At 39.2% G+C, this 63,079-nt stretch overlaps 5 protein-coding genes across 5 annotated transcripts; 3 read left to right on the top strand and 2 right to left on the bottom strand.

Moving 5' to 3' along the window:
* Positions 1-1,686: 1,686 nt before the first annotated feature.
* On the bottom strand, positions 1,687-7,567 carry LOC143879925 (3,7-dimethylxanthine N-methyltransferase CkTbS-like). The gene is made up of 4 exons (XM_077382620.1): positions 7,307-7,567; positions 6,815-7,219; positions 4,455-4,727; positions 1,687-2,512 (listed from the first exon to the last, which is right to left on the bottom strand). The coding sequence occupies exons 1-4, from the start codon at positions 7,379-7,381 to the stop codon at positions 2,171-2,173; spliced, it is 1,095 nt and encodes a 364-aa protein (XP_077238735.1). The 5' UTR covers positions 7,382-7,567; the 3' UTR covers positions 1,687-2,170.
* Positions 7,568-12,390: 4,823 nt separating this feature from the next.
* Positions 12,391-35,932, top strand: LOC143879926 (eukaryotic translation initiation factor 3 subunit F-like). Its single transcript, XM_077382622.1, has 6 exons — positions 12,391-12,741; positions 25,766-25,845; positions 33,004-33,233; positions 34,930-35,051; positions 35,139-35,252; positions 35,367-35,932. The coding sequence occupies exons 1-6, from the start codon at positions 12,520-12,522 to the stop codon at positions 35,454-35,456; spliced, it is 858 nt and encodes a 285-aa protein (XP_077238737.1). The 5' UTR covers positions 12,391-12,519; the 3' UTR covers positions 35,457-35,932.
* Positions 35,933-40,582: 4,650 nt separating this feature from the next.
* On the top strand, positions 40,583-41,820 carry LOC143878440 (WUSCHEL-related homeobox 5-like). The gene is made up of 2 exons (XM_077380732.1): positions 40,583-41,371; positions 41,475-41,820. Exons 1-2 carry the CDS (start codon positions 41,086-41,088, stop codon positions 41,663-41,665), a joined length of 477 nt encoding a protein of 158 aa, XP_077236847.1. The 5' UTR covers positions 40,583-41,085; the 3' UTR covers positions 41,666-41,820.
* A 3,994-nt stretch (positions 41,821-45,814) lies between these two features.
* Positions 45,815-46,369, top strand: LOC143879928 (thylakoid soluble phosphoprotein). Its single transcript, XM_077382624.1, has one exon. It carries the CDS (start codon positions 46,005-46,007, stop codon positions 46,263-46,265), a length of 261 nt encoding a protein of 86 aa, XP_077238739.1. The 5' UTR covers positions 45,815-46,004; the 3' UTR covers positions 46,266-46,369.
* A 2,071-nt stretch (positions 46,370-48,440) lies between these two features.
* LOC143879927 (uncharacterized) lies at positions 48,441-59,356 on the bottom strand. The gene is made up of 6 exons (XM_077382623.1): positions 59,218-59,356; positions 51,644-51,737; positions 50,538-50,840; positions 49,524-49,609; positions 49,102-49,186; positions 48,441-48,733 (listed from the first exon to the last, which is right to left on the bottom strand). Exons 2-6 carry the CDS (start codon positions 51,696-51,698, stop codon positions 48,630-48,632), a joined length of 633 nt encoding a protein of 210 aa, XP_077238738.1. The 5' UTR covers positions 51,699-51,737; positions 59,218-59,356; the 3' UTR covers positions 48,441-48,629.
* Between the last annotated feature and the right edge of the window lie 3,723 nt (positions 59,357-63,079).

Below are 63,079 nucleotides of genomic sequence, written 5' to 3' on the forward strand. Positions count from 1 at the left end.
AAATGGTACAAGAGCTATTTCCCCACGACAGGTCCTTAGTTCAAAACCAAACAACTACTTGATATTAAAAATCCACATGTACAGCAAGCCCAAAAGAGGAGCCACATATATGGTCAACCCAAAAACGAAGGGGCCACATGTTAGGAGTGTTGAAGTATAAATAATTAAATAACACCAAACTGAGTAATTGGTTGTTTCACATGTATCATTTGGCGACAAACACAATTTTTTTCTTAATTTCTATCCTCTTTTTTTTTTTTCAATATGGTGGGTATCAGAGCTAAATAAGCAAAGTGCACGGGTTTTTAGGGCTCTAGAGAATAGATTAGGGGCAAAATTGAAGAAGAGCCCTCTTGCAGGACTGCCAGCATTGTGGATTGGCTACGTGTCATTTGGCAACCGAAACATTCTAAACTTAGAGATATAGTAGAAAACAATATCAATTTTACAAAACTACTCAATTAATGTTAGTTTTGAGCGTACAAAACCAATTTTAAAACACATGGTTTTGAGAAACTGTCTGTGCATGTACATTGAAAGGCACATGACATGACTCAAGATTGAGAAATTATGACAGGGAGTAAGGGATATCTAGCTAACAGGTAAGATATGAAGACCTTTGAAGCCATTTGAAAAAGTGCGAACTTTGCAGATTGTCAAACAACATGTGACTTACACATTTGAGTGTGAGGATGAAGTAAGATTTGAGTGAGCCAACATGGTGTGAAGCCGATAAAGCATGTCAGTTGAGTGTAAGGAAAGAACCTCAAAGGAGGCACTCTGGTTTCTCTTGAAATGGCCTAGCTATCCTCTGTATTTATATTTCCTTTTGTTTTCATCTCTTACAGAACAAAAAAAAAAGGCGCACATGTAATATATGGTTGATGAAAGCTGACATGATAATCTTTGGCAAAGCATTATTCTAGAAGAAACTACAAGCTTTATGTACAGATACACGTGCGTTACTTCTTCTACAGAGTTCATTAACACTTTCATCTCTCCAAAGAGCAACTCTTCTCAAAATCTCAATTATAAAGGGTTGAATTGGAATCACATTCTAAGGATTCTTGTTGCTCTAGAGGGTCAAGCTACATGACAACCAGGAAGAGAGAGCTCTCCCCTTTTTTCGCCTGATTGTATTTTGATAATGGGACGAACTCATTTCCCAAAAAGCTCTTAGCAGCCAATCAAAGAAGCATAAAACAAAGTTATTTGTCCCCATTTTCCCATCTTTTCTTGATATAAACAGAAGATAACCAAAGAAAATTAAAATATCCCAAGATACACCCTTCCCAAGAAATTCGCCGAGATAAATAGTCAAATACTCCAAACTATGATTGCAGCCCAGCACTAGTACCAAATCCAAGAAGCAATTGACCTTCGGAATCCAAGAATTGACCACCACCACTAGCTTTTGAACTGTGCTTCAAAGCACCTCGCAAGAAGTAGTAGTTAATCCAACTCAAAAGAGCAAAACCATTTTTTGGGCTTGAACGGAGCATATATATTGCGTGTCTTTTGGCCAAAATTGCAAGAAGTTGAAAGCTCACGAGCAGAAACTACCTTTATTTTAGATGAGTCACAAAACCCAGTTCTATATCCAAATCTTAGAAGCACGAAGCGGGGGCGGGGGCGGGGACGGGGAAACATGAGGTTTAAAAGATTCTAAGTTTGGGAGCGCTATGGGAGCGTGTAATGTAATATTTTCTTTATATATCTTTTAAAATTCAAGTACATCAAAAAAATAATAGTTTATAACCATTTTTATATGCATCTTTCAAAAGTTAAGTACATCAAAAACCAGTAATTTCTAACCATCTGTGAAGAATAATTTCTAACCATCTAAGTTTGGGAGCACTTCATTCCTCGTGCCTTCTGAAGATGCACAAGCCTTTATGCTTGCTCCAATGAAGCACTTTGAAGAGTTGGAGGAGTTCGATGCAAGGAAGTTGGTGATGGTGGGACTTATGGAGTAATAGACGCATGTTGAGAGCGTCATGGGAGCAGTTCCCGCTCTTTGGGGTCGCTCTCCTTTGAAGCTTCTTCCTAAGGAGCACCGAATCGAGATTCCGAAGTGGGAGCGGCACTCCGAGGGAAGATTCCCGCCTCTAAGATCCAAATCAAATAAAATTTTACAATACTTATATAATTGAGCTTGTACAGTAGCCAACTATTTTTTCCTTAAGACTGTTATAATGCTTGTGGTCGAGGCTCTTTCCTTGGCAGAATCCTCTACGAGTATATGTGCAAATGTCTCATACATCTTGTCTAGCATTTCCTCTCCAAAATGGTATGAGATTAAGGGTTCTGTAAAGGATCTTATATTTTTAGCTACATTTTCTCCATACACCCGATCATCGTTCTCCATCTCATCCCCATGTGTTAGTTCAAATGTCTCAATGTATTCAATTGAAAAGGATCCCTCGCTTGCTGTTACGTCTTGGAATTCCTCTGGGGATGGAATGTAGTAAGGCACATTAAAGGAATCCAATTTCTCCTTATCAACAATTTTCTGTTGAAGAAATGGAAATTGCAAGAATTAGGTGTTAAAACCATGCGAAATTTTTGTAATATCCAATGGCTACAACTCGTAGAGAATTGTAATAGAAATGGAAATGGCAAAAATTAGGTGTTAACTAGTGGGTTGAGTAAATATTTTTGAAATATTCATAAAATATATAAAGAGAATTCATTTAGTTGTTTATACTCTCCATATCATTTTTCATAAGTTTTTTGTTGGTCATGTTGTCATGTTGACCCCGTGAGTCAAGGGGTTAAATAGGAGGTCGAGTAAATATTTTGAAATATATATAAAATACAAGAAAATATAATTTAATGTTGGAAAGAAACTAACTTAATGAAAGGACATAGAACGAGCTTTAAGAGAGAGAAGGTTGATCCTTTGATGCTAAAAATACAAAAATTGGAAGCTAAGGTTGTGTTCTTTAAACCTTCTCTTGATTTTCAGTCTCTTCAAGAACTATTTTTTTTCTGTTTTCATGTTTTCCTTTTGTTTTTTGTTATATTTGGCTTCTTTGTACTCTAATTAGAATTAATTTATTGGATTAAAAGATTTATAGTCATGTTAGGAGTCCTAGTCTTAGTTAGACTAGAGGTAGAGTTTAGATAGAATTAGGGAAAGAGTTTTGAGTAGGATTCAAAAGGGAAGAAGGATCTGATATCTATAAATATAAGTCGAGTGGTGCATGTAGATATCTCCTTCATTGAATAAAATTTGGATTAAGTTTTTCCTAATATTTTCCTCGTGGATTCAATGTTTTTGTTAAAAGGAGACAGTGACCTCTCTTCTTCTTCCACCGTTCATTTGCTAATAACTACCGTAGAGAGTCCATTGCAGAGAAGTTGTAGTGATTTAAAATACTATACAAAGAAGGTATAGTGGGGCCTACCTCATTTGGATGATAAAAAATAATTTGTTTGTTGGTCCCTACATTGATAGGTCATGCATCAAAAATTTTCTCCGTAGGATAATCCTAACCCTTCTGATATATTTGTTGTTAAATGGGCAGCTCAAAGAAACGATGGTCAGATTATATAAATTGTATTCGAGTGAGGGTAAGATGTAAACTTGTTTTTCTTATTCTAGCCATGTATGTGGCTAGACTATACAGATTGATATAGATCTAATGTTAGATAGTTAGATCTAGAGCTGCAACAAGGTCGGGTTGGGTCGGGTTTTTCAAAACCCTAGCCCAACCCTGGAACCCATTATCTCGGCCATGACCCGCCCTGACCCTAAGTCAGGGCCCAAAAACCTCAACCCATTGCCCGCCCTACAGGGCTCAGTGCTGGCCCTGGCCCGCCCTGATTGGCCCTGATTGGGCAGGGCCGGGCCGGCCCTAATTGACACCCTAGTGCAAATACCTGTTAAGAGTGCCAAAAATAAAGCAACCACTTATCATATAGATCAAAATGATCAATAAACAGAGAAAGGAAACAAAATAAGACAATATGAATTCAACAACATGACGGACAACAGAGACAATTAATAATAATAATCTAAAGAAACATCAATCCAAGATAATAGAAAACATTAGCAAATGCACAGATGGTTCAATTCTATAATAGAAAACTTAGGGTTGGGCCAGGTCAGGGTACCCGAGGCATTAACCTAGAACCCGACCCGACCTGAGTCAGGGTCTAAAAAAATGAAGCCTGACCCGCCCTCAGGGTTGGAAAATCCAGCCCTGACCCTGTTCGGACTCAGGGCGGGTCAGGGCTGACAGGGCCAAACTTGCACCCCTAGTTAGATCTATAGATGACGAACTAGATCGATTAGGTTTGTAATATTTTATTCATGAAATCAATTCTAATGTTAGATAGCTAGATCTATAGATGGATGAACTAGATCTGTTAGGTTTGTAATTTTATATCATGAAATCAACTTCTAGATGTTAGATCTAGTTCTAAGAGGATATAGTCAAGAATTTTACCTGTGAAACCATGTCATTGAGAGCTTCAGCTAACAATTCCCACATATAGCAATTCGTCTTGGTTGATGGATCTGCAGTTTTCCTTCCATGAAGTATCAAAACCATGCGACCATCAGTAACCATCTCTTCTGATCGGGACTTTAAAAATAAGGATAAATCTTTCTGAAATTGCTCCAAGTAGGCTTTCCAAACACAGGGAGGGCTTGTCATAGATATGTAGATCTTTCCCTTGTTTAATGGAAAACCTTCTTCGCTCTCAAGCCCACAAGGAACCTTCACCAAGTTTTGAGCAACCATATTTAGAAAGATACACAATTCAAAATTTCAAATATAAATGACACGTCTAACAATCATGAATTTTTTTCCATGGAATACTAGTTTACTCAGTGATGAGGGAGGGCGGGAGTGATGAAGAGAGTGAGGAAAGGCTGCTAAAAAAATGATTTATTTTTCCCTGTTTTTTAGCCTTTTCTCACCGCTGCGTACTCATGCTCTCTTACTTCTCTTCTTCACCTAGCCTACTTACTCCTCCCTCACACCATTATAAACTGATATAACACGGGGAAAAAATTTCATAGTTGCCAAACATGGCCGAAGGGTAAAAAATTTATTAGTAACCCTTCTTGGATACCATCATTTTAAAATCCTATATTTTATAAAACTCTAGGATTAAAGAAATCTCGATATTTATATTTTGGATTCTAAAATATACTGTTTGGAGAACATCCTGTAGTTTTTAAGGATTTAATATTATGATGTTTGGATGCAACCATGGATTGTAAAAATATAGTGATTTTGGATTTTCAATGTTTAATTTCTTAGTTAAAAAATTAATTGGAAATCATGAGCAACCGTCCATGGTGGATTTAGATAATACATAGGGTCGAACTGTCCCTCCAAGGTTCTACATTAACCTCGTCCACCTCAATCCATGTGTTTTCCATTCAATCTCTCTCCCACACATGTTGTCAAATGTCAGTTGTGCATCTACTGATCTGCCTGAATCCTTGCTTTTTTCCATTGAATCTCTCTCACACATTTCGCCAAACATTTGTTGTGCATCCACTGATCTGTCTCAATCCCTACTCTTTCCATTGAATCTTTCTCACCTCTCTCTCTATATGTAAAAATAAATAAAGAGAGATTCCTGTGGTGAGATCATAGTTAGCAAAACGTGATTCGACAAAAGAACAGGACGGCAAAAATTCCAGTTTAATACGGTACTGGTTCAAAAAAAACGGGAACACAAGAAAATGAATTAAGAATTGGGGACTGATAAATTGATTCCCAAATATCTTAAATCGACTCCCCATGTGTCTTTCTCTCTCCTCTGGGCTAGAGAGAGAAAGACACATGGGGAGTCGATTTAAGATATTTGGGAGTCGATTTATCACTAGTCATTTACAAAATATGGTGGGAGTAAAATTGGAAAGTTGGCCAAAAAAAGGTGTTTAAAACGCATTTTGTTTGCCTAAAAAGACAAAGTTTTAAACGGCACACCAATAAAAAGTGCAAAAAAAAAAAAATGCCGTTTAATACAGAATTTTGCTAACTATGGGTGACATTGAGGAGGAAGAAATCTAGGATTTGAGCCGCCAAACAATACTTTAAAGTTAAATCCTGGATTTATCCAAAGGCCCCTCAATTAGGGCTACAACTCGAGCCGGGTTTTACCTGACCCGCATCGACCCGACCCGACCCGAAAATAGCCTGGGTTGAGTTCAGGTTTCATGGGTTTCAGGTCGAGCCGGGTTGAGCATTCAAAAGCCCGCATGAATCTCGGGTCGAGCCGGGTTTGAAGGGGCCCGACCCGACCCGACCCGAGTTACATAAGTTATAGTATGTACGTTTTTTTCTATTGTTAGTTAAAAGTTAAAAGTGAAAACCTACACACCCACTGTTATTTTATGTGAGTGTAATTTCTGCTTCTATGAGTTGAGTTGATTCAAGTGTTTGATTGTAATTACAACATTGTTTGATTACAACATTGTTTGATTCAAGTGTAATGTGAGTGTAATTACATCATTTTTTGATTCAAGTGTGATGTGAGTGTAATTTTTACTTCTATGAGTTGAGTTGCCTTGCCAAACAAGAATTTTCCTTAAAAAATTGTGTCAACGTGAAAAAATCCGACCCGACTCGACCCGACCCGACCCGAGATTTATCATGGGTAGGGCCGGGTTTGGGAATCGTGGGTTTTCCGAAAAAAAACCCGACCCGACCCGACCCGAGATATTTCTCGGGTAAGGTTGGGTTCTCCAAAACCCGACCCGCCCGACCCGAGTTGCAGCCCTACCCTCAATCATCAGGGGATTGAATAAACATTGTACACCTAACTTGGGAGTAGATAGAAGACTCACCTGAGAAAGCCAGTGGATACTGTAAGAAGAATGGACAAAGTGCAAGCTATTCCTTGGAAATAGTCTTCCATGACAAGAACCGGGAACTCCGGCCACAAAACACGACAAATTATCATTTACTTTCTCCTCCATTTCTCGAATGAAAGTAGGCAAGCTTCTGAATACTGAATTGAAATCATTTCCTGGGAGATCATTCAAGAACACTTGAATTTCAGGCAATTCCCGCTTTGATTCACTACATATCTTCTCCACGGCCTCGATTGTGGCTGTGATCACAGACATGGTGTTGGGCCCCACAGAACAACCCAAGTCAGCTATGCTGAAGACCTCAAAGGATAATTCAGTGCAATATAGATCTTGAATGGCCTTCACTAGTATTGGCTTTGTGAAGGATATCACTTTTCTCTATAAAAAACCATTAGTGTAATTTAACTTAATTTGTTTGTTCATTATTCATTACATGGTATGAGATTGGAAAGGATTTGAACAAACCGTGAATCTTGAGTTTTGGGCAAAACTATTTTCTCCATCTCCTCCATTCATAGAGAGAATATCTTTCATGTCCATGGTTTCTCTCTTCACTTTGGCAATACCTGTACTGTATATCTTTCCAAATGAATTTGGATGCTTTGTCTTACAGAGTCACCTTATCCAAAAGCTCAAATCATGTGGCCACTGCCCTCTCTCTCTCTCTCTCTCTCTCTCTCTCTCTCTCTCTCTCTCTCAATACACACGTTTATGTTCCTTCCTAGACTCTTGCTTGACTCCACTTCTGCCTCACTTACAATATCATATCCGTTGACTCAAAGGCAATTATATCTTTGTACATTGGATGCCCGTTTGGGACGGGACCATGTCCATGTGGGTCGCCTCATGATATTCTACAACATCAATGGTCTCAATCTCTCATGTTCTACAAGATCGATGGTCTCCTTGGAATTTGGATGCTCTGATAGACCTGTCTGTCCGCATCATCACTAAGGCATTTAAGGTTCGTGATGCCAAGAATCATCCACAAATGCTTTATTGTCCTACAATTTGCAATCAAATGGAAGAAGCCTTTGAACTCTCAAGGAGAAAACCGTGGAGTGCTTATGCATTTTTGTTCAAATTTTGGACCTCCAACGCAACAACATCAATGGGCCAATCTAGTTTGAAATGTATGGTCTTATATGGGCAATCATTGATCTTAGATCAACTGTCTAAATTGATGAATGATTGTGTTAAATTATTGTAAGGCACATAAGGATAATCAGTGCATCTTATCTTATTGACATGGATGATTAATGTAGCCTTAAATTAGCTACGTCAGGATTAGTAGTTGATTAAATCGATTAAGCTAATAAGGGTTCTATTATAGGTGAAACTCGAAGAGGTTTTTTTTCTATTAATATAGTCAGGGCTCTAATAGTTAATATTCCCGGTGGTCGTATTTTACATAAGCTATTAGATCGTATTAATTGTCATATATGTGTTTGTCCACTTCCCTACCCCTTGCCATGTGGCATTTGAAAAAAAAAAAATCAACTCTTTGCCCTTGTCCTACCTACATTTCTCGGGCACTATATTCTACACTTGTCTATCTGGAAAGAAAAAACATGTAGCAACCTCCTACTGTCGTTCTCAAGCGAGAGTCAGGTATTGCTACCATGCATGCATTTTTCATTGATGTCGTTGCCAATGTTACACCAAAGTCCATGGCCACTGCAATCACCACAAAGAACTTCACTGAAGAGACTAAAGAATGTTTCCAATGTACCTAAATACAATATGTACTTTAAATAGCATTAATGTTCACTTGTATGTACTCTGAACAATATCTCCAAAGAAGGTGCTCGCTTACGTCTTAAATCACTGTATTTTTATATAAAGTATTAGAAATAAGAGGGTATAAATTATCAGCAGTGGAAGGATTCTCAGTCTACACAATAAGATGCAAAAGATTATAAAGTTATGGAGCATTAATTATTAGAACCCAACTATATGTGGGAGTTGGTCTCTATTGCCATCTAACTAACTATAAGGAGATTTTCCCCATCAGAAATTAGGTCAACCAGAGGCAATAAAAGGTCCATCCCACATCAATCGTGGCCATGGCAAATCAAGATGAGTTAGTAATCATTCTTTTGTATTCTAAATTAATGTATTCTTATATCAGTTTAGATATGTGATGTAGTTTTGATTATATATATTGGGCAGTGATATTTTCCCTTATTTCCCCCCTCTGATGGCTATTTCCCCCCTTTAACAGTTTTCGTTAACTTTTATGAAGGGGTGGAGAAGCAACCGTTAACTCCAAAAGCATAAAAGTTAACGAGTTCTGTTAAGGGGGGGGGGAATATGCATGGGAGGGGGGGAATATCACTCGCCTATATATTGTGTAAGTGATCATGACATATTTTAGATGTTAAATGAATGCCCTGATCCTAGTTTTACATGAAACGGATCACCAATCATTCATCTGAAAACTCTTACCTATTATTACACAAAGCTTGAAAATCCTTGACCTAGGGAGATTGCGAAGGTCTCAAATGCGGTTGATGTAGTGAGATACATGACCGAGAATCAAATCTTAGAATAGTGATCTAGAGCAGGTGTAAGAGAATTTAACAATATGAAAATCTCATCTTCTCAAGCGTCGCAAGCCTTGCAGGCAAAGTTCTTTATTGATGTTCCCCTCGTGGGAACTTGGCTGTTTAAACCTCAATGGCATTGAGGTTTTTAATTTTTCATATTAATAATGGATGACCGGTTGTGACCTCACTAGAAGATAATACATGCGAGACTTAACATATCGAGTCCAGGCAAACATGCGCATAATCATCAAGTTCCCGCGCTTGATATTTGATCCAACAACACAAATTTTAAGAGGCAGGATTGTACTTCTGTCATACTCCCATTTTTATTTTATTTTTGATAGGTAAGCTGGGATCGAACCCCCGACCTCGGAGTCTTCTGTCATACCCCCATTACATACATGTACGCGCTTACACTATAATTTCTCTGTTTGCAATAGCTAGTAATAGGGGAGAGAGAAGTTAAAAAAAGGTGGGGCAAAAATAGGGAAATGTATCCCCCCGGGATAAAATCCCCCCTTTAACGTTATCCATTAAGTTTTAAAGGCAAAGAAAAACATTAAAGGGAGTGAATTTTTCCTCGAGCAGTAAACCATTCTCACAGAAACCGTTAAAGGGAGGGGGGGATTTTATCCGTTTTGAGAGAAGAAGGGGGAGGGGGGGGTCATACATTTAAATTTCTACATAGCTATTAAATACCTTGCAGATGCAAATTTCGCTTTAAATACCTTACGGATTCTTATTCTAATTTTACATAATAAAAAAATGAGGAAGGCTAAACTCAAGGGCATCCTTGAAAAAAACCAGAGCTAAGGCGTCATGTTTGCCATGTCACTTTATTCATAACTAGACTTAAAAATACAGTGGGGTGCCCTTGTGGCTGGTTTTTGCAAAGGCACCTTCAGTTTAGCGTTCCTACGGTTTTTGCAAAGTCACCATTGAGTTTAGCTTTCCTCGGAGTTATTAATCATAGAAACATGTATTTTTCATAGAGGAATGCTAAACTAAGGGCTCCCTTCTAAAAATCAATGGCAAGGACGCCCCCATTGCATCTACATAATCAAAGTGCAATAATTTTTCATTTACTTTTACATGTTTATGCTATTATAAGTTCATTTTGATTACGTGGATCCAATGGAGGGCACCCTTGTAGCTGATTTTTGCAAGGGCACCCTTTAGATGATCATGGTGGGTGTTGTTTTCTAAGAGATGTAAGCTATTCAATAGGTAATTGGGAAATCTACATTTATAATGTTTCAAATGATCTTAAGTGACACGGCAGAAGCATGTGAAAAGATGACCAACTTGTTGAGAAACAAATCCTTAAATCCACAAGACAAGAGAATAAAAAAAAACTGATATTTGTTTTGTTATTCCAGCAAAGCTGATCACATATATCTCACGTCCACTACGTATAGAAACCAAACCCTTAGGGGCCGTTTGGATACGCGGATTTTAGAATCCAAGTTTTTAGTTTGAAAACAGTGTAAAAGAGGGTTCATGATCAAGCTGTTGTATGCTGTCCTGATAGTGTTTCTTGGATTTTAAGCGAGAAAATCAGGTTTTAAAAATTTATCCTGCATCCTAAGATTTCTAAAACCTGAAAATATGGGAGGATCTGCTACTCTCTTGCTAACGGGAAGAAGGGCGAGGAGTAAAAAATGAGTAAAAAAAGACGGCCGGTCCGCTTCTTCTCTTGTCTCTTAGCTACAATTTTGAAGAAATCCCAGATTCTAACACCTGCTTATCCAAACGCCCCCTTAATTTCCTACTCAAATTCTACTTCTTATCCCACTAAAATTAAAAGACTTTTACTGCTGCTGCCGCTACTACTACTACTATTTTAACTAGAACTCCTCATTCTAGTGGGACCCAAAGACTAATACCCACGTGAGCTCCACACAATTTGTTGCTATATCTATCTCTTGGTTGAGTGCCCTTTATTGGAAAGTTTAGCCGTTTAGGTAGTCCTATTTTCTAAAAGGGAAAAATACACTTCAACTTAACCCCTAATGTTTAAAAAGTTACAAGTAGACCCCCTATGGTTTAGGTAGTCCTAATTTCTAAAATATGGGAGGATCCGCTACTCTCTTGCTGACGGGAAGAAGGGCGAGGAGTAAAAAATGAGTAAAAAACGACGGCCGGTCCGCTTCTTCTCTTGTCTCTTAGCTACAATTTTGAAGAAATCCCGGATTCTAAAACCCGCTTATCCAAACGCCCCCTTAATTTCCTACTCAAACTCTACTTCTTATCCCACTAAAATTAAAAGACTTTTACTGCCACTGCCGCTACTACTACTACTATTTTAACTAGAACTCCTCATTTGAGTGGGACCCAAAGACTAATACCCACGTGAGCTCCACACAATTTGTCACTATATCTATCTCTTGGTTTTGTGCCCTTTATTGGAGGGTTTAGCCGTTTAGGTAGTCCTAATTTCTAAAAGGGAAAAATACACTTCAACTTAACCCCTAATGTTTAAAAAGTTACAAGCAGACCCCCTGTGGTTTCAATTTGTGCAAGGTAGACCCCCTCAGTTGACGGTTCATCCACAGATTGAAGGGTTAGGATGATCCTATGGAGCTGATTTTTTGAACAAACCATATCTATGTCAAGGCCCATCAAATGAACGCTTTAGATCATCCAAAACAATGTGGGTCCACTGTGTTTTTGGTAGTGGGCCCAAACCCCATACCCGAATCTAAACACCATAAAAAACACAGTGGGCCCACATTATTTGGATGATCCAAAGCGTTCATTTGATGGGCCTGACATAGATAGGGTGTGCCAAAAAATCAGTTCCATAGGATCATCCTAAATTCCTAACTCTTCAATCGGACGAACCGTCAATTCTGAGGGGGTCTACGTTACACAAATTGAAACCACAGTGGGTCTAAGTGTATTTTTCCCTTCCTAGAACGTCGAAGGGTTTTTAGTGTGAGGCCATCACGTGCCACGGAAGCGCCACACTTCTACGGCTTACATTAGCAAACCTGGCGCAAGATTAGATTGCCAAGCTCGCTAGTTCTTCTTTCCCTTTTACGCCTCAGAACTAAAACCTACGCCTATTTCTTCTTTTAGAACTAAACCCTAACCCTAATTCTTCTGCGAGTGAGAAAGCGAGCGAAAATGGCAGCCAGCGATCAGACCGTTTTACAGTTCTTTCCATCGACAACGAGTTTGTCTGCGAAAGTTCATCCCGTTGTTGTCTTTAGCATATGTGATTGCTACGTGAGGCGCCAAGATCAAGCAGAAAGAGTTATTGGAACTCTGCTCGGTTCGATTTTACCAGACGGAACTGTTGATATTAGAAATTCGTATGCTGTTCCTCACAATGAATCGTCCGATCAGGTATTCTTCTCTTATTCTTGATTTGGAATCCTTTTTATTTTCCTGTTCTAGAGGTTGGGGATTGTTATAATTTCAAAATCTAGACATCGTTAGAATTGTAGTTTCTTTGTACCTTTTGTTGTGTTTTCTATGTGGATGTGGGAAAACTTGAGGCAGAATTTTAAGAATTGCCAAAATCTTGTCAGGGTTTTTGGGGTGAAATTTGATTTAGGTGGAACTGAGATCGATTCTCAGTATGAAGTGAAAGGCCTCTGAAATTTTTATTGTGTTGTCTATGTGGATGTGGGAAAACTTGGCGGGGACTTTTAAGAATCGCCGAAATCTTGCTAGGGTTGTGAAATTTGATTTGGACGAGGCTGAGGTTGATTTTCAGTAGGAAGTGAAAAGGTGGAGTTTGGGGTGCTATGAGAGCATGGGAAGTTGATGATAAGGGGAGGGAGTTGGATGTGAGGACAATGATGGGGAAGTCTTTGGCTGTTTTTCATGTTTCCAGCCAAATATTCCTTATAAAATGCCTCAGGCTCCTTAGCTGCCCGCTGTTATGTTTCAGAGGTTCGCTTTTGTCTCTAGGTAAATGAGGTCTATGCTGGACGATTTCCTATTGCCCTAGGGGTGCAACTGGGGTTGGGTTAAAGCCAACCCGAACCCAACCCGAAACTCTAAACTGTTGACCCGACCCAACTCTCAAACTCGGGTCGGGTTAAACCCAACCCGAAACTGTCAACCCGACCCAACCCGACTCTCAACCTGATGAAGGCCAACCCGACCCAACCCGAAAAATTAATATCTCAACCCAAACCCGACTTGAACCCGACCCGATTTCTCAATTCGGGTCGGGTTGAGTCGGGTTGGGTTGGGTTGACCCAGTTGTGGTGATATCTTTCCCCTTTAGGTTTTTTTTTGTTCTAAAAAAACAAAACACAAAAATGGTAATTTTTTTAAATGTCAGGTTTTGTTGCGGTTTGGTACCTCAACCCGAACCCGACCCGACTCAAACACAATCCAACCTGTGATTTTTTTGGGTTGAACCCGGCCCAAGTTGCGCCCCTATCTTGCCCACACCTTTTCACCTGAATTAAGCAGAGCTATAGGAGAGTAAATCTTGTGATTGTAGTGATCAAAGACTTGATCGTTAAATCTATAATGCTCTAAACTATTGTGTCTCCCAAAGTAGATGTGCCCAAGTGCATTCTGTTTTCATTCACAGACCATGGCAAAGCAATATTTGCTAACAGTCTGATCAACAAAAGCTTTCCTCTTACGGTAATTAGATGCCGCCGACTAGGACCACCGTGACAATGCCATTGAAAGACTAATGATGTAAGGGAATCAGAATCAGAAACAAACACGGTTAAAGAAAGGGATGGAAACAGCTGTTACATAGTAGGTGTTCAAAACCAGAACAAAACCAGTTTGGATTCTGTCACAACAGAAATAGAATAGAAAATACCTGCCCTTGTCTCCGATCACATTCACGAGAGCCCCGTGTCGTTGACATCCCAGATGACTGCTAGGGAGACATGGTCCTTAATCGGGCCTGGGGTCATATATGTCTTTGACCCTGGAGGATATTTTCACTTAGTGGGTTGGTGGGGAACTCGAGATCGAGCTCTTTCAAGATGGGGAGTGTGATGCTGGAGCATCCCTTGGAATCTCTACATTGGCCTTTCGATGCTCATAATAAATCCAAGCAGCATTCCAGCCCACATTTTAAAGAGGACAGAAGTTAGAATGTAGTTTTAACACAGAACCTTTCTTCTCCCTTCAACTTAGGGTTTCATACTTTCATCTCTTTCTTTCTTTGAATCGCCGAAGGCAAAGAAAATGGGATTTGCGCAAGAAGCTAAGGGAGATCAGACATTTCGGAATCGGATGAAAGGAAATGGGATACCCAGCACAAATTTATAGCCTAGTAAAGTTTCTCAAAGCCCACGATAAGCCCGTCGATCCTCAATGCTTGGTGTAGCCGGAAGCACGAAGAACGCATCGAGGTTGAACACTGCCAAACACCAGTTGGAATAAGGCCTGTTGAATCAAAAGAACCAAGGCTTGAATATGGAAGTTCACGGGTTTCGATCCTCGCCGAAAGATGGAAGCGAATCTCTTCGGTGATTATCGGTTGGGGCGTATATTGTCGGTAGATTCTCTGAGTTGGTTGTTCGTGGAGTGGGGTTTAGCGGCCGGAGAGGCCCTCTTAGGGAGGTGGTGTTTGGTTCCCCTACTCTGGGTGTTTCTGCCAGTTCAGCCATTATTCCTTCCCATTCAGAATCGGTTCCTGAAGTCTCTGTTGCAGAGTCTTCTTCTTCATAAACATCAAGTTCATCGAGCTCATCTTCAGATTCTTCGAGATCCTCTTCTGAATCTTCGACATTTTCTTCTGTTTCGAGCTCTGTCTCAGAGTCGTCACTGCTTTCGGTGCCGGATTCTGGTGGGTCTTCACAAAGGAGTGGCCTACACATTTTCTGAAGTTGTGGGGTGGGTGGATTTCTTTCTGAACTAAGAAGAATGGTAGAGGGAAGGGTGACAGAGTTTGTGCTCGGAAGGTATAGAGGGGTCTCTTCAGGTGTGGCGACAGGCCCTAATAAAATTCCCTTAGGAGGTGAATATGTCGAAAACTCTTGGGTTATCGTGGAGAATAAGTGGGCCAAACGCGTTGCAAGGATTTCCAGGCGTCGTTCGGAGGGCGGTTTGGGAGATTGGAGATATGGGTTTAGGAATTTCCAAAAAAGAAAGATCTATTGGGAGTGTAAGAAAATTTGGTCCAAGTTGGATTATAATTTTCTCCCTGTCCAGTCTAGGGCTGCCTTGGAAGGAGGTCAGAAGAAGGAGAGCAAAAAGGTGGAGGCAATCCTGGCAGAAAGTCTCTTTGTATCGAGAGACCAGCCTTTTGAGCCTCAGACTTCTGAGGGAGTGAGTTTCAATCTGGAAGTGGTTCCCTTACAGTCTATTAGTAATGCTGAGTTAGGATTTGGGGTAGAGTTTTTCCCAGGTGGCTAGGGGACTTAAAGGGTATGGAACGGTGGTTGAGAAGTAGGAAGCGTATTAACTGTGAAGTTATTGTGTATAAAATTGCAGAGCTGGAGATTCTGATTTCTTCACAGGTGGGGGTGGATAGACATAAGCTCATGAATGTATGGATTAATGCAATAAATTCACCATTTATCATCGAGCTTTCATTATGGGATCAGAAGTTCGGTTCCGAGGGGCGTATCTGTTGGTGGAGCATCGAAGGAGTGCCACCTCAGGCGTGGTGTGAGGAGAATTTCCGTCAGATTGGGGAAAAGGTCGATAAAGTGGTGGAAATGGGTAAATCCTGTGAAGCTGGACAGGGTTACTCCATTGCTCGGGTGCGAATTTCTGTTGTCGGAAGTTTAGGAAAGGAGTTGGCTATCCAAATTTCTCTGGATGGAGCCGTCAGATGGGTGCGAGCTTCAAAGGAGGAGGAAAAAGGGAGGATGGATCCTGAAGAACTTAGCTATAGTAGTGAGGGTGTAGTTGGTGATGAGAATATTGTGAGGAATCTCTCGGAGAATGCGAGCTCTCCTGACCGCAGAGTTTCGGGGGAGGAGGAGGAGCTTGTGACCGGAGCAGAGAGTACCAGTGCTGAGGCGGTTCCGGTGGAAAAGTTGGCTCATGATAGAAAAATGGGCTATCATACGCTGCATGGGGTGCAAGATAGCGCAGAGACATATGGCGGAAGTTTTGAATTTCAAAATGGTCTATCTCCTGTAGGTTACAGATGGCGAAGCGTCTGTGGAGTGAGTTCTGTTCATTCTGACTTAATGGGCCCCACCTTTCATGTGAACAGCTTTTTCGATATTATTAAAGCTCTCTCTCCAAGTCCTTCTCACATCTCTGAGACGTCTTATCATCAGGATTCGGATCTCGATCCCTCTTCTCGAGAGGCAAGGGATATGGGTTTTTTACCACCTGTTGCAGAATCTGGTTATTTTGCCGAGGCCCATTTATGTGAAGATGGGCTTGGTGGGTCCAGTCGTAATGGGCCTGGTTTAAAAAGTAACAATAAAGTTTGGTCAGAATCAGCCTTTCCAGATAGCTATGCAAGTTTGGAGCGCTCAGACTCTCTCAGTTTCAGTCGGGATTTCCTGGAAGTTGAAGGAGGGGATTGTTTATCCCTTTCTCACTCGTCGTCCTCATTGAAAGTCAGAACTCTGAGAATAGAGCGTATTTCTGTAGGTTGGAGGTCGGCGGCTGGTGTTTCGAGAGCTGCTCTGGCTGAAGTTGCTTCTCATCTTAACTTCGATGTGGATCTGGAGGATGAGAACATCTCGAAGGAAGAAAGGAGTATCATCGGGAGCAGTACCCAATGAGGTTGTGGTGCGGATGAGGAAATACTTCAGAAGGTTGGTGATCAGACTCACCTGGATGGTTCGAGCTTTTGTATGCGTGGTGGAGCTCTGAGCTTAGTGATCGAGGGGTTCGACGATTTTCGGGCTATTCATAAATCAGGGAAGCCAGCTGTGGTTATCAGAGTGATTAGTCTTGGTAATTCTGAGCTGGAGCAATTCCGGTTGCCATCCTTTTCTAACGTGTCCATAGAATCAAAAAGCCGCTTGCCTCGTCCTTGTGATAATCCGAAGTTGCAGGTTTTCGGAAAAGGATCAAAGAAAAAATCTCCAAGATATCCTAGTCCAAAGAAGATATGTCAAAGGGAAACCTTTCTTGTTTCAGAAGTTTTGGCAAAGGAAGTTATTCCTGATATATTAGGTAAGGGGTTGAGATCCATGAGGGCTTCTTTGGAAATAGATGAAGTTTCTCCGGGTGATCCGGGAGGCGGCAAATTAAATGAGGAAAGTGATGATTATGTTGGTCATATTTTGGGGGTTAGTGAGGAGCTGGGTGTGGTTTATGCAGGTCCAGAGGAAGATTTTATTTCTGAAATTCAAGCAGCTGAGATGAGAGATTCAGTGATCAAGGAGTCTTTACGCAAGGGGGCCGGCAAAGGGGTTGGAGAGTCTTCAAGAAGGAAAGATAGAGAATTACAGAAGCTAAAAATCGATTTAAAATATTCGCGAGAAGTGGCATTGGACGGCGACTCTGTGGATTAGGCGAGAAGAATTCCTAGTGGTAGGAGGGGGAAGCGATCAGCAAAATCTAGTGCGTCATGAAAATCCTTTCATGGAATGTAAACGGCCTGAATCATCAGGAGAAGTGAATTCACGTGAAGGAGTTGGTTCGAAAGCTAAATCCGGATCTTATTTGCTTACAGGAAACAAAAATGGAGGTTGTAAATCGAAGTGTCGTGCTAGGTTTGGGAGTGCCAGCGGGTTGGGACTTTTCTTTTGTGGGATCATCTGGAGCCTCGGGTGGGATTTTAGTATCATGGAATGAAATGTCCGGAGACTCCAGGATGTCTGGAGGGGTAGGTTCTCTTTGTCGGTGGTTTTAAAAAAGGAGGACAATTCGATGTGGTTGTTTTCAAGGGTTTATGGATCAGTTCTTAGAGCTGAAAAAAGTCTATTTTGGGAAGAATTGGAGAAGGTTAGGGAATTTTGGTCCATTCCTTGGTGTATTGGGGGGGACTTCAATGAGGTTAAAGAAGCGGGAGAACGAATGGGCTGTGAGAGATCTAACTTAAACATAAAAGCGTTTGCGGAGTTCATTGCAAAATTTGAACTCCTTGATATATCTATGTCGAGAGCTTGTTTTACTTGGTCTAGAGGCCCTTGCAGAAGTAGGCTGGATAGATTCCTTGTCAGTGCCGAGTGGATGGTTTTGGTTCCCGAGAGTTTTTCTAGAGCTCTGGTGCATTCGGTCTCGGATCATTGCCCTCTCCTTCTGGATCCGCGTCTAGAGTCTTGGGGACCTCCTCCTTTTAGGTTCGAATTGGCTTGGCTTAAATATCCAGATATGGAGGAGCGATTGGGTAATTGGTGGTCGTCGTGTAATGTGGATGGTCCTGCGGATGTGGTAATTGGGAAAAAACTTAGATTTGTTAAGCATAAACTAAAAGCCTGGGTTAAGGATCAACATCATCTGAATCAGGGTAGGAAGGTGTGGTTGGAAAACCGTTTAAAAAAACTGTTAGCTTTGGAGGAATGTGGGTTGAGCTCAGAGGTCGAATGGGAAGAGTTGGGAAAACTCAAGCAAGAACACAAAGGGTTGCTGTTGCGGGAAGAGATTTCTTGTAGGCAAAAATCAAGGGTGAAATGGTTGAAGGAGGGAGATAAGAATACAGCATACTTTCACGCGATGGCTAGTGCTAGAAAAAGATCGAATAGAATCGAGTCTATTTCTGTGAATGGAATTATGCTGAATTCTAAGGAAGAGGTTTCCTCGGCTATTGTTGAATTTTATGCTAAGTTATATGCTTCAGAAGGAAGTTTACGGCCTATTCCTGAGGGAGTGGAGTTCAATAGTTTAGATCTGGAAGACAGTGCGAGGTTGGAACAACCTTTTGCGGAAGAGGAAATTGCGAAAGTCTTGTTCTCGATTCCCAAAGACGAAGCTCCTGGTCCGGATGGTTTCTGCCTAGCTTTCTTCCAATCTTGTTGGCCGGTTGTTAAAAGTGATATCCTTCGGTTCTTCAAGGAGTTCTATGAAGGTTTGGGTCTTGATAGGATCACAGGGGCTACCTTTATAACCCTAATTCCCAAAGTTAGAGGGGCATCCAGGGTGTCTGATTTTCGTCCAATCAGTCTGGTTGGATGCCTGTACAAGGTGTTGGCCAAGGTGTTAGCTGACAGGATTAAAGTTGTGCTCCCATTGGTAATATCAGATAGTCAGAGTGCTTTTGTTAGTAAGAGGCAAATCCTGGATTGTTCTTTAATTGCGAATGAAGTCATTGAATCATATTCAATAAGTGGATCCGGGGGAGTGATATGTAAGCTAGACATGGAGAAAGCCTATGATAGAGTGGACTGGGAGGGTCTGGATTATCTGTTAGGGAGAATGGGGTTCGGAAACCGATGGAGAGGTTGGATGAGGCAATGCATTTCATCGGCATGGTTTTCGGTCCTGGTAAATGGGTCGCCAAAAGGTTTTTTTAAGTCCTCCAGAGGGTTAAGGCAAGGGGATCCTCTCTCTCCCTTTCTTTTTGTAATTATTGCGGAGACCCTCAATCGGCTGATGGTCAAAGGAAGCAGTAAGGGGCTGTTGGAGGGCTTTATCATTGGTCGTGACAGAGTTGAAGTGTCGCTCTTGCAATTTGCTGATGATACCATTTTGTTCAGTGCCCATGATAGAGTGAAGATTTTAAATCTGAAGGCTCTGATTAGATGCTATGAGTTGATTACCGGGCAACGTTCAAATTTCCAGAAATCCAGTTTGTTTGCTATGAATATGCCTTTATCAGTAGCTATAGATTTTGCAAAGGGATGGGATGCAGGTTAGAGACTTTACCTTCATTGTATCTTGGGCTCCCTTTGGGGGTTGGAAAGCCGAGAAAAGAACTCTGGACTCATATTGTAGAAAGAATAGAAAGAAGGTTGGAAACCTGGAAAAGAAATCTTGTGTCTAAGGGTGGTCGATTAGTGTTAGTCAAGGCAGTTTTGGCGAACATACCTGTATATTATTTGTCATTATTTAGCTGCCCGGTGAGTGTAATTTTGAAAATTGAAAAGATCCAAAGAAGATTTTTGTGGGGTGGGTCAAATTTGAAAGGAGGAATCCCTCTAGTAAAGTGGAAAAAGGTTTGTGTTCCTATAAAAAATGGAGGGCTGGGGATCCGGCGGTTGAAAGAGTTCAATCGTGCTCTTTTGGGTAAATGGTTATGGCGTTTTGGTGTGGAACAATCTTCGCTCTGGGTAAAAGTTATAGGGAGCAAGTATGGATTCTTACAAGGTAATTGGTGTTCGGATGATAAGTATGGGAAGAAAGGAGGGACCATGTGGCGTAATATTTTGAGTCTCAAGCAAAAATTTGAGACGAGAATTCGGTTTAAAGTATACATAGGAGATCGTATCAAATTTTGGTTGGATTCATGGTGTTCCGCCGAACCTCTGGCTGTGCTTTTCTCTAGGTTGTTTTCCGTGGCCATGGTCAAAGAAGTGATGGTTTCTGAGTGCTTCGAGAGAATTCACAATAAGGTGGTTTGGTCCCCATGTTTCAGAAGAAATTTTTTTGATCGAGAATTACCGGATATCTCTCAGTTGCTTCATCTCATTGAGGGGTGTTATATAAAAAGAAGAGGGGTGGACAAACGGATCTAGATTTGGAACTCTTCTGGCCTCTTTTCCGTCAAATCTTTTTATTTTCATATAATGCCTGCTTTTGGATTCCCTAGTTTTGCTGCTGTTTGGAAGTTTATGGGCCCCCCATCCGTCTCTTTTTTCAGCTGGGCAGTGTGTAACGGGAGGATTCAGACCATTGATTTTCTAAGAAAAAGGGGTATGTGCCTGGTGAATCATTGCTCGCTTTGTCTGGAGGATGGGGAATCGATCGACCACCTCTTCATTCATTGCAAAGTATCAAGGGCGATTTGGGATTTCATATTGGTCAGGTTTGGCATTTGTTGAGTCTTCCCCAAATCCATAGCAGATCTATTTTCGAGTTGGGAGTTTGTGCCTTGGAAGAAAAAAGGTAAGGTGCTCTGGAGGTTATGTTTGATAGCATTGTGGTGGGTCATTTGGAAAGAACGAAACTCGAGAGTCTTCGAAGGAACGGCAAAGTCAGCGTATTGGTTATATAATAAACTAATAGCGTTAGTTATTTTTTGGGTAAAAAGCATCCCTATGCTTAATTTCGTCTCAGCTTTCGACCTTTGGGAGGGATGGAGCATCGTGTGCTCTGAAGGGTTGAGAAGAGAGGAGAAGTCTGAAATGGGAAGCCCCACCTGAAGGTTATATTAAACTAAATTTTGATGGGTCCTCTCTTGGGAATCCGGGTCCAGCTGGGATCGGAGGGCTTTATAGGGACTCCCGAGGGGGAGTTTTGTGGGCTTTTGTAGGTCCCATTGGAATAACTGATTCATCTGAAGCGGAAGTAAGGGCTGCATATCAGGGGATAAAGCGTTTAACTGTTGATTCTTATGACAGGGCAATTGTGGAAGGAGACTCTTCAAATGTAATCGGTTGGTTATCGGGGAGAGTGGATCCTCCGTGGAGATTCTTAAGTTTCTTTGAGGAAATTCACGATCTTATTGCAGAATCATCTATGGTTTGTAAGCATGTTAGGCGCGAAGCAAATGGGGAGGCGGATTCCCTCGCTAGATCTGGTGTTCTCAAAGAGGGTTTGGAGTGGTTTGATTTCCTTCCTCCGTGAGAAGAGTGTGTTGTCTTGCTGTCTACATTTCTGTTTTTGTTTTTATTAAATATTTATGTATTCTCTTTGTATCTCTGGTGGTCCATCTCGGCCCGTCTTCTTTAATATATAATCATTTCAAAAAAAATGAAAAATAAATCCACACAGCAGATTAGGGTCATTGACACAGTAAACAGGTCAAGGAGAGAGAAAAATAAGCAAGGAATGCTTTTGTTGGTGGGGAAGGGGGGGAGCAAGAACAGTGCTGACGACAATGTCAAAACCACTCACAGTAGGTTGATGTCTGTAGCCTTGAGGAAAGGAAAAATTAGAAGGGAGAAAGAAAGAGAAGAAGCAGATGTAGACGAAGAAGAAAGACTAGAATTTGAAAAAACAATGGAAAGAAGTCAAGGCAAACCTATTCGTGACATGGAGATCAAGAGGAAGGGAGAGGAAGGAGATAGACACCCAAGGAGTCAACCTTAGGGTTCAAGGAATCCACCTAGAGTGCACTCATACACCAAGAATCCACTCTGTGAAGGCTAAAGCTTCAATCCATTCATAAGAAATTTGTGTGCGTGGATGTTACATGGCCCTTCTCCTTAAATAGAAAAATCAACAACTAAACAAAGTAAAACTATACTAAAACTCTTAAGTGAATCCCAATTAGATCCAATAAATTAAAGGAAACTAATAAGTCTAATATTATAACTGACTTGAATAACTTGAAGCAATCAAAGTCATACTTAAACAAACTACTAAAATCCTAGTAAGACTTGTCTTCAAACCTGACATGGGACTTAAGTTGTATGTGGGATGGACCCCACTAACTCGTGGAGTGGGCCCCACCAATGATCGTGGTCTCTTTGGCCTTCCTTATTGGTAGATGGCCACACCATTTTTCCCTGGATTGAAAGCATTCATATCCGGTGAATGGATGGAAACATATTCTTCAGAGAGGTATCTGTTGTTGGTGTCCTCATCATTTCACCAAAAACTTGTGATAACCACCATGTTTCATAGAAACAAGCTTATCATCTAATATATCTTCTATTCCCTCTTTTTTTCGGACACAATAATATTCTTCTCACGGCCATTAAAAAATAATAATAATAATAATAATAATAATAATAATAATATTCTTCTCACTATCTACCTCGTCCGTATGGTGGCCATGGTAAATACTAAGGTCTTCGACATTGAAAACGCTACTGATACCCATATCCTCAGATACCCACTCCTTGAATCTTCTAAGTATTCTCTTTGGGTATGCTTGGATGCAAGGACTTCAGAAGTAGAAGTTAAGTAGAAGAAAAATCCATAAAAAAAAGTAAAGTAGAAGAAAAGTGAAAGTAATATTAACTTAAAATTAAATTAAAAGTAAAATTGTGTTTTCATATGATGTCCGGTTAAGGGTGTCAATTTTGGCTCGGGCTCGGAAGCTTGCTTGAGCTCGGCTCGAATCCTTAACGAGCCGAGCCGAGCCGGCTGGCCAGGCTTGTTAAGCTTAACGAGCAAAGCCCGAGTTAGGCTAGGCTCGGCTCGGCTCTGCTCGTTAAGAATTTAATATATTTAAATATATATATTATATATTAATATATACACTAAAAGGGTTGTCTAGGGAGTGAAAGGGGGAGGCAAAATATGTCACTTCTTTTTTGGAACCCCATTTGTTACTTGGACCACCCCCCGCAGTGTAAAAAGAGTAGTAAAAAAACAGTAGATAGGGCTGTCCAGGGAAGATGAGGGGTGTGAAATTAATATAATTCAAGCTCGATAAGGCTCGCGAGCCTGGCCGAGCCGAGCCTGGTTTGAGCCCGAGCCGAGCTTTTGAGCTTAACGAGCCGAGCCGAGCCGAGCCTGGCCAAGCTCGGCTCGGCTCGTTTACACCCCTATGTCCGGTTGTAATGGAAAAGTAATTGGAAAATTAGAATTGAGTGTGGCAGGATGGAAAAGGAAAATAAATGGAAAATGTAGGCCATCCAAAAAAGTAAATGTTGGCCAAGCAATAGGCAGACCTCACACGGATAGTGAGTTGCCTGTAGATGGACCTAACGAGATATATGTGCCTAAGCTAACAACAGATGCATCTTTTTTTAATGATAAGATCGATAAGATCAAGATGCATCTTCTCATCAAAGAGAAACAAAGTCACATGTTATAATCCAAATAATTGACTTGAGTAGCATCAATGCGATTGGATGTAAAGAAGATAGTAACCTGCTTTCTGCAGTTGTAAAATTTGCTTTAGAGGACTCTTCTATCCATGCCATAAAAGACCTGACCATGGGTCCTTCACTGGTGGCAACCTTGCAACAAAAGCATTCCACGGTGGGTAACCACAACCCACTTCCATGGACACGGCCATCCATGTGTAGACAGGTATACCTTTGAAAGTGACATAAATAACCAGAAGTATTACCATAAACCAACAGATGGAAAATACACAGCAGACGTGCATACGTCCATTAACAAATTCAAATCAAATTTACACATTTTTGGATATGAATTAATTGTAGATTGACAAGGAAATTACTGACACTTGAAATGATTGAGGAAGCCTAAAAATTTATATTTCAGGTACTGTTGAGTGCATGTCTGATTGGTAGTACAAAAATAACGCTATGTCATCCACATGCATGGCATGAACTAAAAGAAGGAATTCATGAGAAGAGCAACAAAGTGCACTTACACTGGAGCATCTAAAGGGACATTAGCCATGTGCTTCTGCTCATCTAACCACCTATTAAAACATGAGAATTTAACACTGGAAGATGAAGAAATAAGCTTGAACAAGTTTTGTTTCTCACTTTTTTTTTGAAAAAGAAGTTTTGTTTCTCAATGTCGACTCATTTGAAGTCTTAATTCTAGTCAGCGAGTTTTAAAACATGGGCTACATGATTGAGGGCATCGCCACTAGGGCAAAGTGTGAAGGTTTAACTTCATACAATTGTATGAAGAATACCATTGGATACTTCACAAGATGCAGGCAATGAACATCATTGTTGTCTAAGTCAAATTAACTAACTCGGTGTTACTTGGCATTTATTCGAGTCATCATGTATCATCCCTTTCACATCCTAGATGCAATATTATCCAAATAACCTAGTTGAGTCAATAGCTGTACAACTCACCACATTAATAAGGCGGTCCATCACCTCATCATCTGAATCTCAACTAGATTCCCTACCAGCCCTGTGATTCATCTCATCCTATGGATATCAACCAAATACATCTATTAGTCTGGGGTTTGATCATCCAAATAACCTAGTTGAGTCAATAGCTGTACAACTCACCACATTAATAAGGCGGTCCATCACCTCATCATCTGAATCTCAACTAGATTCCCTACGAGCCCCGTGATCCATCTCATCCTATGGATATCAACCAAATACATCTATTAGTCTGGGGTTTGATTATTGTTGTGGAAGTACCAGAATGGTATGCCAGTGATATTGACCAAATTGTTTCAACGTGGAACAGCTATCAATTCTAGTACTCTTGTACCACCTCAAATTTGTGATGAATAACCACAATTGTTTCAAATAACCCACATAAAAATTAAAAGGATAGACTTGTGCATGAAAATGTGGGAAATGGGGTGAACATTCTCATAAAATAGTTAAAAGGCGACAAATGCTCCAACATGGACTCTATTGAATCTCTCTTCATGAAGTTTATTAAGTGCAGCTCAATTATTATTTTCTTTAAATCTTTAATATTTCTACTATTGCAACTTTGTACAAATGAAAATTTGTTTAGGAAAAACTATTTGGGGACTTTTTTGTTGTTAAACATTGTTTTTAATGACACTTGGATACAGGTTGCGTTGGATATCGATTACCATCATAACATGTTCTTGTCTCACCAAAAAGTGAACCCAAAGGAAGTTATTGTTGGATGGTGAGGGGGCATTATTTTAATTAATTGCTTGATTCTGTTTTGATGTTGATTAAATTTTACACATCCTGATAAATGGGATTCTTTTCATGAACATGTAGTTGACATGCTATTTGACTGTGTTGCCATCTAAAATTGCAATTCAGAGGTCTTCATCCTTCAATTTTTTAGATTTTTTTTGTGTGATTGACTTGTCTAGCTTTGGTAGAGAGATTATGATGTTTCAAGGCTCAGTTTGAAGTTTCTATTTTCTTACTTGAGAAGCTCTGATAGAAACTTGCTTTGCTTAGATTCAATATATGTTTTCAAATACTGTCTCTTCAAATAGGTTCTAATTTATTTTGATTTTATGTGTGTAGCCTTTATTGACGGTTGATTTCTATGGATTCTCATTGTTTTTGTGTTGGTGTCCTTCAATGTTACGGAATTCCTAAGCACTAGGTGCCTCTCCTTTGGGTAGTATGAATTCTTGGTTTTCGTAGAGTTCATCTTTTTTTTATTATGATTCATTTTAAGATGTTAAGGTACTGTGTTTAGCTATATATATATATATATATATATATATATATATATATATATATATATATACACACACACACACACACACTAGTTAAAAACCCCGTGCGATGCACGGGCCGACAAAGAACTGTACGGACCACATCATAGGTTGATCCAAACCGTCCATGTGATGGAACACAACATAAATAGGTTGTGCCCCAAAAATTATTTCCATAGGCTGATCCTAGCCCTCCAATCTATAGAGGTTTCCATAATATGTTGTTCCTCTTAAATCGGATGGTTAAGATCACCCTATAGATTTTTTATTAAAAAAGCATAAAGGAGGGGGGTAAGATTGAAATTATGTGGCTTTATAGGTTGATCCAAACCGTCTATGTGATGGAACACAACATCAATCGGTTGTGCCCGTAAAATCATTTCTATAGGTTGATCCTAGCCCTCCAATCAATATAGGCTGATCCTAGCCCTCCAATCGATAGAGGTTTCCATAATTGTTGTTCCTCTTTAGGTGCCCGGAATTCGTCAATATTTTGCAAGCGTCCTGCATGAGTAATATAAAGTAGTTCTTTCGTCATTATCATATGTCTTTACCTCCTCTTGGTATTTTTTTTTGTAATTGTCATAGACAGGTACCCTGTGTCGGTACTTTTCGTATGTAGATTACGATTTTACCCTCACATAGTATGTACAGATATGTGGGGAGGGCAAAAAACGGTAAAAATCATCCACACTGACGTGTTAAATGAACAAAAATTCTCCCTTTTCTCTTCTGCTATATAGTATTAGACTAGTAAAAAACCCCGTGTGATGCACGGGCCGACAAAGAACTGTACGGACCACATCATAGGTTGATCCAAACCGTCCATGTGATGGAACACAACATAAATAGGTTGTGCCCCAAAAATCATTTTCATAGGCTGATCCTGACCCTCCAATCTATAGAGGTTTCCATAATATGTTGTTCCTCTTAAATCGGATGGTTAAAATCACCTTATAGATTTTTTATTAAAAAAGCATAAAGGAGGGGGGTAAGATTGAAATTATGTGGCTTTATAGGTTGATCCAAACCGTCCATGTGATGGAACACAACATCAATCGGTTGTGCCCGTAAAATCATTTCCATAGGTTGATCCTAGCCCTCCAATCGACAGAGGTTTCCATAATTGTTGTTCCTCTTCAGGTGCCCAGAATCCGTCAATATTTTGCAAGTGTCCTGGATGAGTAATATGAAGTAGTTCTTTCATCATTGTCATATGTCTTTACCTCTTCTTGGTAGTTTTTTTTCGTAATTGTCATAGACAGGAACCCGTGTCGGTACTTTTCGTATGCAGATTATGATTTTACCCTCTCATAGATAGTGTGTACAGATATGTGGGGAGGGCAAAAAACGGTAAAAATCACCCACGTTGGCGTGTTAAATGGACAATAATTCTCCCTTTTCGCTTCTGCTATATAGTATTAGATATATATATATATATATATATATATATATATATAAAGAGAGAGAGAGAGAGAGAGAGAGAGGTTACTGAGGTTAACCTCATATAGCTTATATGAGGTGGCGCTTACAAAACATAAGGGGCCCACATTGTTAGGATGATCCAAAGCATTCATTTGAAAGGCCCATCATAGATAGGGTGTGTACAAAAAATCAGCTCCGTTGGATCATCCTAACCCATCCAAAAGTGGAGGGCAAAATGGATACACTTTTTGCCTAAAATCTGCCCATTTTTTCCTCCACTTTTGGAGGGGTTAGGATGATCCAATGGAGCTGATTTTTGGTACACACCCTATCTATGATGGGGCCTTGCAAATGAATGGTTTGGATGATCCAAAGAATTCATTTGCTAGGCCCTCACATAGATAGGGTGTGCCCAAAAAATCAACTTCATAGGATCATCCTAACCCTTCCATTTGTGGAGGTTGAAATGGATGGGTGAGGATGATCCTATGGACCTGATTTTTTGTAGGCACCATATCCATCTAAGGGCCTTTCAAATGAGTGGTTTGGATTACCCCAAACAAAGTGGGCCCCTTATATTTTTAAGCGCCACCTCATATAAGCTATATGAGGTGACACCTTAGGAACTCTATTCTCTCTCTCTCTCTCTCTCTCTCTCTCTCTCTCTATATATATATATATATATATATATATATATATATATATATATATATATATATATATATATATAGAGAGAGAGAGAGAGAGAGAGAGAGAGAGGTCTTCCTACTCTGCAACTTAGAGAAGCTATCTGCGTTGTAGTGAAACGCTCCTTTCAATTGGCGCTTATAGCGGGGCCCCATTACGTTTTAACGTTTTCAACTTTAAAAAAGACAGTCGAGCCCCCCTAAATTACACTAACGTTTAAAAATTGACATTCGTATCCTTTTGAAAAAATATCACTCGAGTCCCAAACCTCTAAATCATAAATACAGAAAATGAAAAAGAAAAAAAAAGTAGATCCATAACAAAGAAGTCGACCCAGTTTTATTAGAAGCTATCAGAATCATACTTGCACAAGATAAAAGAAGCAATCAAAGGAAAAGATTTCAGATCTTATATCATAAGAAAGCATGAGTGAAAATACAGAGTAGTGGGAAAAAGATCGAGAATGGAAACAAAATCAAAGAATAAAATAGAAACCTGAAGAATAAGAAAAAGAAAGTAGAGAAACTTGAAGACAAGGAGGAAGTTCAGGCTTGTAAAGAGCTTGGTGCTTTTGCAGATCTAAGAGAGAAAGGGGAACCACAAAGAGAGTGAGAACCAGCGAAACCCAAAAAAAAAAAAACCCTATCTGGCGAGGAGAGAGACGAACCAGAGAGAGGGTGTGAGGAGAACTAGCGAAACCCCCAAAAAAAAAAACCTAGCTTTTTTAGTTTTGTAAACTCTCCAGAGAGAGAGAGAGAGAGAGAGAGACGATACTTTTTTACAAGGATACGAATGTCTTTTTTTAAAACGTTAGTGCAATCTAGGGGGGCTCGACTGTCTTTTTTAAAGTAGTTGTAAAAGTTAAAACGTAATGGGGGGCCCGCTATAAGCGCCAATTGAAAGGAGCGTTTCACTACAACGCAGATAACTTCTCTAAACTTCTCCCAAAATTCTATGAGAATTAGACATCACTTTTTTTAACAAAGGCACCCTTTCAACCCACATATTTTCAATCCTACACCCTCCTTTATGCTTTTTAACAAAGGCACCCATTAAAGCCACATAATTTCAATCCTACCCCCCCCTCCTTTATGCTTTTTTAATTATGGAAATCTCTATAACAATGAAGCACGGATACAGGTACGGGGTGCGGGTATGACACGATACGGGTACGTGGATACGTGATTTTTTTTTTTTAAAAGGATACGGGTACGTTGGGGGTACACTGAATATAATATATTTTTATATTTTATTATATATTTATAAAAATAAAAAAATAAATATTTTGTTAAAAAATTCAAACAATTTAATTGCAGAACAATCAAATAACAATAACATCACCAAAATCTAATATTACTTCACCAAAATCTAATATTACTTCTAAGTTAGGTTTTTATTTATGGTATATATATATATATATATATATATATATTATAGATATTTTGATATATTCAACCCCCCTTTTGTTAATTGGGACAGCCCCTCTGTTGTAAATCTGTAATTTTCGATTTAATTTGAACCGGGAGCACACCCGATACGTACACAAACCCGGGTGCGTATCCGGTACCCACCCAAAGAGTACCCAAGAGCACCCGCACCCGCACCCGATACGCACTAGACACGGGTACGTGGGCCTCCAGAGAGTACCCGTGCTTCTTAGCTCTATAGATTGGAGTGCTAGGATCAGCCTATGGAAATGATTTTACGGGCACAACCTATTGATGTCGTGTTCCATCACATGGACGGTTTGGATCAACCTATGATGTGGTCTGTACAGTTCTTTGTTGGCCCGTGCATCGCACGGGGTTTTTTACTAGTATATATATATGTGTGTGTGTGTGTGTGAGTGAGAAAATGGTTCCTGCAAACGTGTGCAAGTAAGTACAAATGGCAGGGTTAGGATGATCCAATGGGGCTGATTTTTAAGCCACACCCTATCCATGGAAGGGCCTTTGAAGTGAATGCTTTGGACCCCCAAATAATGTGAGCCCCCACCCTGTTTCTGCACTCGTGTGCAGGAACCCTCTCCCCTCTCTCTCTCTCTCTCTCTCTCTCTATATATATATATATATATATATATATATATATGAAAGTGTCTCTAGTCTGCCGACTAGAGATCATTCTCTACTCCTCCATCCCAAAACACATGGGTCCCACATTTTTTGTGGTGATCTAAAGCATTCATTTGATAGGCCCCATCATAGAGAGGGTGTCCACAAAAAATCAGCTCCATAGGATCATCCCAACCCTGCGATTTGTGGAGCTAAAAAATGGACAGATTTGTCGCGGTTTATAGCCATCCATTTTAAGCTCCACAAATCGTAGGGTTGGGATGATCCTATGGAGCTGATTTTTTGTGGACACCCTCTCTATGATGGGCCTATCAAATGAATCCTTTAGATCACCACAAAAAAGTGTGAGACCCATGTGTTTTTGGTCGACGGACTAGAGAATGATCTCTAGTCGGTAGACTAGAGACACTTTCCTCTCTCTCTCTCTCTCTCTCTCTCTCTCTCTCTCTCTCTCTCTCTCTCTATATATATATATATATATATATATATATATATATATATATATATATATATATCTGAGGTAGAGTTTTTATATAGTGCATCTCCGATGTTGTAGACGTCCATTTTAAACCTCCACAAATCAACACTTACCATGATCCTATGAAGATGATTTCTTAAGTACACCCTATCCATGTTAGGTCCTATAGAATCAATATCTAACATAACCCAAACAACATAGGCAACCACCCTATCTAAAAACTCTACCTCAGAAATTCTATCTGAGCTTGAGCTCAGAAACCATTTACTATATATATATATATATATATATATATATATATATATATATATATCAGTGATATACAAACCAATTATCAACCTTGGGACTATTATGGTTCATGAGTCCATGATTTTTCTTGGAGAAACATGACGCACTAGGTTGATTTAGTTCTATCATCGATTGCCCTTGTACTTGTTTCTAGTACTAATGCTTTTCTTATTGATGTTAGGAATAGAATTTGACATTATTATTGAAAAAATATATAGCATCTCCTAATGATCACAAATCGCTCAGAATCTCGAATTAACGGCATAGAGGTTCTGATAGCTTACTAAACCTATAGTTCTTTCATGCACCATAATTAGCAAGATTCCATTTTACACCTTTATTTCTGGGCCATGGAACACTCGCACTATGTCAGGCTCGATGAATGTCAAAATAGGTCACCATGTATGAACAACAGTATTCGTGTGCGTAGGGCGTGGGGTTTTATTAGGCCAGTCAATAAGAGCTGGTCCAATGGTGGAAAAGTGACTAAGGTTGTATCCAGTGAAGATTATGGACATTCCTACTGACATCTATTGCATTAACATGGAAAGAGAAAAAGTATGACTCAGAAGGATTAGAACAATGTCAAATGTCTACTCCTTTGAGGGCTGGTGTATGAATGGTATCAAGGTAAAGGATGGTGTTTTAAGGTGGGGGTTACTTCTTTCAAGATCAAATGTTGTTGAAGAACTTCGTTGTGAACCTCTAAAAAAATCATGTTCAACATCTGTTATTTTCTTTCGGCATTCATAATATAACTACTTTCACCACCACATCATGTATAAGCCTTGGGCACCGAATGGCTGAATAACGCCAAGACTGAAGAACGCAATGAGTGAATGTTGTATAAACTTTGCACCTAGTTATAGCTCTGTGGAGCAAGGATCATCGTATTTATCACAAGTTCTATTGACAACATCTACTACTAATTCTGCAACCTAAATGTCAGAAGCCATCTGGGCTTTTGTGCTGTAGTTTTATTTTCTTTTTGCTGTTGTGTTTTTGCTTTTCTTTGTTGTATCGACCATCTGGTCTCGTTTTTCGTTTTCATTTCAATTAAATTTGCTGCCATTCAAAATAAAATAAATGAATGTGTAGAACTTTTTGAGAAGGGGGAATATATTGATATTTAAGCTTTAGGAATAATTGATGAATGAATGGATTTATGAATGTGTATGCCACGCTGGAGTGGTTATGTGTATGTCATGCTGGAGTGGTTGGATGTGCTTAGTTTACTTTCAAAAATTAGAATCCTGCTTAATGTAGGGTGAAGAGTGGTTGATATATGAATTAGTTGTGAAAGAATGTAGTGTTGCATAAACAAATGGAAATTATTTCCAGTGAAGGGACATTTTGGAATTTATTGCAAGAACCTTTCAATGTATTGAATTAGTTTGTCTTATTCTGATCTGCCATATTTCTTATATTTTATTGGTGCGAATGTGCAAATAATGTTGTAGATCTGTGGATATTGTTCTTTTAAATAATTTTTTAGCTTGTATGTTTGCTGTTAAACTCAAAAAGAATTATTTTATTTATTTATTATTATCATCTGTGAGAATTGTTCATAATCAGTTGGCTTTGTATACCGTTGTGTTGATATTCTTTAATGTTCATCAATCTAATGTGCTACTATGCCACTGTACTGTTTGCAGGTATTCAACAGGCTTTGGTGTTTCAGGGGGGAGTGCATTGATCCATGAATTTTATGCAAGAGAAGTAGCAAACCCCGTTCACTTGACCGTCGATACAGGATTCAGGAATGGGGAGGCAACTATCAAAGCTTATGTATCTGTTAATTTGTCTCTTGGAGACCGGCAGCTCGCTGCACAATTTCATGAAATTCCTCTGGATCTCCGGATGATTGAAGCAGAACGAGTTGGCTGTATGTATTTTAACTACACAAAATTTTGCTTTAACCGTTTGCTGAAAAGCATGAGAGACTTATGCATTGTGTTGACACCAAAACGCATGCCCTTGTCAGACATGGATACAAGGAGGGAGACCTAGTGACCACATGCCTATACATCCTTACTGTTTTATGAAGAACATGGGAATTGATATCTACACCTCTTGTTTTAATAGTGACACACCATCCTTCATTTTACACTCCTCTAACTGTTAAAATCTGGTACAATTCTTAAACTGTTATCAGTGACCAATCAAAAGAGTGTTTTATAGAGTAGTGCCATTGTCAAAAGAAGGGAGTGCAGATATCATTTTCTGAAGATATATTATATAATTGCAAAATATAAGAAAAGTAACCATTCAATATCACACGCATATATATGTATAAGAACAGTTTGTGCGTATTTTTCCAACGAAGCACAAGTACAAGTGGTGTCCATATGTTTGCTTAGTGATCAAATCCATTCATCTAGTAGATCCCAGAGTGGATGAGTAATGAACCAAAGGATGCCTATATTGGACAACCCTAACACTCTTGTTTGTAGAATTTTCTCCAAAATTTAATTTTAGCTTTTTGATCCGTCCGTTCCATAGCTTATATTATGGACGGCTAGTATCTTTCGTTGGAGAAGATTTTTGGTGCATGGACTACATGCGAACTGTGGTGCGGACAATCAATGAACGGTTAGATTTTAGCAGCAGGAATCCTGCCTCATGGGTACCACTCCCGCACCCGAACCCCGATTCGGCGCTTCTTAGGAAGGAGCGACCGAGGAGCTTGTCAAACCCTACTGATGATGCTATTCTCTTTACACCACCTTCTCGTATTACACCCATGACTTGTTCTTTTGATGCATGAAGCACATAAAATGGGAATTTCTTAGGAGATTCATCCCACCTTGAGAGAAACATGAAAATATTTGATCTTTTGAAATTTATTTAATCTTTACATAAACGCTCCCAACCTTGGACTCTTCTAGAGCCCACGCTTCCCCGCCCCACCCCTCCACCCGCTTCGTGCTTCTAAGGGTTTAGATCATTGAAGATGCCTAGGAATTTGCCACTTTTTTTCTTGCTTGACATCATAGAATCTCTTAAAAAGAGGTCCGGACAAGGGTTTATTTGTCACCCTGCTCAGTTGTTACAGGCAGTCTCGTTTTAGGAAATAAAGAAGCCGAGAAGGCTAGGTTACGAAATAAAGAAAGTGAAAGAGGGTGAGAGGACTAGTGTTTGTTTACTGGATGAATCATTGAAAATGAGGCGGAGAGAGGTGGAGGAAAGGGAAGGAATAAGAAATTAGAAGAAAGAAAAGGATTTGGGCGAAGGAAGGTGGAGAAAAAGGAAGAAATGAAAAATAACGATGAGAAGAAGAATTCTGTGTCATGTCTTTTTATCACCCTCTTATATTTTGCCCTGTATATTCCAAAGTAGCCAGAGTCTTACCTTAATGTTTATGTTGGTTGTTATGTTCCATATTTTCTGTTTGTGGCTGCATTCCTACATTGGTTTAAGTTGTTTTGTAACTCTCCAATGCTAGTGTTACTTTCTCTGCCAGGTTTGATATTGCATTGAGAACTTGGTTTTGTGACAGTAGCTATTATATCACTTTTTATCCATCTATAAGCTTTCAGGTAGGTTATGGTCTTACAGGGCAAACTCGGTTTTTGTGACAGTTGACATTCTAAAGAAGACAATTGTGGACAAGCTCCCTAATGACTTGGAAGGAATGGAAGCTTCAATGGAGAGACTGCTTGCTTTGTTTGATGATGTTTACAAATACGTAGATGATGTTGTGGTGAGAGACTCAACTTTTCCCTCTACGCTCAGTTTTTTTCATCAAATCCTTTTTAATCTGATATAGATATAACCATTTTATTCCCAGGAAGGGCGTGTAGCTCCAGACAACAGTATTGGGAGATTCATCACTGACACTGTAGCCTCAATTCCAAAAATGCCCCCTGCTGTCTTTGATAAGCTCTTGAATGACAGATTACAGGTAATGAATTCTCATGGTTCCTTTTTTTCCTTTTTGTGTGGTTTTTGTCGAGGTTATTAGATTTCAACTTCTATATTCAATTATCTTTGCTTAAGTTTTCTCTGTTCTTTCTAGGACCACTTGCTACTGCTATATCTGTCAAGCCTAACAAGGACACAACTCAGCTTAGCAGAGAAGCTGAACACTGCTTCTCAGATCCTGTAAGTTATAGAAGGCCTCTTAAGAGAAAGGAAGTAGTTGAGACTTGAGACCTCATTGTCTTTGGAGTGTGTTTTTTTAGTAGTATCGGTCGATAACATAACTGAGTTCTGGAAGAAGGCTTTTCTGTTCTTGCAGAAGATTTTGTAATCATTTATTTGCAAGCTTCTTGAGATGATGATTTTTTTACGGTTTTGAATAGGAAGCAAGACCTAATTCCAGTTTCAACAGGATCATAAGCAAAGTGTAGATATTTTTTTATTTTTCCAGCTTAATGTCTGGCTTAAGAGAGTTTTATTGGTAAAATGGCGTTAATTTGTTAAAATCAAGATATGCTAGGTAATATTCGCACCACATGGACTAACCAGTTCGTTCAATATGTGGACTGTCTCTGATGTATGACACTATCATGAAAAGATCAGGAGAATGAACAAAAAATGAACGGGGGAACAAGAACACGTTCATGATTTTTTTTTCTCAAATTTATTATTGAAATTTGTTTCTCAGATGTTGTGATTTCGATCTAATTGCACCTGAAAAACTTGAGTTATTAACGCATAGATCCTGATGCATGTATGAACTAGACGAACATCGAACTCATATTTAGTGGACTAATTTCTGTGCAATCATATTTTGATAATGGCAGTATTCACTTTGTTTTGTAATGGCATTGAAAAACTAATTTACAAAGTATAAACCAAATTTTGTAGCGAGATTATCAAAATACTTAGTGTGGATGTCGATCCCTTGGGTAGACAACCACCCTTGGGTTAATCCTAATGATAAATTTTTGGGTAACAGACATTTATATGTAAACGAGACCATTGTTCTTGTAGGCTTAATTAATAAGGGTTAGTTGCAGACTTGCAGGTGGGTGGATCTTTTTCTTTTTCTGTCTCTTGATTGGACTCAGGAAAGGTGGGGCACATATATCGCATAGAAAGATAAGAGTGGCAACTGGCAAGATGGCTTCCTAATTGGGTTTAGGTTTAAGGTTTTGGTTTTGGGCTTAGGTTTAAGGTTTGAGTTTGTTTTTACTATTGGTTTAGGGTAAGGGCAGAGGGTTTTGGGTTTTCATACTTCGCTAATAGGAGCTTAAAAAGAAATGCTCGTCTTGTGGGACTGAACAGATTCCCCTCCGGCATCTGGGCATGTCGATTGCATGATTTTACCTCGACGGGGTACCAAAATTGGCCCAACATCTAATTTATCCGATGCATCACACCAAGGCTCTGTTTCTTTCCACATAAAAATTCAAATTTTACACCCATTTTTTGTCTACAGATGTCTTCGGGACTTGAACCTTTGTTAAATATCAATATGCAGAGTTCAAAATCTGAAGTCTTTAAAAAAGCCAAGTAACTGTGTTTGACAGGCCTAGTCATTATGTCAACATACAACAACATCATACATATTTGACTACTCGCGGTTAGCACTTTTCCGCCTTGGGCTTAATCTCTTAGGTTTAACTAGCACTATAAATTTTAATCCAAACCTCACATGATGAAGATCTGCTCTCAGAATAATTTAATGGGTCTATCCAGTATAAAACGTTGATAAATCAACTAGCATCAATAAATTGAAATTCCGCTGCTAAACGGGAGATACAATGCATAAAACTATCAATCAAGGGAAAAAAACAGTTGCTTGATATTTTGGCTCATCATGCCTAAGTCGTAGGACTGCCTCTCCCCACTCAAGAAACCGTTTTTTCCCTTGAAATCTCTAGCCACTTCGATTAGATCGACTATTTTTAATGGTAATAGGCTTTCATCCTCCTCTGATGCAGTGAGATATTGCGAAACAACCAATTACTCCCAAAAGCTTTAGCTGTTGGAGAAGGCGTTATTTAATCTTTTATACTTTAACAATCCCCCATCACGTGTGGCCCTTATTTTTAGGTTTGGCCTACATGTGGCACATTAAATGTAGATTTTTAATTTCAAAGAGTTTTGAACCCATTCAATTTGCTCACAAGGTACCATAGAAAGAGGTTTCATGCACAAAACTTAAGCTTTTGGAGTAATTGGCTGTTTTCATATGTTATCAGAGCAGGAGTTTATGGGTTTCTTTTGGAGCAATTGGTTGTTTTCATGTGGTATAGAGCAAGAGTTTCTTGGTCCAAAACTCACAACTCCTTATATTAAAAGTCCACATGTAAGAGCAACCCAAAAAGGAAGAGGGGACTCACGTGAGAGGGAGTGTTGAAGTATAAATTAAATGATTAAATAACACCAACTCAAACAAACAGCTTAAGCTTTTGGAGTAATTGGTTGTTTCACAGATACAAGAAAATACTGTCACCGCGGATTCTCGAGTTTTAACGAGAAACTAAAATGCACGATGTGATCTAATCAATTGCCTCTAAATGGACGATAGACATGAAAAAAGCCAACGTTTTACAGTCCGACGTTAAAATCAACAGTCATCCTCGTCCAAATGCAGAGATTTTTTTATCATAAGACCCCACTTAACTCCATTGGACTCAGCGTCCAAGTATCCGAGTCAGTCTTAAGACCAACCTGTTTACGTGAGAAACGAAAAGCCTAATGACGATCATGACAAGAGAGAAAGACAGAAAGCAGAGTCGTCTTGAATTCACGCGTGCTAATAAACAAATATAACTTCCTCAAGTCTCTCTCTCTCTGTGGTTCAATTCTCGTTCAAAGTCCGAGAGAGAATCCATCAAAACACGGAAAAAGAAAAGCAACAAAAAAGAGCCGTCGAGAATCCACGGCCAAACAGCGCAAAAGACACCAAGGCCGACCGTATACGCTTTAACCGATTACATAACACTACCTACTCTACTTGCACTGATTCTTTATATTTTTTTGCCTCAGTTTGATATGTATTTTGTTCTCTTTGCTTGTCTTTCACTAACTCTGACGTCCTATTCACTGTCCTTAACGCACTACATTGCTGCACATCTTTTTTTTCTCATCCTACAGGCTTCTATGAATTATACTATTCTTAGATGATTTGGGCCCCTACTTAGAAGTCAAACTAGTGGGACCCATTTTCAATGGAGGATTACCGGTGGATAAGTTTATACAGGCTGTTGAACCCTCTTTCCTAGAATGGTTGGTTTTGTTCAGTTGTCTATTTGAGTATTCCTTAGGATGTAGCACATAGCTATGTAAGACTCATCAGCCATTGTCGTAGCTCACATATGAATTCTATGCCCCACTGTCCATGCCTAAATAACCTAGCTATTGGCCATCTCTCTCTCTCTCTCTCTCTCTCTCTCTCTCTCTCTCTCTCTCTCTCTCTCTCTCTCTCTCTCTCTCTCTCTCCACACACACACAAAGAAACATAGACATGTGTACACAGATAAGATTCACATTACATTGGACAAACGAGAAGAATATGCCTTGGGAATTGTAGAAGCACGCAAAACGGATTTTCCGTGCGTGGAATTAAAAAAGAGAGAACATAAAGTAGATAGACCGACCGACATGACTGGTGTTACTCTTTTTGAAAACCATTGCAAATGTATATAATATAATTCTCTTCATGAAGACCAAGTTGAAAAGAAATGAAAAATGAGCACTACAACATGTGATAATCGTAGCAAGTACGTGAAAGAAAGAAAAAAGATTATGTGGCCAAAATAAGAAAGGCATCACTTTGCTTTCTTTTTAAAGTCGCCGTCAAACTACTCTGCTCTCAGAACCAGTCACGTGGGCTCGAACTTTGTGGTTTTTTTTTTTCTTTTTTTAGTTTTAACTTATGCAAAACAATATCTAAGATAGCTTCGTCTAAATTGTAAGGAAATATTATTTTATCAAATTACCAAAGGAGAATTTATATGATGGGTGGCCGTGAAAACACGTGAAGTCTAAAAAAGTTAGGTACGGCTCACTTTTTTTCATGATCCGAACCATTCATGTTTGGGCACAACGTAAATAGGTTGTGCCCAAAAAATCATTTCCATAGGATGATCCTAACCCTCCGATCTGAACTGATTTGAATATGACGCCCAAACAGATGAACGGTTTGGATCATAAAAAAAGTGAGCCATAGCTACTTTTTTAGACGTCACGTGTTTTCATGGCCACCCATCACATAAATTCTCTGGTTTGGTGTACCTCCTAAGGGAGATCTTATCTACACTACTTGTTTTGATATTGGGACTCTTCTCCTTATTGTATACCGGCACCGTGGGACTCTTATTTCCACAGCAAACTTAGAAATCTGATTTTTTTCACTATCAGTTGCTGAATTAGTAATCCAAGAATTTGATCCGATCCAAATTACAATGCAAAAAGGGCTGCAAATGTGAGAAATCCAATTCAACATCTTCTCAGCATCCAAACAGGCTCTTAATTCTTTTAAAATTTTCTCATTCACAAAATATAGTGGGGTAAAATTAGAAAGTTGGCCGAAAAAACACGTTTGATACAATTAAAACTTGTTTTAAACGTTTTCCCATAAAAAATAAAGTATTAAACAGCCAACTTATCGAACATATTTTTTTTTCCGAAAAAAAATATATGGGATTTGCTAGGGACTACCGCGGAAGGCATTTGAACGGGCTGTTGCATGAGAGAGCAGCCACATATATAGGTGAACCTTTTGTCTTATTAATTTAATTCATCCAATGTGGCCACTCTCTCATGCAACAGCCATACCGCCAAATGCCTGCTGTTATGGTTCCTAGCAAATCCCAAAATATATGTAATATACATAGTTTAAAAACGAAGTTTTTGTAACTATGCTCCAACCATCATAAATACGGGCAGGGGCGGAGGCACATAGAGCATGAGGGGGGCCATGGCCCCCCCAATGACTTGCAAAATCTCTTTTATGGTTTCTGGCTGTAATTGCATTCTAAGCTAGTTCAGTGGCCATGGCCCCCCCACCCCCCCACCCCCCCCCCCCCCCCCCCCCCCAATGACCAATGAGGGCAAGTGTAAATTAGTTTGGCCCCCTCCAGTGTAAATTCCTGGCTCCGCCCCTGAATACGGGACTACAAAAGCAAGCTTTAGGTAGTTAAGACACTACGCACCGTATGTACTGTAGGCGTCATGTGCATGTTAGCAAAATGGCGGACGTTAGTAAAACCTACATTTGAAATAAGAAGGGAAAGCAAGCAAGAGTTATGAACTGCACTCACTGATTTGAAACATAATTTCAGCTCGAAATCCGTATCTCTCGCAATCGAAAATATTTAAATATACCTTTCCACCCAATCTCTTTACAGCAGGAAATTTCCAGAGTAAAGATCTGGTGGAAAGCTACCAAACGAGGACCCTCTTAAAAAAATTCTTACAAATGGCTGCGCGCAGACCGAAACGTTGAACAGTGTCAGCTTTTGTGCATGTCTCATCTCTGTTAAAGCCCCACTGCACAAAAAACCAAGAGAAAAACACAATCAAGATCCTTTCTGCCCTAAAATCAAAGCACTGAAATAAACAAAGACAGTGATTCTGTTCTAATCTTGAATTCAATAAACAAAAAACGTGAATCGAAACACGACAGACATACAGACATTTCTCTTCTTATTTTATATGTATATACAGAGTCTGATCAGATCGGATCTTTCAGTTCAGAAAGAGAAAAAGGAAGATCAGAGATTGAGAGAGAGAGAGAGAGGAGAAGCGATCGAGAGGAAGAAGAGAGAAGGATTTCAGATATGGACGAAGGAATGTCAGGAGGATTTTGTATTAAAGGAGTTGGAGGTGGAACCAAATGTGGCCGTTGGAATCCGACTACAGAACAGGTTAAAGTTCTGACCGATCTGTTCAGATCTGGACTCCGAACTCCAACCACAGATCAGATCCAGAAGATCTCGTCTCAGCTTAGCTTTTACGGTAAGATCGAGAGCAAGAACGTGTTTTACTGGTTCCAAAACCATAAAGCACGAGAGAGGCAAAAACGCCGAAGAATATCCGTTGAAGAACCAGATCTATATGCGAAACGTAAGTGAAATCGAAAAAACCTTTATAAAAAGATCTTTTGAGAAATCTGGCTATGAAATGTTCTTTGCTCACTTTTTTTTCTTTCTTTCTTTTTTTGTTGCAGTAGATTGTACGGAGGTGGATATTATTGTGGAGCCGGAGAGAGAGATTGAGACTCTGCAGCTTTTTCCGTTGAATTCGTATGAAGAAGCGGAGATGGTGAGGTTGAAGAGAAATGAATGGAAGGAGTCGGTTTTTTTGCCTTCGATTGGGAAAGATCATCCACCATTGGATCTGCGTCTGAGCTCTTTCTAAAGAGCTTCGATTTCTCATTTGCAAAAAATGAGATTTCGAGATAATTATTGGATGTTAGGGTTAGAAAATGAAAGGAATTCAAATATAGTTGTTCGACTTTGGTTCTGAAAATCGGAACCACGCGTTTAGAAAATTGCAGATTTTTCTTTCTTCCTTCTCTCTCTCTCTCTCTCTCTCTCTCTCTCTCTCTCTCTCTCAGCTTGGACTTGAATGCTTGAGTTCTCTCCTGGTCGGTGCATTACAGAATGGTGCAACTCAATCGCTTGAGTTTAGATTTTAAAAAATATGAAATTGATTCCCTTTTTGTCCCTCTCGTTTTAGACGAATTGACGAGCATGCCCCCAACGAGTTATTCGACACATTTCCCATTATATGAATCATTAATGTTCCTTTTATGGAGTTTCTCCATTATTCATATGGTTCCTAAAGTAGGGAACCATAAAAATGATTTAAGCGCAACAACTAGGCCAAGTGCTATTTTTACCCGAGGCTTTGCCACTTCATGTCTTTTAACTAAAATGCATCAATCCGCAATAGTAGCAGCCGCCTTACAATCCCAGTGGTTAATGATGCTCGTAAGTATGTTGTTATTGAACTATGTGGCTCTTTTGCTTATTAGTACTAAGTAGCCATCAGGCTGAATCCAGAGTCAGGACTAGGCGGTTACTTCTGTCAGAAAAGTTTCCTTCAAGAGCTTCGAGGTTAAGTTTCGTCATTTTACGTATTCAGAGGTAGGAATTATCCGAAAAAGTCGTCCCTTTCACACTTTCAAAGGTTAATATCCGTCACTTCAGTAGATTATCTTGTTTCTCAAAGGTTTGATGAATTTACTGGTCGACTTGGGAACGGCCCGATCCAACCCGGATTGTGTGGGAACGAATCCTAGATGACTCAGTTCTGGAATGAAATGCAGTAGCTCACCAAGATTGCATTTACAACTAACTAGTGCACTTCGGAACGAATGTTGTTGGTCACCCTTTGGGTTTCAGGGATTGGACCTGTAAAAAGAAGAAGGGGTTTTTGCAAAATAAGTCTCTTTTTTTTAATTTATTTTTGCAAAAGGAGTCTTTGACAACCTGCAAATAGTCATCGCATTTGAGCGAATTTTGCATATATACACCACACTATAAAATAGTGGGCCCCACCCAATGCACATGCCTAGGTGGATATTGTGTGACCTACCCCAGCAAAACGTGAAGTAAAAATGAAGTTGGTGCGACTCACCTTATCAAAACATTAAGTGTAAAATAATGGGCTCACCCTGTGCATGGTTTTAGTTGAGTTCGTGGGACCCACCCTATCAAAACATATCATTCAAGGTGTAAAATAGTGGACTCACCCTATGCATATAGACTCAAGTTGATATCGTGGGACCTATCCCATCAGAACATGAGGTAAAATGGTGAGCCCCACCCAATGCATGGGTTTGAGTTTAGTTGATGGGACCCACCCTATCAAAACATTTAAAGGGTCACATCCCATGAAAACATGAGGTGTAAAGATGGTGGGCTCCGCCCAATGCATGGTTTATTTGAGTTGGTGGAACCCACGCTATCATAACATATTGTTGGGTGCCAGGGCATTTTGGTCTTTTTGCAAGGTAATTTTCTTCTTTTAAAATGTATATGGACATTTTTGTCTTTTGAGAAATTAAAAAAAATCTAAACTGGGTATTTTGGTCATAAAATTATTGTATGAATAGATTTTCAAAATTCACTCAAATGTGATGAGTTTATTTGCAAATTGTCAAACTTGAAGGGCCTTTGTGCAAATAAAGCAAAGTTGAAGACTTCTTTTGCAAAAACCAAGGCCAATGAAGAAAATGCCCGCTTTGGTCACAGACATGAGATGGATTAATCAACTGTGACTATTGCACAGTCCGATGATCTAGACTGTGCATTTGGTGGATCCCAAGCACCATACAAGCATCTTTTTAGTCCCAAAGTATAAATGTAGTGATATTAATAAACCAAATGATCAACTTACATTGGTCTTGTGGGCATGACTTTTGCACCATGGCCGATCTACAGTAACGGCCCACCATATGAACTGTTGGTCATTGGGGGCCATGGCCACTAAACTAGCTAGGCATAAAAGCAATTTTTCAAGTCATGGGGCCCCCTCAAGCTCTATGTGCCTCCGCCCCTGGCCCCAAGTGGATGGATCAATTATGCAGTGTTGTGATCATAAGAGTAAGGTAAGGGAGCTTGGGAGATACACGGCCAAAAGGACCATTGTAGAGCTCCACTAAAAACACAAATAAAACACTAAAATTAAAAGACTTATAAATCAAAATCACACTTACAAGTGGCTTGATGTTCTTTTCCCTTTTTCTTTGGAATATTTACACTTCTTCTCCCTTGAAGTTTAAGTCTTTTAGCTTGCCTTTGAATCTTTAAGCTGACAATCTATACAACAATGGCTTCATACTTATAGACACAAGACACTTCTAAAATAGCTAAATACATTAAACACTTTTTTGTAGTCCGCATAAGTCATGCTACGTTTGGTTGCCAGAATGTTTTTGAATCTTGGGACTTTTGTGGAATTTCTGTAAGAAACCTATGTTTGGTTGGTGGGCCCAAAATAATCCCAGGAACCAAAATAACCCCTCACGAAACCCCAGGAAGGAGAAAAAAATACTCCCAGGAACCAAAAATAAGCTTGCAGAAGAATTTTTTTTCTTCCCAACAGTTCAAGCAACCAAACAAAGCTTATTTTCCCACCATAGTCCGGTCAACCAAACATGGGATTTTTATTTTACCAGGATACTTCCAGGGAGTTTTTTTCCTTCCAATCTCCCAGGAAGTTTCTGGCAACCAAACGGAGCTAGGATTCCTGAGCAACATCGTAGCAATTGCTCATTGACTCTTTGATAATCTACCCTAGACATTAAGAGCTCTAGAAAACATACAGTGACTTTTACTTTTTCCACACGTAATAAATATCCTAGAAGACCACAGAGACTTTTCACAGAACCATAAACATTGATTTTAATTTACAATTTCCACCATGCACAACCTAAATCTGCTATCTCAACAACCACGTGTATTAGGGTAATGGGCTGGAGCTATGGTACAATAGGGTACTGAGTATACTATTATACTGCATAATGCAAACTAACTAGGAAACCAAGCAAATCAGTTTCTGCCACAGCATCAACAAGCCTCCCTCAATTTAAGTTACAAATCAGGAAACTAAATATAGGAAACTAGTCTCTCTGGTGATGAGAAGTGGCAAAAAAATAAGGAAACAGTCAATCAGATTTTGAGTATAGTTTTTTTTATTCTTCATTTTTGGCCCCTTATCACCCCTTGGAGACACTAGTTTCCTGTATTTTGTTTCTTGAGTTTTAGCCACTTCACCTCCCAACGCCTCTCTCATTCCTTGGAGGCTCAGTTTATCTTGAAAAAAATATCATGGTAGCCAAACGTGCCCTAAGTGTATATTCTTTGCTTACTTTTCACTAGACTTCCTTTTTTTATTAATCCTAAATTTCTTGCAAGATTTAAAAAGTACATAATTCGAATGCATATTTAATTGAAATTACAAAAAAAGTAATAATACGGAACTTTAGATTTTTCATAAGAAAAAAATAATTAACCATGAAACTAATCGGCATGGAGGGACTGTTACATGCTATGGGAACTAACTTTCAATATAGTCTAGGCACAAAGATAAAAATATAGGGAAATGAAAAATGTGCCCCTTTTCATTACTAGGGACACTAGTTATAGTGTATCTATGACTGCAAAGGGGCTGATGTACTTCACATTTGAAGGAATGAAGTGACCTGATTGCCACGTACAATGCAGCTGGGTGTCCCAAGCGATGAAAAGGGGCGCATTTATCATTTCCCAAAATATAGCCTAACATGTTGTTGGAATTGATACACTCCCTTCTAATTCTAAAATCTAAACTTTTTCGTTGGTTGGGTAAAGCTCATGGCTTGGCAATTGTAACAGCCATTGAAAAATTTAAGACGAAGGGGTTTATCTATCACACGAAGAGGGCATGGTGCTGCCACGTCTCCAATTTAGGTCCCGAATTTGGAAAAGGATGAGGCCCTCTTCCACCACCGCAAATATAACATCACCAATCATATAGCTTACTTTCTCAGTTCCCTTAAAAAAAGAAGAAAAAGAAAAATAGGAAAATAGAAGGTTGAGGATAAGACACTTGTGGAGGGCTCGTGCTAGAAACACTCCCATGGTAAAGCCACAAGACCCAGGACCTTCTATACCGTCCGATGAATCCCATATCTAAGTCTCACCCATCAAGACATTTCTTTAAAGCTGAAAAACTACTCACTCTAAGAAGATAAGAGAGAGAAAGAGAGATGGCTTCTTTAAGCATCGCATTCGGGCCGGCGGCGACAGGAAGAGTTTTTGCGGCGACGGCCACGAAAGGCGGAAGCGAGGAGAAAGGACCTCTGGATTGGATTCTCGGAGGTATGCAGAAAGAAGACCAGCTTCTTGAGACTGATCCCATCCTGAACAAGGTTGAGGACAAAAATGGTGGAACAAAGAAGAATTCCGTGGCCGTTCCTCCTCCAAAGAAGAAGTTCGGTGGGTTTGGAGGGCTCTTTGCTAAGAAATAATGACGGGATTTATGTCAGTTTCCGGTGAATCAACCACTTCCTTCTTCATTTTTCGATTTCTCTGGTTTTTTTTCCCTATCCGAATGATAAGTAATGTTGGCTTCTTTCTTCCTCTATAATTTCCTAACTTTGTGAATTTATTTCGATTTTTCCCTATCCGGGATATCAAAAAATCTGTTTAACACATTTTTTTATTTTTTTTGGAATAATAAATGCACTTTTTGTTGAGAAGGACTACAAGGGCCTTGTGGCGCCCTTCAGTTTAGCATTCCTCTTATTAATATTGTTGTTGTTAGTATTAACACGGAGAAAAGTGTATTTACTCGAACGAGTATAGATAACTTATCTACTCACTCTGTCCGGCTTAAAATATAGTGGGGCCCACAATGTTTAGGTGATGCAAACCATCCATTTGATGGGCCATCACATAAATAGGGTGTGCCAAAAAAATCAGCTCTGATTATCCCAACTTTTCAATTTGTGGAGGTTAAAATGGATGGCTATAAACCTTAACAAATATGTCCATTTTTACCTCCAAAGTTCGAAGGGTTAAGATGATCCTAAGGGCTGATTTTTTGGGCACTCTATTTATGTGAGAGCCTATCAAATGAATGCTTTGGATCATCCAAACAATCTGGACTCTGAGCTCTGGCCGACAGATTAGATAAGTTATCTACTCGATCGAGTGCATACACTTCTCTCATTAGTATAATATTATTAGGGTGATGATATTTTCACCCCACATTCGCCCCCGTTAACGTGATTTGACGTCAAAAAGTTTTAAGGGGGGCGAATGTGTAGTGCACAGGCGTTCAAAATATCATCTCCCTATTATTATTAGAGGAATAATAAACTCGAAGGAGGGAGGAATGATAAACTGAAGGGTGGCATTGCAAAAAAACGAGGTACAAGGATGCAACCATTGGACCATCTCTGAAAATTGCATTTATAATGGTGCAAAAAATATAAAATTAAATGAATAATATGATAAAGTGAAGGGAGGAATGATAAACTGAAGGGCGCCCTTGTGAAAAAACCAGCTACAAGGATTCAACCATTGGACCATCTCTGAAAATTGTATTTACAATGGCATAAAGATATAAAATTAAATGAATAATACATGCAATTTTGAAAGATGGTTCAATGGGGTGCACTTGTAGCTAGGTTTTCTTTTCTTTTTTTCTTTTTTTTTTGTTGCAAGGGTACCCTTTAGCATTCCTCCACTAATAAACCTCTATTCACTTAGTCTGTCATTGTGTAATTGCTAGATCCATGTGAAGGGTTCTCTAAAAAGCCAGCCGGTTTTGGACTTTCACAAAGTCAGTACTAAGAATTGTTTTTCACAAAGTCTAAGTAGTAGGACTTTCTCTAAAAAGCAGGATTAATGTTGTGAAATAACCCAATTACTGACGAAAAACCACTAATCTTTCCCACAAGTGTCGTTGCTAGAAAAAAAAATAGAGAGAGAAAGAATGTTGTGTGTATGTTAGAGATTTTTAGGGTAAACTCTTCTTGTCACATTAGTCGTGTAATTTACCAAGCAAAATGAGGCCTTTACTTGGGCAGCAATCTATGCGCGTGGGCCATACCTATTATTTCCCTTCAGATATAGAGGAAATGCTTCTGTAGGACACGACCTCATTGTAATACAATGTGACCCACCCACTACAGCATGGTGGGTTCCACCGGTGATTAATCCAAACCGTTCACTTGATTCACATTGCTTTGGATCTCATATACCACAAAAATCAGGCTAATCACCCAATTCTAACATCTAATAACACGCGCTTTTGTTGTTGATGAACATGGACGGCTAAAAATTACAGAAGGCAACGGTTCACATTCAACAAAAAAAAGTAGACGCTGCTTGATGTTACGGACGATCAGATGATTATTGTACCATCAGAGATTCAGAGATCCAAAGCAAGGCCTCTCAAACAAACGGCTTGGATCAATCAAACGTGGGACCCACTATGCTGTGATTTTAGGGTCCCATCTTGCTTTCTAAATCAGTAGGCAAGTATAAGTCACACGCACAAGTGATGCTAGTTTTCTCCATACAGCAGTTTAACCAAGAACATCAGAGTAGTTGTCCCTCACTTTGACAGTAGTACAGAAAATGCAAGACTATATTCACCATAGTTTGATAAAAAAAGAATAGATCAACACAAAAAATGCCAAGATCAATCCATTTATAAGCACCAATGGCAGATGTGACTTCAACAGCCCCACAGAAATCTATAATCTGTCTATGATGTTTTCTACTGTTTTCATCCTACATGTGTTAGGGACAGACTACAAATAACAAAAGCAAAATCATATACAACTACAAGCAAGCTTGGACATCACCATCTCACTGGGAAATTATAGATCGACTACATATTCCTCCTTCAGTTTTAACTCAAACATTTTGTCTGGAAGTGCCCACAGATCTTCTTCAGAAAACAAATCATCAATTTCTTCATTACCTGAAAGGTTCCAAGTTCCTAGTAAGATAGCAGAAATATAATACGTCTATACATGCATATAATGTTGAGAGAGCGAGCGAGCGAGCTTCACTCTATCATTGAGGAATGATATAGACTAGAGAGTAAGGGATCTTTTATGCCACCAAAATTGGTTTTTATTTGCAAATAATATTATCTCAATTTAATCTTATTTGCAAATAAGGCATTAAGGCATCTTTGGAAGCCATTAGCTAACATTTTTTTTTAATTATTGTAGCTACCATTTGCAAAAAAAACAAATACAAAACTTTAAAACCATTTGCATATAAGATTATGTGCGAATAATTTTTACAGAAATTCAAAGACCTAACGCTTAGAGAGAGAATGACCTGAAGTAGAGATTGATGAAGGCATCGGAAGAAACACTTCTGGCTCATCCTCCAACATAAAATCTTTAAAATCTCTTCTAGCTTCCTGAAATAGAAAAATCAAGGTTATGAAATTACTACCTAATCCAAAATTCCAAACCGTCACTTCTGTATCTAACGATTAAAAGGACGACATCATAAGCTAGAAATATTATCCTCACTGACATATTTCGGTCATTTCGTATCTGTTTCGGTTGAAATTTAAAACCATGGTTTTAACTTTTAAGTCAAGTTTGATCTTCTAAATATTGGTTTGTAAAATGCATACCTACATATTTTAGTTTTTCTTGCATATAACGACTACTGTTTTGATCCTCAAGGCAGAAGCAACGCTTACCAAGTGAATTCAAGATGAAACAGTACAAAAAAGTTCGATCACAAACCTCCATTGGCCTTTCCAGACCATAGAATGTTTGAGTCCATCCTCCCAATGCAGACATCACTTCCTCAACTTCCTTCTCCACACTTACTTCAAAGAAGGAAATATAATTGCATCATACATAAGAGAATTCAACTTGCCTCTTAATCATAAAGTCATAAGATAACAGAGGATTCACCCAACCTTCCCGCAATCCAACTTCCATGAGATAAAATGCATAAAGAACTAACTTCCATGAGATAAAATGCATAAAGAACCAACTTCCATGACATAAATGAACAAAGAACAACAATGAACCCAAAAAAGGCATGACCTCATTTTTTTGTCAAGTTTTTCCCTAACGAACATCAGGTTTTAGTTTTCGATTAAGTTAACTTGTGAAGAAAGATTTTTTGGTATTGGAGATTTAGAATCATTATGTGATATAGAATTTTAACCAGATAACAATGTGTAGGTTAGAAGTTCCTAGTTTAGTTCAAGAGGGTGCGCGCTGGCATGGCTTTTGCTTTTTTCTTCTGTTTTTTTTTTATATTTTTTTTTTCAAGGAAAGGGAAAGATAGCCCAAGTTTGATTCAAATGACTCATCTGAAGAAGCATTTGAGTACTGCTACATATGAATCACTGTTGGATGCTATGGGTTGACTAAAGCAAGCTTAAAGTGAACATTTAAGCCTGCAAGAAAAAAAAAATTCGTAGATTTAGAATCATTAGGTGATATAGAATTTTAACCAGATAACAACGTGTAAGTTAGAAGTTCCTGGTTTAGTTCAAGGGGGTGCGCTGGCATGGCTTTTGCTTTTTCTTCTGTTTTTTTTTTTTACGGAAAGGGAAAGATAGCCCAAGTTTGATTCAAATGACTCATCTGAAGAAGCATTTGAGTACAGCTACATATGAATCACTGTTGGATGCTATGGGTTGACTAAAGCAAGCTTAAAGTGAACATTTAAGCTTGCAAGAAATAAAATTTGAAACATACAACAAAAAACAAATGAAAAGAACGCTAGGATAAATGGCGTACGTTTCTCAGAAAGATCTTTCTCAAGAGAAAGTAAGTCGTTCCCAGAAAAATGCATATACTCTATCCCTTCCTTAGCCCATTCGTTGCATTTCTTTATTTCCTCTTCAGTGAGATGACAGCATTTTGGGATGCTCTTGGGATTTTCATTGCAGCGTACTGAAAACTTGTCTTTTAAAGAAACCTTTGATGCAGCAGAGACCGATGGTTTTTTCTTCTTTGAAATATCTGCTAATGCTTTTCGTTCCTTACGAATCTTGTGTTCAGACTTCAGCACATTGACCTTTGACCCAACAGCACCTTTTCCTGAAATTGGAACAAATTAAAACTTGTCACGTGTCAGTGATAGAGCCTGGATTATAAGAACTTCGAATATTGGGGTGTTTGTTCGGTTATAACCGAACCGAATAGACCAAAATTTGATAACAGAAATCATTTCAGTTATCAAATTTCGATAACTGAAACCGAACTGAAATTTGCAAAAACCGAACCGATTAAAAATTCGTAACCGATTAGTGGGAGAAAAAGAGGAAAAAAAGTAAAATCTCAGTTTGGATCAGAGGGCTAGGACATCCTATCGAAATCATTTTTTGAGCACAACCTAATTAAGTTGTGATCAATCAAATGGACGGTTTTGATAATCCTACGGAGTGCCTATATAGCACTTTTTTTGGAAAAATAATGGTTATTCAGTTAACCGAAATTATTATTTTTTGAGATAACCGAACCCGAATAACCGAATTTCCCAAAACAAATAACCGAAACCGAACCGAAATGGAAAAAAAACTGAACCGAACCAACTAAACCAATTAGGTTCGGTTCGGTTATTCGGTTATAACCGAATAATGAACACCCCTACGAATATATGTTCAAAAGTTAAGACTTGACTGAGAAGCTATTCTTTTGATTTCTGGGCTTCCCTTGGACAAGTCAAGGAAAGAAAACATGCTAATTCCTTATGAAATAAGTCCTTGGACTCACTATTCGAAGTCCAGATGAACTGAGTCAATTCAGCCAAATTCTGAATTCAGCAACAACATTTTGAACATAGCATCAAGCTTCAATAAACCCAACATTATATCCAAAAAACCTAGTGAGAACATACATACCTGAGTGGACGTGTAAATTCTCATTTTGAACCAAAGAAGGGGTTTGATAGGCCATCTAGAATTTGCTTAAACCAATCTTTTGAAGATGTGAAAACTGCAGAGTAAAGTATCAGTACATTGATCAAACAGGTTGTGAAAGAAATATTCCACGTTAAAGTCATGAGTACTGAACAACAGCTTATCCAGAATAGAGCACATCATAACGCATTAAGTACAAGAATCTCCATCCAGAATAGACATAGTAAGGAAGGCATATTTATATAATTGAGAAGCAGGAATATTTGATGTTAAAGTCACGAGTACTGAACAACAGTTAATCCACATTAGAGATATTAAGGAAGGCATATTTATGTAACTGAGAAGCAGAAATAAGTTGAGACGTTCAAATTTTCATTTCTATGGAAAGAGCATTTTAAACATTAAGAAAAGTTGTTTTCAATATGTTCCAAAGAGGTATTGGTCGAGGTTGCTGGGCTTGACTCCCTACATTCTAATATTTCTATAATGCAGCTAATAAAAAAGGAGAAGCGCCTTAACAAGGACGAAGATAAGGAAGACTGCAACTGATAACACGTAATAAATGTTAAGTCACACAATTATTGGCATCTTTTTAAGCAAATAAGCATAAGGATAACAAATGTCAAGTCACACATTTCTTGGTTTCAGACTGCATGATTTTACAACTTTGAAGTATATCATAATTAATAACTGCATGCTTAGAATGTATCTCAGTAGTAACGGATTATAATTTTTTGTCGGAAATGCATTTCTTTGATCTAGTATGAATGCTTCACTCTATTGAGCATTTGGAATGATAATTGATATGTAAAGGGCAAACACAGAATCGAAGGAAGCAAAGGATGTTTCCAAATAGTTACCTTAAATGGAAAAAAGGATGTTTCCAAAAAATACAAGTTTAGTAAGTGTAGCTCATATGGGGAATGTAGCTACCTAGGAATAAGAAAGAGCTACTTCAGTTGGTAATATCACCCAATGAATTGGGTATTTTTCCTATTATTCAAGTACAAGATAATTGATATTTTTCATGAATCATGAACAGATCTATAAGCATATTGTTCATGTAACTTTAAAGAAATAAAATCATGGAACCGAAATTCCTTCTTCGAAAATTATAAGCTTGGGAGAATGATAGAAAGCAAACAAAGGATTCTAAAATTGAGAATTCCTCTGTTCATAGGCGAAAAGGTAAAATAGAAGGGAAGCAAGAGATGCAATATATTTTCCTTAGTCATGCTGCAATATGTCTTGGAGTAATAATGAGATAATGCAGCATCTTTTACAGTTATGCAGTTATGCTATAAGGTAGAACTACCTTGAAAGGCTATTCTTGATATATGCAAATATACATTAACTATCTAGCTAACAAGCTATCCCATGACTTTGTTGTCAGGAAAGCCATGGCAGTAACTGTTAAAACGAAAACGGAAGATGGAAATACTTGGAAGGGATCATCAAGGCTATAGAGTTAGGGTTAGAGGAGAAGAAGAATAAAAAAAGAAAAAAAGAGAGAGAAGAGGTGAGGGGAGAAAATTCGTAGGGTTTTAACTTTTAAGTACAAACCCCACCAATATATAGGTATATAATATTGATAAATAATTACAAAAGTTTCCACTAATTACACATTGAGATGTGCATCATCCAACCTACTTCACAATTCATTTTTCTTTTTACCCAAAATATATTTAGGGACCTGGGTTGGCACCTTCAATTTTATTAATAAAAGAAGAATGAATACAAGAGGAGCATGTACCACCTTGCCCCGAACCCAAAAAGGGAACTACCTAACATGGATGTTAGGAATTCCTAAAATGTCACACCTAACCACATCTCGAGTAGATCTAGGAAGACCAACCAAAGTCCAAAATACATTATTGAACAAGGTAGAACAAGAATCGTTAGCCAAGAAGTCCACCGCTTTATCCCCTTCATGAAAAATATGGGAAAAATAAGCATTCAAATGCATGAGCAAGGATCTAGCTTCGTCTAAAACATAGTGAACTCCAAGGACTATTCGATTCATTCACTAGAAAAGGGAACTACCTAACATGGATGTTAGGAATTCCTAAAATGTCACACCTAACCACATCTCGAGTAGATCTACGAAGACCAACCAAAGTTCAAAATACATTATTGCACAAGGTAGAACAAGCATGGTTAGCCAAGAAGTCCACCGCTTTATCCCCTTCATGAAAAATATGGGAAAAATAAGCATTCAAATGCATGAACAAGGATCTAGTTTCGTCTAAAACATAGTGAACTGCAAGGACTATTCGATTCATTCACTAGATTAATCAAAACATGGATGTCCGATTTGATCCAAATGTTGTCAAACCCCAGACTTTTGCATTATCTCAAGCCATCTATCTAGTAAAGCTTCAGCAAACATATCACTATATTAGTACTTGTACCATAATAGTGACAATAATTAAAAAAAATAACTCTGTCATGGTTGTCTCTGATAATGCCACCTCCACCAGAATTTTCAGGATTCCCTTTGGACGATCCGCTCCCTCTACATTGAATGTCATAATGTTCTTTTAGGGTTTCTTCAAACCACTAGAGATTTTTGCATTAGGAATCCTCTTATCATCCAGACCCAACTGGGAAAGAACCATACCTTCCAAAGGGCAGCCCACGGCACGAGGCTCCTGCCATTGCGGAGTCTGGGGAGGGCTAGATGTACGCAGCCTTACCCCTGCTTTGCAGAGAGGCTGTTTCCGTGACTCAAACCCGTGACCACCAGGTCACAATGGAGAAACCATACCGTTGCGCCAAGGCTCGCCTTCTTAAAGAACCATACCTGCCACTAAATATCAAATTGATAATGACCTCATGAACAAAATGGCAATCTACCTCCACTACCTTGTTATCATAAAACCTCTTCATTGGCCTTTCCACCACAAAACGCATTTCTTCCATAAGACTCACCAACCACATCAACTCACATTCACATACAGTGTGAGCTATTGTATGATACTCTACCTTTGCACTAAAGTGTGTTACTACAGCCTACTTTTTGGTGCGTCAATTTATAAGGCTCCTCTAACAACAATACAGAACCCCATAGTCAAATATCTGGCAGAAGGTGGTCTTTACCAATTTGCATCAAAAAATCTTTCCACTCCCAAGTATTATTCTTCGTAAAAACTAATTCTCTTCCTAGTGCCTGTATTTAGCCTACACTTTGAATTTATTGCTAATAGACATGTTGTGACGTGGGACTCGACACTCCTTTCGACACTTTTAAATGATTGCTAGAAGTGGCAGACTTAATGTGGGTGTGTCAACACATTTTTGTACCGTGTGTGTGACATTCTGTTTTATTATTAAATATTGTGCTTAAGATTCACGGCAAGGAGAAAAAGAACACTTCAGATTCACCTTTTTAGTTTTTTAAGTAAGTCCTCCCTCCTTTCTTACCTCTATTTAAATTGGATTTCCATTTTGGTCTGTAAGTCCTCCCTCCTTTCAAACCATTTTGCTCAAACCCCAACATAGGTTGAAGTGTGGAACTCTGAAATTAACGAGAAAAAAAAAACTATCAAACCAATTGCCCTTTCTTTTGGTTTGTAATTCATGGGTTATCTCGTATCATAATGAAACTTATTGGAAGCAGGTATGTGGTGTATCGATTAGTAATATGGCATAGCGTTGACTAAATCTGGCAGCTAATTTTCTCCACAACAATGCCCTTGGAATGGCCTACTCCTTAAGGCTTACCTTTGCGCAAGCTCAATATTTTTATGTAGATGCCTATCAAATTGTGAAGATTCCACTACTCATCACCACATACCCACGCCTAGTCCCTAGGTTGCCAGTAAAGCAAAATCAATGATTTTCCAAGGTGTTTTAGATCAAAGGAGATCAAAGTAATACAACAAGTAATAGGAGTCGCACACCCTTAGCAAGCTCAAGATTCCTCCTCAACCATTGTTTTAGTGAGGCAAGAACTCCCCGGCTGGGGTTGTGGGAGAACATCTGTCTACCCAAAGCGCTTAGACACATGGCCCCTTTGGTTGCGCACTGGCATCATTTTTACTCAAAAATTCGTATACCATTGTTGTGACACATTGGCCACCACGTTCAACGACTCCTATACCACATATAACCCATTTACACAGATGTAAGGATGAGGCCTCAACACCAAAAATTCATAACTTTCGACATTAGGAGGATCAAACAGTCAAGCCTTGTCGATTCACAATCCTTATATATCCACTAAAAAATGAAAATATCTCATCCCCACACCAACAAAACAAGCTTCCATTCGTTGTTGCACATAAGAAAAAGATAAATCAATAAATTTTGTGGTCACTACGCCGCTCGCCACCTTGCCAATTCTCAATATCTTCCAATAGACTTATATAGATGTCAGGATGGGGCCTCGACTCTAAGCATTCATCAGTATGGAACATTAGCAAGATCAAACACTCAAGCCTCTCTCTTTAAAAAAAAAAAAAAAACAGTCAAGCCTCTCCAAATCAGCATCCTTATTGTTGTAAATAATCCATCAGACCTAAGATCTACACGGAGCATACACAGGAGATATAGTAAACAAACCAAGCCACAATGAAGACATGCATTTAAGCGGTTCCACAAGATTGTGTAAATCCATATGCAAGTAGATGAGAAGAGCAGCAAGAACAAAAGATTACAATGATTTTTTTTAAATTAATCTGAACCAAGATCAATCCCAAAACCGTTCTCCATTTTCTCTCTAAACCCTCCTACTCCCTCTCGTTATTCCCACAAGAGACCTTTCTCACTCCTACACCCACAAGAGAAACTCTCATAGTTTTAGATACCGTCCAAAACTCCTAGTACTGCTAAAGGCTATAAGAGAATCGAATCTGCTTTCGATGTGATTCAATAGAGAAAGATACACTTGCTCATATTATATGATGCATTTTGAGCATTGAGATAGAAAAGGCATCATCCCTGAAATTGATTCAAAATATAGGTTCCTCTCTCTCTCTCTCATAATCCTATCAAAAGCCTACAAGAGGGTCCACACTTGTGTGGAAACAAATACCAACCCCAACACCTTTCTCCTCTCCTAGTCTAACTAGGAAACAACAAGATAAAATCAAGGTTTTAAATTTCGGTTTCGGTGTCGGTTTCAGCCACCACTGAAATCGAAATATTTCGGTTTTGGGCTGAAATTTCGGCCGAAATTATCTAAAAATATGATTATGGTTTTCTTTATTTTTTTTTAATTTCGACCGAAATGTCTAAAATTTCGGTGTCAATTTCGGCAATTTGGGTTGAAATTTTGGCTATTTCGGTGGAAATTATAAATTTTAGGTGTACATTTTTTTAATTTTGTTGAAAATTTTGTAAAAAAGTCAAAAAAATGTAAAAAATCCAAAAATGAAATTTCAACCGAAATTTCAGCGACATTTCGGCGAGATTTCAGCGAAATCTTGTAAAGAAACGACTTCATGTGAATTTCGTTTCGGTTTGTGCCGAAACCGAAATATTTCGGCCGAAACGAAACGTTTTGGCCGAAATTTAAAACCATGGATAAAATCCTATAGTTCTAAAAATCGTCCTGTTGCCACTAAAGTCCGAACGTCATTGAGATGTCTTCCGAGACGAAGGTTTACAACCCGCACGCACGAACGAACGTCAGAAAACCACTCGGAGTTTGGACTCCGGTGAGGCTTCTCGATGCTTAAGTCAGTAACGGTAACAAATACGAAGGTTGAGCTCTCTAGAAGCTCAGCAAAAACAAGGGAATGAATTTAAAATCCGTACCTTTGAGCCTTGATCCCCTTAATAGATAGAGTGAGAGTCCTGACCAGTTAGGAAAGTTGCCTCTTAGGACTCTTTCCTGATTGGCTGACTTTCCTAGAATCGAGAGTTTTCAAGCTCATCTCCGGTGGCTACTTTTTGGAGCTGTGATTTTAGGGTTTTGATTAAGGTTTCTAGGGTTTCCATAAGAAGATGAAATTACCCCTTTTGCCCCTGGCGTGTTTGGGTCCGTGCGTGCCACATGTCCAACTCTAATTGGGCATCAATTTTTAATCCCCAACACATTAGATAGGGAATGAATTTGTCCTCCTTATAGCATCTACAATAGTAGCGAAGAATCCATTATTACCTTAGCAGGGAACAAGTCTCTCTACTAACCCTACCCGTGGTGCAAATGCCACATATCAATATTCATATGGTGTTAATGTTAGAGGTGTAGAAAACTCCAACTCAATGTCATTCTTCGATTCTGACTTGGACAGAGCAATTTTGTGGAGCCTTATCACCTGAATTTTTCCCAAGCCTTCGAGTCTTTGAATGAGCCTTGGGACAGCCAGCCACAATGGCTGAGTCGACTTGACCATGATGAACACCTACATCAACCTACAATGGCCAACCTGGGAGAGTCCTATACCGACTGACCGCAACCCGTGGGCTGACCTATCGAAGCCGAGGCGCAAGACTCCTTCCTTGGCCCGAGCTGACCTAAGGAAGTGGAGGGCATGTGTTGGGGGTAAAAATCAATGCCCGATCAAATTAGGACATGTGGCATGCGTGGACTGAAAAGCCAGGGGCAAAGAAGTAATTCCATCTTTTCGTGGAAACACTAGAAACCCTAAGTGAAACCCTAAAGCCATAGCTCCAAAACGCAGCCGCCAAAGATAAACTTTGAAACTTGCGATTCAAAGAAAGTCAGCCAATCAGGAAAGAGTCCCAAGAGCCAACTTTCCTAACTGGTCAAGACTCTCATTCTATATAAAAGGGGATTAAGGTTCAAAGGTACGGATTCTAAATTCATTCTCTTGTTTTCATTGAGCCTCTAGAGAGCACAACCTTCGTATCCGTTGTCATTGCTGAATTAGGCATCGGAGAGCCTCCTCGGAGTCCATACTCCGAGTGGTTTTCTGACGTTCGTTTGTGCGGGCAAGTTGTGGACCTTCGTCTTAAGAGTCATCTCAGCAACGTCCGGATTTTAGCGGCAACATGTCCAAAACAAACTCTCCCTCTCGACCCTATTAGGAAGCTACAAGAGAGTCCCCACTTGCGTGGAAACCATGCCCACACGGGCCACACCAACAAACCAAACTTCTATCCGTTGAGGCTCATAGAAAAGTAAATAAATAATAAATTTTGGGTTCACTACCTTCGAATTTCACAAATAACAAGTCTTGATCGAAACAGTACATTTCTTGAATTTTCATGAATTGCTGACAATTATAAAAGCTTCAATAGTATTGAGCATTAAAGAAAAAACTTCAAGGATGAACATAACTCTTGGGAGAATATCTTATTTTCTTCTGAATCATGCATCTAGTATTACGAACCCTAAAATATCCGTATTACCCGTATCTAGCTTCCGCTTTCACGAAACAGAGAAAAAAGATAAGCAAGATTTCCTTGTGATTTTGCGCATTCTGCCATTTCTTGCCAATATACCCAAGAAAGAAAATCGTATAAAAGTTGGCTATCAAATTCAACCTAATGCTAAACAACGCAAAGAATAAATTCATTACCGCAGAGATTAGATTAAAATTGAGAAATAACTACAAAAAAATCATTAACATATCAGAAATGCATACCTAAGATCTATATCCGATTTGGTTTCTAGGGTTTTCTTTCCTCCAAAATCGAAAAAATCTCAACTCACGGTCTCTTTTCTCTTTATCTTTTTTGGACCAATTACCAATGGGAGACAAACATTAGGCAAAATTATCAGCAGGACCCATACTTTTCAAAAATAATCAACGGGGCAAAAGAGGTCTTGTCAGTAAAAGCTGGACGAAAATACCCTTCGGCATTTACAACACTTTTTGACCTTGTTTTCTCCTTCTTCTCTCTTCTTTTACTTTTCCATTATCACATTTTTTATTTTTTACCCTACTAGTCAACTTCCTCCTTGTTCAGCCCATTATTGCTGGCAAATCTTGAAAACTTGAATGTTGAGTTCTTACCATTTATCTCTTTGTATTTAGGTTTTCTTTTTTAGGGTTTTGCACTATTTTTCATTCATCTGTTTCTGATTTATCTTGTTTAGGGTTTAAGCGATCTGTTTTTTAGAGTGAGTTCTCGAGATAATGCATGGATGACTACACATTTTTTTATTTACTTAAAATTTTTTTTGTAATACAAGGATGTAATACATGAAGCACATTTAATGAAAACAACATCCATTTCTTTTGTCATTTCTATCATGAGTAGAATCAGAGGGTTTTGTAGCAAAAGTGGTTTATTAACTCTCTGGAAGGGGGTTAGTAACTCTCAAAAGTAGGGTTACCAATTTTCGAATGGGCTTATCAAGTGCTTGAAAATTGGCCGAGGGCACTAGAGTATTGGATGAGGGTTTTCAAGTCTATAGGATTGGGGTTATCTAGTATAAAAAATGGGGTCACCAATTTCCGAATGGGCTGATCAGATCTCAAAAAATTGGCCAAGGGTACTAGAGTTTTGGAAGGGGGTTTTCAAGTCTCTGGGATTGGGGTTATCTGGTATAAAAAATGAGGTTACTAATTTCTGAATGGGCTTATCAAGTCCTTGAAAATTGGCCGAGGGTACTGGAGTTTTGGAAGGGGGTTTTCAAGTCTCTAGGATTGGGATTATCATGTATCAAAATGGGGTTACCAATTTCCGAATGGGCTTATCAAAGTTCGGCCGGACTTTTGTCGGTTGGATTCTCTGATGCCTTATTGGTGGACAGAAGAAACTTTTGGACATGCTTGGTCACATCTGAATGCTGAGTTCATCTTATGTTCATTCGAAAATGTAATCCTATAGTAGGGGTATTTTGGTCATTTTAATGAGAGATCACAGCTACTGACAAGAGAATGAATTTAAACATGCCTCTAAAGATCAGCTTAGAAACACAAGCTACAAGTATCCCTAAACTTGTTTTCTAAACATGCCTCTAAAGATAAAGGGATGTGAAGTAACTTAGGTCGCAATCAATGTTTCCCATTTTCCATTTCCAGGGCGGGCGAAATAGGTTAACTGGAATCGTGCTGAGTGACTTCACTTCATGCAGGAAAAAATCAGCACAATTCCATTCTAATGTGAAGTAACTTAGGTCGCAATCAATCTCATTTTCCATTTCCAGGGCGGGCGAAACAGGTTAACTGAATCGTGCTGAGTGACTCCACTACATGCCTGAAAAAATCAGCACAATTCCATTCTAAAAGCCGATTTAAGTGTCAAAAAATGAGAGAAGGGTTAAATTCAAGGTGTACCGAGAAGGGTTAAAGAACGCGGCCTTATTTTTGGGTGCTGTAGTTTATTGAAAATGTTGTATGTAATGAGTAGAATCATAGTAGTGTAGATAATGTGCTCTAAATAAATAAATGAATGAAGAAGTATCTTAAGATCTAGGGACCTGGCCAAACCCCATATTTGTTACTCTATTGGCAACGAATTTCCCATTGACTTTTGGGACCAACCGTGGCACCCACAAGGTACAATCTCTTCAGTGATCTCAAAAAACACTATTGACTCCTCTGTGCCTCTGTGGCATCAATAAAATCCATGGTCGAGCTGCACTTCCGGAATCAGTGGAATCCAATCTTCAACAAAGCTGCTCTCACGCAAGAAAAAGAGATACTCGAAGAGTCCATTTTCACAAGTAGGGGTGCAACTCGGGCCAGGTTGAGGGCAACCCTAACCCAACTCGAGATAGCATTCCCTCGACCCCAACCCGGCCCAACCCGAGCGTCGAGTTGAGGATGGTCAACCCTAACCCAACCCGCCTCCAAATCGGGTCAGGTTAAGTCGGGTTGGGATTGGGTTCATCTACGGCCAAACAGACAAACACAAGAAAGAAAAACATAATCATGAGAAAATAATGATAAAATTAGAGGACAAAGGTCGAGTTCGGGTCGGGTCGGGTTACCAAGGCCTAACCCAACTCAAATTTAAATCAGGTTGGCTTTTCCCAACCCTAACCCAACCCAGCCTGAGAAAATGCCAACCCAACCCAAGCCAAAATGAGGTTGAACCCGTCGGGTTCGGGTTGAGCCCGACCCAAGTTGCACCCCTAGGGACCATCTGGAAACCAAACATCGATGACTCCTTCTCTTTTAAAAGAGTGCTTGGAATATCATCCAAGACAAAGACCAAAACCATGCCTGGGCTTCAAGAATTTGGTTCAAAGGGCACATCCCTAGGTATGCCCTTACCGCTTGGAAAGCAATGAAGAATGGTCTTAGTACAAGAGACAGACTTCCCTTCCCAAGCCTAGACGCTGATCTTAAATGCATCCTCTGCAAGTAAGAAAATGAACATGTGAACCACTTGTACTTCAACTGCAGCTACACCAAATGGATTTGGAAATCAATCCTATGGCGACTTGGCCATAGACGAACCCTGCAAAGTCACTAATGGAAGAAGAAAATTGGCTTCGGAGCAAATTTAAAGGGAAAGGATAAATTACAAAAAATGACACAAAAATTATTGGAGTGATTATATATTAGGTTAGACAAATGACAGAAAAAGTTTTTTTTTTTTTTTTTTTGTTAGTATGGAAATTGCCCCGATCACCTCATTGAAAATATTATTTATTCAATGCTTTTGAAGGGTTACTTTCATCCAATGCCATGTTGGGTGGGCGGAGAGACCTGATCGGCATTTGCCGCATCCAGTCATGGGTGATGGCTTAAGTGGTGATGACATTTTAAAAAAAAATTATCCTTAAAAAAGGGGTTTATGTCATATTTACTTTCATTTTTATTTTCGAAGCGTTTTTTACTACTGCGTCTAGATACTCTTGATAATGTCGTTCCCCGCACGTGTGGCCCACACTTGACAAACATGTGGCACATGTGGTCCCACTTTGTGCCGACAATCGCATGTGGATTTTTGCTATCTGGGAGGTTTGAACTCGAGACCTTTGGCTCCGATACTATGTTAGAACAAGAGGTAGGGTTAGAGAAGAAGAAGAAGAGGAGCGAAGAGGAAGGAGAGTCTCCACTAGGGAGCTCCCATGTAATGTGAGCTCTCATGTAATATGATGTATATATAAAGCCTAAAATAGAGCAACATAGTACAAAGACTACAATACTCTCAATTCTACACATTATGACTAGAATACCCTCTACCACTCTTCAACAAATACACGCATTTTTTGATTCATGGTTAATTTCCCACATTTGGAGAGAAGGTAATGCAGCTGCTGATTAACTCTAAAAAAGAAATTGCCCCTGTAAGGGTTTCCGTATCCCTTCTATGCTCTCTCCTTAATTGTCCTCTAGTTGATGTACTTAATTGCGATATGGAGGGTATTCCCTACCCGAGATTGTAGCCCCTCCGGGCCTCTTTCATATTAATATACTCTGGTTGGGGTCTTTGCCTAATCCCGGCTTACCAATCAAAAATAAATAAATAACTGATTTGGGCCTTGGATCAAGATCGTCCATCATGTGGCCCCACTATATGGATGGGTCATTATGCTAAAATCAA

The sequence above is a fragment of the Tasmannia lanceolata genome, unplaced genomic scaffold (assembly GCF_043159265.1).
Source record: "Tasmannia lanceolata isolate RefF3 unplaced genomic scaffold, GAP_Taslan_0.1 ptg000006l, whole genome shotgun sequence".
NCBI classification, from domain to species: domain Eukaryota; kingdom Viridiplantae; phylum Streptophyta; class Magnoliopsida; order Canellales; family Winteraceae; genus Tasmannia; species Tasmannia lanceolata.

Excerpts from the sequence above, each read along its gene's own strand:
- LOC143878440 (XM_077380732.1), top strand. The coding sequence starts at position 41,086 with ATGGACGAAGGAATGTCAGGAGGATTTTGTATTAAAGGAGTTGGAGGT. Across the intron at positions 41,372-41,474 it reads ACCAGATCTATATGCGAAAC|TAGATTGTACGGAGGTGGAT; the intron begins GTAAGTGAAATC and ends TTTTTGTTGCAG.
- LOC143879926 (XM_077382622.1), top strand. The coding sequence starts at position 12,520 with ATGGCAGCCAGCGATCAGACCGTTTTACAGTTCTTTCCATCGACAACG. Across the intron at positions 25,846-33,003 it reads AAGGAAGTTATTGTTGGATG|GTATTCAACAGGCTTTGGTG; the intron begins GTGAGGGGGCAT and ends TACTGTTTGCAG. Across the intron at positions 35,253-35,366 it reads TCTTGAATGACAGATTACAG|GACCACTTGCTACTGCTATA; the intron begins GTAATGAATTCT and ends TGTTCTTTCTAG.
- LOC143879928 (XM_077382624.1), top strand. The coding sequence starts at position 46,005 with ATGGCTTCTTTAAGCATCGCATTCGGGCCGGCGGCGACAGGAAGAGTT.
- LOC143879925 (XM_077382620.1), bottom strand. The coding sequence starts at position 7,381 with ATGGACATGAAAGATATTCTCTCTATGAATGGAGGAGATGGAGAAAAT. Across the intron at positions 7,220-7,306 it reads CCCAAAACTCAAGATTCACG|AGAAAAGTGATATCCTTCAC; the intron begins GTTTGTTCAAAT and ends GGTTTTTTATAG. Across the intron at positions 4,728-6,814 it reads GTATCCACTGGCTTTCTCAG|GTTCCTTGTGGGCTTGAGAG; the intron begins GTGAGTCTTCTA and ends AACTTGGTGAAG.
- LOC143879927 (XM_077382623.1), bottom strand. The coding sequence starts at position 51,698 with ATGGCCTATCAAACCCCTTCTTTGGTTCAAAATGAGAATTTACACGTC. Across the intron at positions 49,610-50,537 it reads GAAAGATCTTTCTGAGAAAC|TAAGTGTGGAGAAGGAAGTT; the intron begins GTACGCCATTTA and ends CCTTCTTTGAAG. Across the intron at positions 49,187-49,523 it reads GTCTGGAAAGGCCAATGGAG|GAAGCTAGAAGAGATTTTAA; the intron begins GTTTGTGATCGA and ends TTTCTATTTCAG.